Source organism: Rattus norvegicus, chromosome 2, assembly GCF_021556685.1.
Source record: "Rattus norvegicus strain SHRSP/BbbUtx chromosome 2, alternate assembly SHRSP_T2T, whole genome shotgun sequence".
NCBI lineage: Eukaryota > Metazoa > Chordata > Mammalia > Rodentia > Muridae > Rattus > Rattus norvegicus.
In genome coordinates this window covers 218,920,902-218,992,990 of record NC_141535.1, presented here as the reverse complement: position 1 = coordinate 218,992,990, position 72,089 = coordinate 218,920,902, and the positions used below count along the sequence as shown (strand labels likewise).

General features: G+C 41.1%; 1 non-coding gene across 1 annotated transcript; it reads left to right on the top strand.

Moving 5' to 3' along the window:
* The first annotated feature begins 30,306 nt into the window (after positions 1 to 30,306).
* LOC120101100 (histone H3.v1-like) lies at positions 30,307 to 53,943 on the top strand. Its single transcript, XR_015678312.1, has 4 exons — positions 30,307 to 30,412; positions 40,056 to 40,171; positions 53,491 to 53,634; positions 53,761 to 53,943. It is a non-coding gene; the product is annotated as a histone H3.v1-like (transcript).
* The last annotated feature ends 18,146 nt before the right edge of the window (positions 53,944 to 72,089 follow it).

Below are 72,089 nucleotides of genomic sequence, written 5' to 3'. Positions count from 1 at the left end.
CTGAGTAATATTCCATTGTGTAGATGTACCACATTTTCTGTATCCATTCCTCTGTTGAAGGGCATCTGGGTTCTTTCCAGCTTCTGGCTATTATAAATAAGGCTGCGATGAACATAGTGGAGCACGTGTCTTTTTTATATGTTGGGGCATCTTTTGGGTATATGCCCAAGAGAGGTATAGCTGGGTCCTCAGGTAGTTCAATGTCCAATTTTCTGAGGAACCTCCAGACTGATTTCCAGAATGGTTGTACCAGTCTGCAATCCCACCAACAATGGAGGAGTGTTCCTCTTTCTCCTCATCCTCACCAGCATTTGCTGTCACCTGAGTTTTTGATCTTAGCATTCTCACTGGTGTGAGGTGAAATCTCAGGGTTGTTTTGATTTGCATTTCCCTTATGACTAAAGATGTTGAACATTTCTTTAGGTGTTTCTCAGCCATTTGGTATTCCTCAGCTGTGAATTCTTTGTTTAGCTCTGAACCCCATTTTTAATAGGATTATTTGTTTCCCTTGAGTTTAACTTCTTGAGTTCTTTGTATATTTTGGATATAAGCCCTCTATCTGTTTTAGGATTGGTAAAGATCTTTTCCCAATCTGTTGGTTACCGTTTTGTCCTAACCACACTGTCCTTTGCCTTACAGAAGCTTTGCAGTTTTATGAGATCCCATTTGTCGATTCTTGGTCTTAGAGCATGAGCCATTGGTGTTTTGTTCAGGAAATTTTCTCCAGTGCCCATATGTTCGAGTTGCTTCCCCACTTTTTCTTCTATTAGTTTGAGTGTATCTGGTTTGATGTGGAGGTCCTTGATCCACTTGGACTTAAGCTTTGTACAGGGTGATAAGCATGGATCGATCTGCATTCTTCTACATGTTGACCTCCAGTTGAACCAGCACCATTTGTTAAAAATGCTATCTTTTTTCCACTGGATGGTTTTGGCTCCTTTGTCAAAAATCAAGTGACCATAGGTGTGTGGGTTCATTTCTGGGTCTTCAATTCTATTCCATTGGTCTATCTGTCTGTCTCTGTACCAATACCATGCAGTTTTTATGACTATTGCTCTGTAATACTGCTTGAGTACAGGGATAGTGATTTCCCCTGAAGTCCTTTTATTGTTGAGGATAGTTTTAGCTATCCTGTGTTTTTGTTATTCCAGATGAATTTGCAAATTGTTCTGTCTAACTCTTTGAAGAATTGGATTGGTATTTGGGGATTGCATTGAATCTGTAGATTGCTTTTGGTAAAATGGCCATTTTTACTATATTAATCCTGCCAATCCATGAGCATGGGAGATCTTTCCATCTTCTGAGGTCTTCTTCAATTTCTTTCTTCAGGGCTTGAAGTTCTTATTGTACAGATCTTTTACTTGCTTGGTTAAAATCTCACCGAGGTACTTTATATTATTTGGGTTTATTATGAAGCGTGTCGCTTCCCTAATTTCTTTCTCGGCTTGTTTCTCTTTTGTGTAGAGGGAGGCTACTGATTTATTTGAGTTCATTTTATACCCAGACACTTTGCTGAAGTTGTTTATCAGCTTTAGTAGTTCTCTGGTGGAACTTTTGGGATCATTTAAATATACTATCATGTCATCTGCAAATAGTGATATTTTGACTTCTTTTCCAATCTATATCCCCTTGATCTCCTTTTGTTGTCTGATTGCTCTGGCTAGAACTTCAAGAACTATATTGAATAAGTAGGGAGAGAGTGGGCAACCTTGTCTAGTACCTGATGTTAGTGGGATTGCTTCAAGTTTCTCTCCATTTAGTTTAATGTTAGTGACTGGTTTGCTGTATATGGCTTTTACTATGTTTAGGTATGGGCCTTGAATTCCTGATCTTTCCAGGACTTTTATCATGAAGGGGTGTTGAATTTTGTCAAGTGTTTTCTCAGCATCTAATGAAATGATCATGCGGTTTTGTTCTTTCAGTTTGTTTATATAATGGATCATGTTGATGGTTTTCCGTATATTAAACCATCCCTGCATGCCTGGGATGAAGCCTACTTGATCATGGTGGATGATTGTTTTGATGTGCTCTTGGATTCGGTTAGCCAGAATTTTATTGAGTATTTTTGTGTCGATATTCATAAGGGAAATTGGTCTGAAGTTCTCTTTCTTTGTTGTGTCTTTGTGTGGTTTAGGTATAAGAGTAATTGTGGCTTCGTAGAAGGTATTCGGTAGTGATCCATCTGTTTCAATTTTGTGGAATAGTTTGGATAATATTGGTACGAGGTCTTCTATGAAGGTTTGATAGAATTCTGCACTAAACCCGTCTGGACCTGGGCTCTTTTTGGTTGGGAGACCTTTAATGACTGCTTCTATTTCCTTAGGAGTTATGGGGTTGTTTAACTGGTTTATCTGTTCCTGATTTAACTTCGGTACCTGGTATCTGTCTAGGAAATTGTCCATTTCCTGCAACTTTTCAAGTTTTGTTGAATACAGGCTTTTGTAGTAGGATCTGATGATTTTTTGAATTTCCTCTAATTCTGTAGTTATGTCTCCCTTTCTAAGCGAGATTAAAGGGGCCCTATTAGGGGCCCTGCTCAGGTTACATACCAGTTCCAAATCTCTGACAACTTCCCCCAGCAACCAAGTAGCAGGTTTCCAGAAACAATTCTTTCAAACTTCAAATATTTTTTAAATCAGGTTAGTTAATTAGGTATTAGTGATTTAGTCGGTTAAATTTTTTAGATAGGATTAGACTTTGTAGTCCAGGAATTTAGGATCCTTTTGTTCTCCCAGTATGGAGATAAGAGGCTTGTGCTATCACCCATGTATACTTGGGCTATTTTTTAAAACAAATTATATATGTTCTGTCAGAAAAAAAAGGCCATCAAAGACTGGAGGTTTAGCTTAGTGGAAGAATGCCTGACTATTATATATGCGATCCTACTTTGATTCCACATTTATGGGAAGCAGAAACGTTCAATGTTTTCTATATCTCTATCATTTCTATTGTGAAAATTAATTATTCTATAATTGTAAGAAAAATTAATGCTTTGGGAGAGGGCTTATCACCATTTAAACTATAATATAAGCTAGACTACATATCTGGATGGAGGAATTGACATTTAGAAGCAGTTAGTTAACCAGCAAGGCAGTGACATAGGCAAGCTGGCATCTTCCTTGATGAGAAGGGAGTGCGTTAAGTGCTAACTTTCTTGTTGATGTGCATGTATGTACACGCATGGGTTTATGTGAACCAGGCGGGTAAATGTGCCTGTTGAAGCCAGACAATGAGACACCCTGGAACTGGAATTATGGCAGTTGTGAGCCACCCACTGTGGTTTCTAGGTACTGGGTCATCATGAAGACAGTAAGAACTCCTGAGGGTTGAGCCCTCTCTCCAGACCAGAAAGGCACATATAGACCCTAAAAGGACACACTGAGGCCTCTGAATACCTTTACTCCAAGCAAGGAATATGAGTCCTCAAGAAAAAGACCAACTAAAGAGATGTAGCCAGAATGTTGGATGACACAGATATGCATAGCATATTTTAGGAAAGTTTGATCTATGATGATAAAAATAAACACATGAAATGGTTTGGTACACAAGAGGGTGAGCTGCGGGTATTTGGAAATTGTCAGAGCCCACTATTAGAGTTCTGTTAACGTGTACTAAGCTGTATAGCATATGACCAAGTACTTTCTATTGTTTAGTTTTCACAACACACACACACACACACACACACACACACACGTTGTCAAAAATTGATCAATTTTGGCTGCCTAAGAAGAAAATGGTAAGAACGTATTTTTCTAAATGTTTGACTGGTGTTTTCTAATCAGCGAAAATGATGACCTTTTCCGCCACGGTCCAGAACCTGTGACCACAGGGCAAGCCACCTGGCTGTCTTCTGAGAGGCCTCATCTCTAGTGGCCTGTCCTTGCTGTAGGGTTCCTTCCATCTTTCCTACAAAGAAGTAGAGGATAATTCAAATAGGAAACCTGTAATCGAGGTTTTTTTTTTTAATTCAAAACAATCTTTTAAGCAGAGGCATTAAATCGGAGAGACACCTGAACTTTCCTTGTGGTCAGAACACACAGTGTTTTGAAGTCTAGGAGTGACAGCTGCCGTGAGCACACAATCACAGATCCCCAGGAATCCTTACCGTGTGTACTGCACAGGTCTCAGCTTACCAAGCAAAATCCTAGCCACATTCTCTCAAGCTTAGAAAAGAATGAAAACAAAGACCCTTTCAATTGTCTCATAAATATATGCTTTATGCTTTTTGATGGAGACAAAGATGTGTACCAAGTGCCACTTAGAGGCAATTCGTGGACAGCGGTCATTCTTCACCTTAATCTACCCCATGCTACCTGGTGACCATCCTTAAACTGTGAGATGATTGGATGATGCTACTCCGGTTTGGATAGTAGCTGTCACTCTAAGCAAGGAACACCTTCCTGTCTATACTGGGCTGCCCCTGAAAGGAAAGCCCTCTTGTTATGCCTTTTAGAACACAGAACAACCAGCCAGACATCTTTAATAGTAGAGAAAAGATGTATTTATGGTGAGAAGTTACCCCTGTCATCTCAAAGAGCAGTTAGGAAATGGTATTTAAGAAAAGTGCACTACGGTTTCTGAGGCTCCGCTAATGCTTAAATCCAAATAAAACTTTTGCATCTAATCCAAGAGATGGAAATACCCTATGTTTAAAAGCTTTTAATGTAGTGGTGCCTTCCCAGTTGGTTTTCTGAAATTTTGAGCTGAGCTTTGTCCTCTATTTTCTTCCTACAAACATGTTAAAGCCTCCCTAATCTCTCCCAAGGCCCACCATTCTCCATGAGGTGCACTTTTTGTGCTTAAACAAGCATTCCTCTTTGCTATCTGGAGATGGGCTTTGAGCACGAGTGACCTACTCTATTGGCAGACTAAGCTCTCCACTTCATTCAGGGGAAAGTTACACAGCAATCAAGAACTAACTGAGTGGAAACTGCTTGTACACTCTGTTCTTCACAATAAACACATAAAATCTTCATTGTGAATAGAGAAGAAAAACAATCTTATTTCTGAAACCTCATTTTCCTACAAGGTGATAAAGAAATATTATGCTCAACTGACTTCTTCTAAGGAATTTGGATATTTGGAAAATTGTAAGTATGTACATTTTGTGACAGCCAGAAAAAATATTCCAACATTTAAGTGAAGAATTACGCTGTATTAATTTAACCATGCCTTACACAAATAAAGTAAAGGAAACCATTCTAGCAAATATTATGCAGAGAATAGACTTGTAAATTAGGCCCCTTAAGTATGGCTTTCTCTGCAACAGAATCTAATCCTACTGGTATACCACGGTGGTGGGTCACACCAATGAGCCTTTACTTTCTAATAAGATGGAGGAGAAAATTGCCCATTGGATTGATTGAGTGGGGCTTCTATGTGTTGTTAAAACAGCTTCCCTTTGTGCCACACTGTTCCATTTTTCCCATTACAGTGATCTGTCCCATTATCCCTTCAAGTCCTACCACCAGCCATATAGTCCGATATGTGAATTGCTTTTTCCTGTTTCTGTATTTCTATTGCTACTCAATTGCACAAGCCTGATATCCCTAAATACTTTTTACAATTAATTTGTCAATATAAGTTAATTGAGTGAACTGAGGCCAGAATAGTAAAGTAGATAAAGGAATTAATAGTGATTAAGGACTTAAACCAAGTCACATGCCTGGTTTTGTATTCCAGTTTCAGAGCTCATTTTACAGGGTCAAGAATGTGATGCCCTTGTCCATGGGGGTAATTTGGAGATGAAGTACATGAAATTTACATGGAGTACTTGACACTTTGCTTGGCAGTGTTCAATACATCCTATGAATACAGCGAACATACAAGGTTGTAGAGAAGAGTGAAGCCAGTGTGAGCTGCTGTCAGGCAAGTGTTGCAACTCCTTACATCTTGCAACTCTGCCTAACATTACGAGTCAGCATTTCTATAGAGTTTCTTTTCAATTGAACAACACAAAAGCTCTGAGACTTTACTATTCACTCTGTGCTGGATACTAGAAAATAAGCAATGCAAAGAAGAAAAGAAGAAGAATCTTCACTGAATATCACAAAGGGGTCAAGCTCAGTGGTTTAAACCTTGTGAAGACAAGGCACTAAGAAGACTTGAACTTGAGTCCTTCTGACTCGGACTTCTGTACTTCGAGAAGAAAAACTAGACACGAGGCTATAGAGAGAGAATTAAATATGGTGGGAGAGAAGAAAGATGAATTCTAATTTGATAAAATTAGATCGTGCAGAATAGAAAGGTAGTAAGAAGCTCTGAGTTGCTCAGCTCTAAATGGGACATCTAATCACACACATCCTCGTGCTCAGGGCTCTCTTCAGAAGAGAGAGCAGAAAGTGTTTAAGACTCAGAGGTAGTAGATGACATCAAAGAAAATGTATTTTCCGGTCACAGCAAGCCAGATGAGCATATGCGCTCACAGTGATTGTGATAGCATGGACAAGACCTGTACATGATCAGGCCAGGCAAAATTATGAGTATAGAGGAAGGAAGATCAGCAAGAAGTGCAACCCATAACTGAGGCCCTACTACAGTGTGGTTGGTGTCAGGAGAGAGAGAATCAGCTTTCTTAAAAAAACAGACTCTTTATTTATCAACCACACTTCAGGCAAGTTCAATGTACAAAGTTAGTCAGTCAACAAACCAACACAACTTGGCTGGGGGTGAGGAACATGAAATTGGGTAAGGAGGAAGGTAGAATAGGATTTGGGAGGAGTTGGGAGAGTGAGGTAAAAATAATGAAAAGACATTCTTAAATTCTTAAAGAATTAAAAATCCATTATTCAAAAGTTGACATTGGATTTGAATACCTAATTATAATAAGGATAGTAGTTAACAACAAATTAATAATGCAGCATACACAGAAAGGGAATAAAAACGCATTGTGGCAGCAAAGTCAGGCTAAATCCAGAACTAGGATATCGGAAGGAGGGAGCTCTTCCCTGTCCTGCATCCCCAGTATGTTCGTAAGTACCCAAAAGATAGCGTCAAGGCCGTGAGTACAGGCTAAGACCATCCTTTGAGAACTTTCGAGACAGTAAGAAATGTGGATGTTATCATTGAGTTAGAAACAGATTCCCTTGTGATCATTCAGCAACATGATGTGATCATGTTAGAGCCTCTGGGAGAAGCCAAACACAGGATGAAGTGTGTGTTTCTGAAGCAAGTTTCAAAACTCGTGAATGACTCAAACTCTTCAATTTAGAAACAAAAGGAAACCCCAAAGGGCATTTCTCATGCCTGGCACTTGGGAGGGGGAGCATGATCACCCCAAGTAGCACAATTTCATTTGAACAACATACATACATACTTACATTATTAGATAAAATTTTAGGTAAATAAAATCAATGATTCTTTGTAGATATTTCAAGCATCCTTAGTGCTTTCATCCCTCCTTCCTTTCTCTCAGTTTGACATCTCCCTTTCCCAACCTACTCACCAATGTTTCCCATTTCCTCTTTCTTATCACCTCACTAGCACTCCTTTTCCTATCCCCTACGCTGCTGCCTTTTTACTTTCCTGGTCTCTATGGTTACTCCAGGGCACCTACTCAACGCTAAAGATTTGGAGCTAGGAACCACGAAAGACAGTGAGCATGTAGTTTTCCTTTCTGGGACTGGGTTACCTCGGTCAATACACTATTCTCTAGTCCCACCCCTTTACCTGCAAATTTCATGATTTGATTTGTCTTTAAAGTTAAATAATATTTCATTACGTCCATACCCACTTGCATTATCCAGTCATGAGTTTAAGAACATTTAGGTGTTTGGTTTGTTTGTTTTTTGTTTGTTTGTTTGTTTAACTATTGGGAACAAAGTGCCAATTAACATTGTTAAACAGGTGTCTGTCAGGCAAGTGCAGAAGACTTCGTTGTCTCTCAAGGGCTGATGGTAAGTGTGTATTGCTGAAGAAAACAGGTAGACAAGAATTTACCTGGATCCTTACTAATGACTAGCTTTCATAACACCAGAAGGTGCTATGCAAGCTGCCAAGAGAGGAAAGTATTCAGCAGCACTGCCCAGTTGTGACACTTCAAACTATAACAATAAGCACAGCAAGGCATCCCTAAGGTGCAGTAGTGACACGTTCTGGTAGTAACCAACAGCTCCGGGATTGGTCATAAGGTCTGCTACACAAGAGGGAAATCATGCCTGATACTGAAGACCTAGACAACAGCCTGGAACTTGGGAGGTCATAAATCTCAGATGAAGACCTACCACCCTAGACAGCAGATGCCCAACTGTGTTCTAAATACTTATCCTTAGACACCTACATAAGTGTAGCTCTCAACCATCATCACATAAGCTTCTTAACCCAGAAGATGGAGACCACTATAGAAATACTCAACTAGGCTACATGCAGAGAATAGCCGACTGTGGAGTTGGGGGCAAGCGCCCTCAAGTGATGGATCTACAACTAACCCCCATATCTCAGGCCTAGAAAATACCTCCGAAAAGAGGGGGAAAGATTGTAAGAACCACAGAAGCAGTCTGCTGCAAGATCGGATCTTCTAAACCTGATAGGGGATCTACACTCGTAAATCCTCAAGAGCATGACCATTTTTTAAGTCTGAAATAACGGCAGTACCAGTTGACAGGCCAATGTGGACAGGGGCAACTGCACAGGGTTCCACCCCTAAAGGAAGAGCTACAGGCAATTGGAAAGTGCTGAAAGAGGGAGAATTCTTCTTCTCCAGGAATGAGCAACTTAAATTGTTCCCCAGTCCTAAGTGGTTAGCCTTAACAACATGCGTACAAACTCTAAGACACATATACAAGGCTTAAGGCATATATACAAGCAACACAAAGGGGATTCAACAGGTTGCAGTTACTCATTTATTTGCATACATATGTTGCAACCATTAAATAGTAAGAAGCCATGAATTTGAAAGGAAAAATGGGAAGGGGAAAGGGAGGAGTTTGAGGGAAGTAGGGAAATCGTGCAATTATATTTTAATTAATTATTTTAGAAGAAATGAGAAAAATGGAAGAAACTGAAATAGTTGAAAATGGGAGTATGAAAAACAAAGGGAGTATGAATGTAGCTATCCAAACAGATGTAGAAGTCCATGCGCATAACATTTTGGAAGGAGTTGGCAGGCAAGTGGGTAGTGATTGTAAGGTCAGGAGACAGGCGTTCAAGATACTCCAGTCTTGCTGCCTTTCCATTTTTAGAAATGTATGCTGTCACTCCAAAGAGGAGAAAGAACCAGGGTCAGCAATAGACAATGAGTAGCAGGCAGACCACCAACAGGTGGAGTTCAAAGTATCACTACCTTCATTGTGTGTTCATAATTTGTCTTCTACAAATGTATATTCTATAAAGTAATATAGGGTGAATATATTTCTTGTATATGAAAATATATAAAAGGCCAAACCAAATGAATAAAGAAAGGGACAAGATGTTTGATGGGAATAAAAAACAGAGCAATAGAAAGGCAAACCTTTGGAAATTCGTCTTCTCATAAGGGGCAGACGAGGACAGGAACCACTGGAGGACACTAGAGCCTTCAGATAGAGAAATCAAGAGGCAAGACCCAGCAAAGAAACATCTCCCAGACACCTAGAGAGAGGACTACGAAGACACACATTCAGTCCCCAGTGTGGATCACAAAGAGTTAATCAAGAGGATGACAACCAGGAAGAGACCCCTGAACAGACTGAGAAAGCAGAGGTTGAAGAACAATCTCAGTAGCAGGTAAATGGCACGTGCCACAGTGCTCAGTCTAAACTGAGCAGAGAAGAGAATCATTGCTTTGCATGAAGAATGGGGTTCTAAGTCTTTAAGGTGAGGGTAGACATTTTTATATGTAGGAGGAAGACAGCCAAAGGAAGAAGGATCTATTTTTATATGTCCTAATATGAAACTATAAAGCAATATCTGAAGGAAATGAAATGGATCTTAATACCACAGGACCGAGAGGCAGGGGAGCGTGAGAAGCCTTCATCTGACATCAGCAAGGGGGAGCTGAGTGAAGAGGGCAGTTACTGTGAGCTATGCAGAAGAGAGACTTTTAACTGTGTTAAGACTGGGGTAAGAGAGAAGCCGATTAAATAACTTAGATAATTTTAAAGCAAAGAATGAGATAAGGTCATATTAAAAGCAGGAAGGTAAGTTAGGGTCCAGGTTAAAAGGGGCAATAAAATTGACAAAGAGTTATCACTTGGGAGGCAGAGAACTCAGTTGCCTAGAGATAAGCCAGCCATCTGGACAATCCTGAAGGTCCATTTCAAATACGGGCAGTTCAAATCACAGAGATTAACTTCTGGAACAAACTGGGATTCAAGGCTTGGCATTGTTTTAGACGAAAAAAAAAAAAACAAACAGACCAAAGAACCCAAAATGTTGTTAGCACAGTTCTTAGAGTAGCTGAGCTAAGAATCTGTGTTACTGTACAGGTGAGGGAGTCCTGAAGAAGGAAAAGCTTACACATGTTAACCCTTCAGATCCTTGGAAGGCAGAGTCATTACCTACATCTGAACTATGGCGTACCTCACATTTATGCCCCCCCCAACCCTTTTCAATGTATTTCCTCTGTAAACGCATTTGTATTTAACACATGGGCTTCAGCACACAGGGGCAATTTGTTCTCACTTTGGTAATTCATATTCTGGCTGGTTCTGGTTCAGCCCCAGAACATTCCGCTCATCATTTCATTCATGATTTACGAAGTCAGCAGGAGTTGAAAATCAAAATCCTGGTGGATGTCCTGTTGTTTTAAAAACCCAATCCGAAGGGCTCAGTAATCCTTTAAATCTGCAATCACTAAAAGAAAGCCATTGTCGCTAAGACACAGGGAGTTTCAAAACCACAGAAGGCAGAACTCCCCAAGCATGACTATCATTAAATGTAACAATGAAACAGTACGGGTATATAATGGCAAGGCAACTTACAGAGGAGCGCCATTTGATTTGACGTTACTGAAGCTTTTATTCTCCTGTTTGCAACTGATGTGCTGGGCAAAACTAGTCATGTGCATGAAGTTATGAGACATGGAGAAGCAGCCTTCTAGTGCGACAAAATGTGAATGTTCATCAACACTCATAAACAAGGAGGAGGCATGGGAGCGAAAGCTTGCCTGCTCACCTCTTAGTTGGCTCGTTTAGATATTTGCTTTGCTGCAAACACAAAATACACAATTGGTCTCCATGTTTGATATTAGCATTAGAGTTGTATTATGTTGCTTTTATAATTCTTATAATTTACTTTGGCCCCCAGAGAAATTTGACTTAGAACAACTACTGATGATAGTTTAAGCTAAGCACTGTTGGGATGTGTGATGGTTCTAATTATGCCTGTTCATATTTTTCAATGGCTCTTCTTCCCACACTCTAATAACCTTTCTTGCTCTGTTTTCCCATTATGAGACTGTTTTATAATGTGGATTCTATTAGTAGAGTTTCTGGATTTTTTTGGTTGGCTGATTGATTTAATTTTTTATTTGATTGTTATATTTTTTTCTTTCCCAGTTTCCATGCCAACATCCCCCTAACCCCTCCCCTTCCCTTTCTATATGGGTGTTCCTCTCCCCATCCTCCCCCCATTGCCTCCCTCCCCCCAAGAATCCCGTTCACTGGGGGTCCAGCCTTGGCAGGACCAAGGGCTTCCTTTTCCATTGGTGATCGTTATATTTTGATTAAAAAAAAAAAAAAACTAAGCTCTCCAGGGATATCTTATAACACAGTTTGGCCTTTAGTAACAAGTCGTAGTTGTGGAGGATTTCATATTCTTGCTACCAACAAGAATCATGGGATCAGGAGAAAAGTAAGGAAGAAGAGAAGGCACGAACAAGTCAAATAACTTTCCCAGCGCTGCAGAGCCCTGCCTCAGAATCAACCCTTAGATTTCCATCCCCATCTCCTTAAACTCTCTGTCCCCTTAAAGGCTTTTCTTTCTTTCTGGAAATGAACTTGTGACAGTGGGGAATTTGAATGATCTTGGCCTACAAGGTCTTTGGGTACAGACATCGATGGGACAGACACGGTCTGTAGCACATGGGCATGGTTCATCTTCAGGCTTCTGCTATGTGCTTACATAAATTTCTAGGGGTGACCCCCTGCTGTGCAGTTGAGGACAGCAACAGACAAGAATGTGAGACAGGAAGATTCCTCCAGACAGGCAGTCCCAAGCAGACTGATAGCACTTAAGGGTTTAAGTGACATCTCTTCTCTAAAATCCCCAGAACAAAAACCTGAGAAAAGCCTTCGGATCTCCACTGCATCAGGTGTGAACTGCCGGGCATTCATCCTCGGAATTACATCACATCTTTCTGTAAGCCCCTGTTAACAAATCACACAGAACAGGACTCCAATTCTCTTCCTCTGGAAAGTGATTAGGGAAAACAATATAGCTTGCTGCCAAAACCTTCTCATGAGATATCCAGCAGAAAAATGTGCCTTTCTTTTTATTTCAATTACGATATAATATTTCACATTAACTTTTGGCCTATATATTTAATGGAAATACTAAGAAGACATGTGCTACTAGAAAAATTAATATTTATGTATGCTCTGAATAACACCAGAATACCTTTGGAATTTGTCACTATACTGACTCTGTGTGTGTGTGTGTGTGTGTGTGTGTGTGTGTGTGTGTGTGTGTGTGAGAGAGAGAGAGAGAGAGAGAGAGAGAGAGAGACAGAGAGAGAGAAGACAGATGGACGTACAGATGGACAAAGAGACAAGAGACAGAGAGGTGGGACAAGGGAAGAGGGAGGAGGGAGAAGGGAGGAGGGGTGGCATATGAATGTACATGTGTGGAGGTCAGAGCACCTAGTGCCCTACTCTATGTATTGCCTTGAAACAGTGTCAGTCATTGAACCTGGCTTGATACTGGCAGTGAGCTAGCTCCAAGGATCCCCAGATCTCCACTTCTTACAGTCTTAGGGTTACAGGCATACTCATGGTCACTCCTGACTTTGTAAGTCAATGCTGGAGATTTGAACTCAACACTTCATGATTTAGCAGCAAGTTCTCTTTTTTACATACAGCTCTGTACTGACTTCCAAAGAATGAAGATGAAACAATAGAGCTGGTTGAAAAGTGTCTGTGGCCAATGACTGGGGGGCCTGAGCTCAAAGTCCAGCTCTCCTCTTGAAGACTCCCCAGACTTTAGCATTACTTTTAGTTCTTGTGTGCTTAATAATGACCATGAAGAGCTAGATGACTTTAGTCCCTGTGCTGTATATGCAGAGATAACATTCCTGAATATTAATACATACCCAGCTGTGCACTCAACTGAATTGTTAAGTGGCCAGAATTTTGGCTAAATCATTTCTGGCCATATGGGGATTTTGTGAAGAACTGATCTTTCCTTTTCCCTTACTCAAGTGACTCATGGGATTTCTGGACTTCCAAGCAGCCATCTCTGAACACACTACAGAGAGGTACACACACAGAATAGAAACGTGTGGGTTTAATTTTTTTAGGATATAAAAAACAAATAAAGAGTGCCTTATAAAATAATTTTTTAATTGTGCCAAAGCAAAACTTTTAATTATGCAAGTGTCTCTGTGGACTAAAGAAGCCATTGGGCTTTTGTCATTTTAATGGTGTGTGTGTGTGTGTGTGTGTGTGTGTGTGTGTGTGTGTGTGTGTGTCCTATATTTTCTCTCTTTTTCTCACACTGCAAATAGTGATTGAACATTCTCTTTGATGGTTAGCTGTATGTATTTTTCTACATTGGCTGACATTTATACAAATTTCCATATCTAGAGAAGCCAGTTACTAATACTCCTTCAGGCCAGTTGACCTGCCTGACACTTGCCTTGAAAATGTGTACCTTCACTGAAGGACAATATTAAAGCAAATAGAAGACCAAACTCTGCTCGCACTGGAAGATGCAGAGTACGTCTCAGTGGTAGATCCCAGCCCCGCAAATAAAGACAAATAAGTCAGGACATGGAGAACAGTAGACTGTGGTCTTATACTACTCTATTCAATATGGTAGACGCTCAATTACCATGTACGGATAGTTCCATTAGAAAACATCAAATATGTAGTCCATTTGGTTGCAATAACCCCATTCCAAGTATTCAATGGTGACATGCAGTGAGTTACTGCCACCCTGCAGAATATAGATGCCAAAGGTTCCCTTTGCTTTCTCTGCCTCTATTCTGTACTTTTCCCAGAGAAAACTTCTTTATCCAGTGCTGAGCAAGTCATAATACATGCTGGGTAGTGGGATCTAGTGGAAACTGAAGAGAAGGAAAAAATAGTCTAATAAAGACATTTGGATTAGTTTAGAGACAACAAAGTTTGTTTTCAAAGGAAGCAAATATGCCTTTCTGATTTCCACATATGCAACTTGGGGGATGTTTCTTAATATACACATGTGCCAGAAAGATTATTCAGCTGATGCGCTGCTGGATTAAAGTAGTTTCTATAACTATAAGAGTATGGGCTCAAAGAGCTGACAAGATCGCTTAGCAAATAAGGCAGCATTTAGTGCAAGCCTGGAGACCTGAGCTTGACCTCTGGGATCCATGTAAAGGTGAAAGGAGAGAACTAACTTTACAAAGTTCTCCTCTGAATTCCACACTTTGACACAGTGCATACTCATGTGTGCATGCACGTGCGGGCACATACACATACACACACACACACACACACACACACACACACACACAGACACCTTTTTAGTAGAACAATTTTAAAAATACTGGACTCAGTTATACTCTTCTTAATTACAATGGTACCATATTAAGAGTATTAGTTAAATTATTTGAGGCCAGCTCTGTTTACAAAATTTTGCATATTCATTTCAAATCTCAGAGCTCATACAGCCAAAATCCATTGACCCTGCTTTAAAGATGGGACACACAGGGGCAGCACGAGGAGGCTTGTGCGCATTAAATGGCCACCCTCACACTTAGAGGACTTAAGGGATAGTTTAGAGTAGCTAAACTAACAACACAACCAGGGCTTGAGCCCTACTTTTCCTACTCGCAACCCGGAAGTTTTGGCCCTAAGTCTTTTCTGTATAGAAAACAGGACATCAGAGTCCCTTTCAGACACACTCCATCTTGACTTTGGTATTGGACTCTTTCCACAATAAGTGCAATTGAATCTACTGAGCTGTGTCGGGTATTTCAAATAGAATGAGAGGGATTTCCTGGTAAGATGGCAGTCTAGAGTCTTCCTTCAAATGACTGCTCAAGGAGAAGAGTCAGGATAATAAAGACAGGCTCTACTCCAAAGGGAGGCAGAGGCAGAGACCCAGCAATTCACAAACACGGTGAGAGAACAGCGGAGAATAAGACGAGCAAAACACTAGAAAGAAAGGAGCAAGCTGAACACTTCCCCAGGGACAGAACAGAGGCGGAGAAAGCAGAAACCTCATCCAGAAGGTAACCTGGGCCAACCTGGTGAAACGACACTGGCAATCCTCTCTCTGGGCAAGCCTGCAACCCTCATGTGCTTTGACTCTAAGAGTGAGGACTGGAAACAGGGTTTACTTTAGCATTTGGCAAATGGAGAGGAATCTCACTTTATCACTGTGCACACCTCAGAGGGCAGTGGGTGGCTGCCATTTTGAGAGGTAGTTGTTTAAAACCACCGAGAGACCCTGGAGATTCGAAGACAGGCACCAATTACAAGCCAGGAGCCCAAATGTCACCTGCCATAGCTCCGAGGTCAGAGACAGCCCAGGGAAGTGGTAGTGGAGAACTGGAGGGACAGAGACTGACAAGTCAAAAGACGAGGCAGGGGGCGGCTCTGCATAAGCAGCAAGGCAACAGAAGCAGCAGTCCCACCTGCCATCGTCTCCTGAGAGTCATGATGAAGCTCCGGATCAAAGGTCAGAGGGTCCATTAACCTTGGAAGCCACAGGTTCACCCTTCACAGCATGAGTCTAAAAATCTATGAAGTTCCCATGGTGCAGCTAACAACCAACTCCTGCCTTCCAGCCGGATGAAGTACTTAGATGGGATGAAGAAGTATAAAGACTTCATCTCTAGCCGTGCGGATCTCAATGCTGTGGTTGTGTTCTATGGTCCCGGTGCAGGGGGAGACGCTCTTATCCTAGACCATTAGCCTCTCAGGAGATACAACTCAAAGAGTAGCAGGAAGGTGAGAGAGCCTGCCTAGCTCGGGTAGTTCAAAGGTAAGTGCAATCAGTAGAGTCAGCACTAATCAAAAGGAAGCCACCAAAGTAAGTGTACATCTCTTAATAATAGCACCAAGTGCAACCTGAGTGCCAGTGAACTCAGTTCACTGATAAAGAGACCAGCATGCTGACCAGTTGGATAAGACCCACTAAACTGATGAAACACACCTCTCCGAGACAAGCACCCAGAGATCGAGAGTCAAACACAGAAGTCAGCTTAGAATGGAAACGAGCAATGAGACTGAAGTTGTAATTAAGGCTCCAAACAAAGGAAAATTCAAGATTGGATGGATTCCCTACTAAAACCAAATAGAAGGGAGCAGAGCAAGACCAAACTCATTCTACTACCTGATACCAAAACCAGATAAGAATGGTAAAAAGAATTACTAAAAGAACACATCAAGAAAACCATATACTGCCTTTCCTCCCTCCAAACCTTCCCATAGACCCCTCTGTACTCTTTCAAATTCAAAGCCTCTTTTTCTTAATTTTTGTTATTCATATATACACACACATTCCTATATGTAACCTACTTTGTCCATACAATATAACTTGAATGTATGTTTTTGGGGCTGGCTGTTTGATTTGAATAACTAATTGGTGTGCTCTTCCCTAGGGACCGTTATCTCTCCTGCTCCTGGCTTTTCTCCATTGCCTGTGGCTTCTTAAGAAATAAAAGAAATAAACATAACCAAAGAAGTAAAAAAACCTTTCACACTGGATGCTATGATGTCCTTGTGAGTTAACCAGAAGAATCAAAACAGCTAAGTGTTACATCACTGAAATTTGGGGTCTACCGTCTTAAAAAGGCTGGCCACTTGTCTTGCACTTCTGGGAACTCATTAGCCATCATATCACAAGTGAAACTTGCCAAGAAAGGAAGAACAGGGAGCGCTTATGTGGAAAGTCCACCAAGAAGAACTACAGCCTTGGAGTCTAAACAAAGAGATCATGAGACCAAGCCTGCATAGCTTTTCAGCTCTACCCAGCCAATATCAATTCTTTCCCCAACCCGAGAAGCTGTCAGGATGGTCTAGTGTTGCAGCCATTTACAATTGCCGTAAGAATGACTCCAAGTGAGACTAGCAGAAGATGGCCACCTGCGTCCTGGTCAACCCACAGACACACAAGAAACAATTAGAAACGTTCTTTGGAATTGTTGAAAAGTGAGGGGATTTTTTTTGTGCAACAATTAGTAAACAGAATTCCTCCTACTAAATTCAAGCCCATGTCCTACAGCTTTCAAGGACGTGTAGTCAAAGATAAATTTAATACCTAGCCAACATCACGTGCAGCTCATCCTTCTATTTTCCCATTGTAGGTTCTTTTCTGTATTTCAGCAAGTCAATTTGACTTGCCATTCTTGTAACCTTTGATAATCTTGCTTGGCAGAGCTGTTATCTTTGTTTTTATCAAGGAAGCTTTCTTCAGCTCTACTTCTGCTCTTTCTCAGCTCTGATGATATGCAGGGCATTCAGGATTTAGTATCATTTTTGCCTCCATCCACTTCCCCCCCTCTCTCTTTTTTTCTTTCTTCCTCTCTTCCCTCAACCCTCTACAGGGTTTCTCTGTGTAGCCCTGTCTTTTCTGAAACTCCCTGTGCAGGCCAGGGTAGCCTTGACCTCAGCTATCGTCTTCTGGCTCCCAAGTGCTGGGATTAAAGGTACGTGCAGCCACCACTGCCCAATTCCTCTTCCACGAGTGGAAATGAATTTGCCTTCTACTCCCACACAGCACTTAGTACACAGCATTAGTCCATTTGGCTGCTTCCCACGGGCACACGGATATTGCCAAGCTCCAGAAGCAGCTTGATAAAACATGCGTCTCAGCTCACTCATCTGCACTGCCACTTGCAAGGATATCGAAACCTACACAATAGTCTGTACACACGCCATTTTAATCTCTAGGCAGTTGACATAAAAAGGCAAATTATATTCAAAGTTTGAGAAGGTAGAAACAGGAGGATCTACTTAAGGGTAGACTGGATTATGTAGAGACCCTAAGTCAACACTGGGCTACTTCAGACTCTGTCTCCACAACAGAAACAAAAGCTTGATCTGAAAAGGATGTCACATAGATGATTTGAATGCCTACAGGGATCTAAGAGACTCTTCTGATCCCACGCACATAACAAAGATCATAGTTATACCCACTGCCAAGCCTGGAATGTCCTAGGTCGTCAGACACACTCTTTCTCAGACTGCGCTAGATAATCCACGCCTCCATCAAAATTTCACTCACTCAGAAACACTCACCAAGTATGTACCATGTGAGAGCTATTAGGAAGAGAGTCTAGAGGAAGTTGCGTTCTAGGAAAAGCTAATAGCTTGCAGTTAAACTCCCTGTAATAATTGTTTAATATATATATATTCATAAAGATGTGGATATGAAAAATTCATAAATATTTCAAATTGTGAACCTGCCATTCCATTAGTAATCAGCAAATCAGCTGAGATCAAGAACTGTAAACGGCCAGACATATAAAATGTCCAGCCATGCCTGCCAGTGTGTGAGTTCTAGAATATTACATCCTTTTCAGGGGTGCAGAGTCATTAAATTTTTATTGTAAAAGTGTCTCAATTTTCAAGCAAGTCTAGTGTATATTGTGTTCTTTGGTTCATTTTATATGAACATTTATTTCTCTACAAGTTACGCAAATATATAAGAAATGAAGGAGAGGTTTTTGGTATAATGCGATGGAGAGCCCCTATTCCCCCATCCCTCAAACTTCTCAAAAATCCCTCATGCTTCTCAAAAACTTCATCACCACCCCTACAGGAAACGTGCAACATTTGCATTTGCATCCATAATAGCCAGAGGAGTGCTCGCTATGTATTTCTAAAATATATAAATTTCCCTGTTTGGAGATGCATTACCCTCCCCTACTCCAACCTTACTCCTGAAGTATTTAACCTTCAGACATACAGTTCCAGTGACCTGAAAATGTCCATAAACACTTTTTCTTCTGCTTATCTAGGACTCCACTCAGTTCATTGGGATCAATGTTTAGATTATTTCCAGAGAGGGGACGAAACCTCATCAAGGCCTGCAGAATGTCAAGGGGTCATCTGAGCTTCTCTCCAGCCCTGGAGCCTGGGAGGAATGCATTTACTTTTAACAGACTGCAGCTTCAGCCTGGGAAAAATTAGTTATGTCAAGAGATAGCCACTTAAGGGGGGGAGGGCAGAGTCGTTGTAAAGTTCCTCTACCATTTGGCCCACTGGGAAGGACGAGCCACGACTTTAAAGAAGCTGGGGAGTATTAATGGAAAGGAAATTATGGCATCATCGAGGAAAACAGTAAACAAGCCATCAGTGACAGTAGAGGCGCTAACTGGACACAGGAGCCAGGGACTGCAAGGCCATGAGGCCAGTTACTACTGTGTGAGCTTCCTGGAGCTTCCACACTGTAATGCCTGCTTTCCTTAGTTTGCTCCCCCAGAATACATCAAGGCTATGTTAACATGGTTTTATTAGCACCCAAAATTTTCTATTTTAAGATTGCAATGTATTTTGGTTGTCTTTATTTGTGTCTCAATTAGATTCCCTCCCTGGCTTTTCAGCACAGTTGTAGAACACAGGGTTCTTTGCTGAAAGTTTTAGCAGGTGTTTTATTTAAAAGAAAGACAGAGACAGACAGACAGACAGAGAGAGAGAGAGAGAGAGAGAGAGAGAGAGAGAGAGAGAGAGAGAGAAGAGGAAGGAAGAAAGAAAGAAAGAAAGAAAGAAAGAAAGAAAGAAAGAAAGAAGGAAAGAAAGAAAGAAAGAAAGAAATCACCTCACCTAAAGTCATTGTTTGCTGACCCTGTTGAAGAGAAATTAATGTGGGACTCAATCAGGCAGTAGTGAGGTCGAAAAATCAGGCCTTTGTTAGCTATTTCTCATTAGATAGATACTTCTATTTCCTTGTCTATTAAGAAGTTGATAGCAGGCTAGTGTGGAGTTAGTGTGGAAGTTAACAAATCCACAAAGGTATGCCCACATTTATTAAAAAACTGTATCAAAAGACAAAATATTCTAGCACCCAAAATATTTTCCCATAATGATCACCGACAGCACATAGGCTATTCAAATAAGTTTTCTCCCTAGACTAAAAGTACCACCAGTCTCTGCCATGTGTTTTGTGTGTGTGTGTGTGTGTGTGTGTGTGTGTGTGTGTGTGTATGAAGTACATTAGGTCCAGAGGCTAAATACCACTTTGATTAAACAATTCAAAGAAAATGAGACCAGAATATTCACAGAACAGGATGTTAATAAAGACTTTTATACCCGAAGCTCTCCAGTTCTCTCACACAGCTCCTGCAGCCTCAGATGGGCCAAGCCCCACCTTACAGGAATGTTTGTCCCTGAATTACAGCATTACGTTATAGAATGTGCTTTCTGTGAATATCCCTGGATTTGCGCAGCCAAACAGGGCTCAAAAAGGAACTTGAAAGCCAGGAGAAATCTACAGACAAGAGCCAATACCATTTCTGACTTGGTTTGAGAGCAGGTTTTTGCAAAATTATGATTGTAGTTTAGCAGGCTTTTGAAGGGTGAAATGTAATGCGAATTCCTACTGTTAAAGTCCATTCTCTGCTACTTCTATGAACAGAGAGCAACTCTGCCTGAACAGGTGAATTATTCTTAGGAAAGACTGAGCAAAGCGAGATATAGCAAGAGGATTAGCGGAGACTCCTGCTCAGTCCTGTTCTCCTTTATTCAGGGCTCATGAAGGTCATCTGCATCTCTCTACTCTAATCCCAGGATATTTCTCCTACAGCATCCTTCCTCCAAAATGCTCAGTCCCTTTCAAGGTCATTCAGTTTACCAAAGACCTGTTGTTTTGTTTTTTGAAGCAGGTTCTCTCTGTGGAACTGGCTGTCTAAGAGCTTGCTATGTAGACCAGGCTACCCTCAAACTCACAAAAGGCATGTACCACCACACCACATCTGGCTCATCTAAGGCCTTTTTAAGTACAACCCTTCTCTCTAGAATCACTTTTGGGGTGTAGTCGAAACCCCTCCTAAGATCTCCTTAACTGGAAATTAAAATTGTCATCAAACTCCACTAAAAGATAATTATATCTTATATAAAAACATTGTGGTGTTATACATATCACAGCAGACAGTAAAAGGATGTCGAGGTATTGTTGTTCCAAGAGATTCAAACCTGTTAATGTCTGGGGAAGCCAGACACATAGAGACAACCACAATTATAAAGTAGGGTATCCAGAAGAGAGATTGAGAACAGAGTTCTAAGGACAGCTTTGAAGGAAGATTCAGCAGGATGTCCCTGAGGTTGAAAGGAGAGTTTGAATGGACAGAACAAATCTAGGAATAGCATAACCTTCCGTATACCTTAGGGTTCACATAAGAGGGCCAGATGCCCCCCAAACCAAGTCTCATCCAGGACCTAGCGAGACATCATAGAGGGAAATGGGCTTGAATCAATCTATGAAGCACATTTAATACAAGGTCAGGTAGGAAAAGAAAAAAAAAGCCCACCAACATTTTGCCAAGGTGCCTAATTTATAGTCTGAAGAGCCAGGTTCGAGTTCAGAGGACGCTATTAATGTTTCCTGGGAAGGCTTCTCACACTCACCTCTTTGGCTGCGAAGCAAGAATTTCAGCATGCTTCCCAGGAACGCATGTTCAAATGTGTTCGAACAGCGGTGGGAGGTCCTTGCTAACTCTGACAGGGCCAGGCACTTTGGTGGCATGGAAGATTTTACTGCATAAAACTCATTAGGTCCCTGTCATCCAGGCTTGAGGGGAAGGAGTTCCGGGTTTATTTGGTGGCGGGAAAGTCATCTTTAAAGCAGGGAAATACTGGATGGAAATGACTGGAGGGTGGGTGGTGTTTGATAATGTACTAATCATGTGGAACCTATCCATAGGAGGGAACTAACAGAAACAGCAGCTAAGGGTTTGCCTGAAACAGTTAAATGGCACTTAGCTAGAGGCAATAAAAGATATAATATGTAAATCAGATGCATATCGTTCATTTTCTTAAACTGAGTGCTAAAGGGCTCAAGTGAATTCTGATCACACCCACGGCTTTGAATATTCCCAATCTTGTCCTAAGTCCAGGAGCTCCAGACTTACAAGAACATGTACTCCTTTTTAAAGATGTATTTACGTGTAGAAGTTTACATGTGCACATGTATGTGGGACCCTGCTGAGGACTGAAGAGGGTTTCAGGTCTCCTGGAGTTGGAGTTTCAGGTGTTGGGAAGTCTCCGAATGTGGCTATGAAGAACGGATCTTCTGAAAGAGTCACAAGAGCTCTTTCCCACTGAGCCATTGCTCTAGTCCCACAGGAGTATATGCTCCTTCTGTGGAATTTATATTTTACTTTTGTTTTGTCTTTAGATTTCAAAGGCATTATCTTGATTCCCTGAGTAAATGAAAAATCGCTTCTTCATTCATGCCTTAATTCTCCTGGGCTTTGACGATTGATTCTAGCAGCTGTAGGGTGGCAAACTTCTCCTGTCAAATAATCTATGATTCAATGAAGGATCCAAAAGAAGTCGACAGAAAGGACACTGGGCGGGGATCTTGGCAATTTCGTGTAAGTTTTATTGTTGCCATTGTAATTTTGAAAACAATATCCCTTTGTTCTGCATCTCGGTTTCTTTAAGGTGAAGGTTTTAAACCAGACTTTCTTCCCACCTCTCCATTCTGAATCCAATGACATAACGTAGAGCCGTTGTGTTCAGACAGTCTGCTCCTGCAGCCAACCCAGTCATTCTAAAGTCTGACATCAGCTTTGTTTTTCAATTAGTAGAAGATTTGGCTTGATATTTTAAAATTTTTACTTAACACCACAATAAAAATAACATCAAATATTATTGGTTGGCATGGCAGTAAGCACCTTAGCCCCGGCATTTGAGAGACGGAGGCAGGCAGATCTCTGTAAGTTCAAGGCCAGCCTTATCCACATAATGATTCCCAGGATAGTCAGAGTTACATAGTAAGAACTGTCTCAGAAACAAACAACAAAACCACAAAAAATACACCAGAGTCAGTCGGTGGAAGCTAGAGTCTATTATTAATAGGAATATTTAAAAAAATTGACAACAAGCCGTTAGGTTGAAACTAATCACAATAAGATCATTGACACACAGTAAACTTGCAAATGGAGTAACTTTTTGTTTTAAGAGCCAGTTGTTAGAACTTAATGTCACACCACTGGTCTTTAAGCTGGATAATCAACTGCAGGGTATTAAGCAACAAGGGACTGGGATACTGGCCCAGTCAGTAATGTGCTGGCCACACAAGTATGCGGACCTGGGTTCAGATGTCCAGCACCCACTTAAAAGCCAAACACAGCACATCTGCAGCCCTAGCACTGAAGAGAGAGGGAAGGGTGATCCTGGGTCATGCTGGACAGCCAATTCATAAAAATCAGTGAACTGTTAGATCAATGAAAGAGTCTGACTTAGAACGAAGATGGAGAGAGACTGGGGAAGATGCCCAATATCAACCTATGGACTCCATACACCTCATAAAACACACACACACACACACACACACACACAAAGAGAGAGAGAACATTAAGCAACACAAAATTCTTTTATAATGTTTGAATTGTGATTGGCTATATGATATACATGTCATTATACTGTGTATGTATGTCACTATACATGTATGTCATTATATATGTATGTATATATGTAGGTCTGTCAGTGTGTATGTGTTTGTATATGTATGTAGTGAGACTGGTTTTGAGAGCAATTCACAACCAATTAAAGCAATGCACGGGAAGATATCACAGATAACGAAACTTCTAATCTTCCATTTCATATTTTCCACATTGTTGCAAGATACTTTCAATTTGTGTAAAAGAAAGTGAACAGAGATATAGGTCTTCATTCTGCAGCCTAGTTGGATTCAAAGTCCAGCCTCCCAGACCTTGAAAGAATGACTTGTCCTCCATACAATGTCCCAGGAAGTACATTAGCTTTGCATTAAATATCACAAGAATAAGCAGAAAAATCCACCCAAGGAGCGCCGCCAGGGCCCTACCATCAACCCACAGAAAGAGCTCCAGGCGAGCTTAACTCCTAATAAATGTCCTGATATTGAATCTGAGGGACTCTAAATTTAGTTTGCAAGATTGCCAACACATGTTACAATGCTTCCTGGGGCCCAGCATCACTCCAGAGCCATTCTGAAGAGAGCCAACGGTAGTGGGTGAAACAAGAATTTTAAATCTGGATTTAATTTCTCATAAATGAAAGAAACGTGTCTTTTTAAGGCTTTCCGTGTGCTATTGACCAAAAAAGAAACGCCGCGGAGTTACAAAGCAAGAAATCTAAAAGTCTTTGTCACCAAGGAGTGAAGAAATGTTTGAAGCTAATTCATTGCAAAGTCTTGCCAGAGCATTCCAGATGATAATTGGAATTTACACTGAAAAGCATAGTTACCAAATCCAGCAATTGATTTCTCTCAGCGCTTTTCTTTTTTATCAAAACGTGTTCTACTTAACAATAAAAATTATAGCAAAGGTAATTAACATTTTGTCTTTTCACAACCTGTCTGATGAAAACTGTGAAAGCAATTTTAATTAATTAATTTTGTTCATCTATTTAGGCTTTCTTTCTTTGCTTTTTGTTTTGTTGTTCTTGTGGCGTGGAAACAATGTTTTTACCTCTAGCTCAGGCTGGCCTGGCTCTTGTGTGTACTCAAGGCAGCCTTACACTTTTTGCAATCTTCCTGTCTCATCCTCAGGAGTGCTAAGATGATAGCCATGCCTGGCTTTGGAAATGTAACTGTTGGGGACAGGCATGTGCTGCAGACAGATGTACACAGCTTCATGTGTGTTCTGGGGCAGGCAGTGGACAGGGGTTGACCAGAAGGCTCTTCCAGTCTCCACCTTGCTTTTCTGATAAGGCCTCTCCTTGAACCTGGAGCTCACACAATTCAGCTAGACTGGCTAGCCAGCAAACTGCCAGAATCTGCCATCGCTTCCTCCCATGCTGCACCGCAGTTACAGTGCCTGCTCTTGCCCCCCACTCTTCCATGTATCCTGTGAATCTGAACTCAAGTCTCCATGTTTACAGCACAAACACTTTACCAACTGAGCCCTCTCTGTAGCCACTAGGAGTAAAGAAAAGAAAGGGACCAAAATCAAAATCATAACTAATGTCACAAAACTCAAAGTTTATGTCTACTCACAAGCGTGGAGTAGACATAAACTGATTTGTCCACTCGTGTTTAAAGTAAGACAAAAACTCCATTTCCACCCAAACAGCAAACATATAAAATGAGCCAGTCATGTCTGTAGGGACTTGTCTATCTAATAACGAGTAGAAATATGAAAACTCCCCACACTGCACACTGTGACCACTTAGACAGCAGGACATTTGTGGACTAGTCCTGTGAGCATCCTCAGGAAATGGAAGAGTAGAATATTTTCCCAGTGGAAACAAATTAGCAAAATCTTAATCTCAGCAATTAAATTCTATGTCCCAGTATGTTCTTCCAGCAACCATTTCAGTTGACTCCAGAACTAAACACTTCCTGAGATAAAATGAAGACATCAGCAGAAGATTCACACAAGTCCTGAGAAGACAGCCTTCCCGGTATGACTCCACTGTCCTGTGGTGTTCGAGCTCTCAAAACCAACATTTGTTATTACAGTTATTAGAATGATGTAGTGATATACTACCGAGAAATAAATAAATGAGGGTTTTCATTTGCTGGTATTAAATCTGTATAGAGTAAAAGGTTTCTCGAGTCTCTCATGAGACAGGATTACTGTGTGCAATTATTCTCCTATCTTTCCAAGGAGTTGTGCCAATCAACGAGTTGGATCATGCATGTGTATATGCGTGTGTGAAAAAAAAAGTTTTTTGAAATGTTCATGAAAATTTGGCAACCAAAGGGGTGGGGGAAGCCCTATAAACAGTTTACGTCTAATGTGGCAGTGCCCAGCTGCTGCTACAAAACAAAAGTGCCACACCAAATGCATCATGGGTATCACACTAACCAAGCCTGACAGGGCAAGGATCACAAATCAGACATAATCTTATTATTTGGCTGTAGTTTGGACAGTTTCTCGGCATGACTTTAAAAACAGAATTTAAAAGATTACTTTCTCAAAAAAGCATTCTCCCCTTCGCACTTCTGTTTCTCATTTTCAGTCCCTCTGACTTATTCTCTCCTGCAACCCTTTTCCGCTCACCTCTCCTCTGCCTGCCTGGCTTCTTGGCCAGCTGTTTGCAGAGCTGAGCAGGAGGTAACACACTTCCCTGAGATTTCCTGTTTGCTTATTCCTGAACTAAATGCAAATCGTCTCAACATTATGCTAACTCTGTAAAGCTGGGCTGGAAATCGGCTCTCACATATGTAGAGTCATTGTTGGATGGGCAAACGTGGGTGTGGAGCCAAATGTTGCTCAAATGAATTTACCAAAGGCCATTATCAAGGAGCTAGATCTTTGGAAACATTTATACAAAACATGGTGATAGTAAGAACCAGATGCCTCTTTTCTCGGCCGCAGCACATTGGGGAGGGGGCGTCCTGTGTCTGCCCGTGGTAGAGAGAGCAAGTTTTCAGGCTTTATCACAGATATATTGCAGTCGACAGTATCGTGCTTGCCTCCGATAATCTGTGCCTTTTATTACTATCAATGGAGAAGAGCTATAAATTCCACCCCGACACGGTTTCAGTGGTGTGAACCCCAGATCTTCTCTAATCCCCTGATTAGATACTGAAGTGTGCATTCAACCGAGCGCTGTTATCCCATCCTATGGCGTGGACCAGCTCTCACTGCACCATTTGCTGGCCATGCCTGCCACACTGTTGCTAAGTTGTGAGTGCTCAACCTTATCTACTGCTCCTTGCTTCTGACTAGCCCTGTTGTCAGAAGCCCCTCTGTTGCTAACTACACCCCCAGAGGCAACTGACTTATTTTGACCCCTGCCTTTAGGATCAAGCCTTCTCTTCCAGCAATAACTGTCTTCCTATTTACTCTCTTTAAAGCCAATAGCCCTTGATTTTGGTGCGGGGTTGGGGGTGGGGGTGGGGTGGTGTGAGATTCTTTGTTAATTTCAAATTCTCTTCTCTGTGTTAACGGACTTTCTCAAAGTCACAAGGAGAGGTACGGAAAAAAAAATACTTGTGTTGGTATTCATGCTCTGCCCCCTTGAAAGGTTGCTTATGCCCAACCTTCCCTATAAAAGATAAACTAAGCAGTTTAGCTAATCATCTAGACACCAGACCTCAAGTTACAGGAACGGAGGAAATTAACAAAATTATGTAGAGATGCCCTAATAGACAAGCACATCTTGAGAAATGAAAACAGACCTCCCCGGGTTTTCTAAATCATTGCCACTTCACCATGTTTCATGCACACAGAGTACGGTGAGAGGTTGGCCCTAATCCACATTGCCACTTAGGTATACACGATTCTATCGCTGCTGCTCTCTCTTCCAAGCCACTAGGTTTTCTCAGGACAATTTTTACATTTTACATTCAAGCTTCCTTTATTTCAGACTTCCTTTCTTTTTTTCTTAACAGGCAGTCATTCTCTCTGCAGCTGTAAGTATAATTTTTAAAGAATTTTTTAAAAGAATAGAAAAAGCCCACTTTTTTTAAAGTACACACACACACATATGCACAAAAAAACATATTTTTTTTCATGATCTACATTGTGTTTTACCTTATACCCACCCACCAGCCATCCCTGCCAAGTGCCACATAGATCATGGTGGTAGAGCCTGGCCCCTGTTGTTGTACAAAAGGAAACAAGTGCCCAGGACGATTTCAGTAGAGCACAGGAGAAGATAATTGTTCAGGAAGGCAGCCTTTTGCATTTTCTTAGTTTTCCTTTCTTTCTCCGCCTATTCTCTCCTCTCCTTCCTCTTCTCCTTCCTCCTGGTCCTAGAAGTAAGACAGTTCTTCTCTGTGATCCAAACTGATGGAGATTCTTCATGGTTTTAAGTTTACATATGAACAAAAGGAAAAAATGTGATAAAGACAATGAAAGAGAAGCCAGAAATAAGATCAGTGGATATAATACCTACTGGGAGATAGCTAACGAAGTTGGTTCTTAACTATTTCAGAGTGGAGATTTAATCACTTCCAGTTTTCTTTTTTGTCATTAGGTCAACAAAAACATGCTTCTCAGAAACTAAACTGTCCATGGTACTAAGATCAGAAAAACGCCTTTTACCCCATTAAAAGTGATCTGAATTTTTTTAAAAGACCTCTAAACTAAATAAAACAATATATATATATATATATATATATATATATATATATATATATATATCCATGAGTGTAAGAACTACAGGCAGTTAAATAAACCAACCGTCTGGGAAAGAGTCAAATCCTTGATTTTGCAGCCACATCAGTAACATGTAGAGGAGTAAAATTCAACTTTAATTGAAGATGTTTCCAAAAATCAAACGAGTCACTACTGTTTCTTTGGTTTTGTGGTTAGTGCAATCACAGCGTGGTCTTCCCTAAATATGCCAACACAGTACCAACATGTCTTTAAAAACAAGAGTGAGCTAGCTTCATCAATTTCGAACCCAATTCATTAAAACTGTGACATATAAAGAATAATAATATACAATCAAAGATAGTTATTATCTTGATCATTGTTCTACTGCTGCGAAGATACACCATGACCATGATAACTCATAAAATAAAGCATTGAGTTAGGGGCCTGCTTACAGTCTCAGAGGCATAGTCCACTATCATTATCACGGCACACCTGAAGTTGGAACAGTAGCTGAGAGCTACATTCCGATCTGCAAACAGCAGGCAGAAAGAATCTGGTATTGATATTGGCTTTTGAAACCCCAAACCCATCCCTAGTGGCACACTCCCTTTAGCAAGGAAAGCCTCACTTCCTAATCCTTCTAATCCTTTCAAATAGTGCTACTCTTTGGCAACTACCCGTTCAAATATATGAGTGCATGGGAGTCATTCTTATACAAACCATCACTCTCTGGCCTCCATAGTCTGGTACCCATATTATATTGCAAAAATGTACATTCCATCCAACATCAAAAGTCCACATAATCTATCACAGTCTCAACACTTTTTAAAAGTTCAATTGTCTTTTCTGAGACTCCTGGCAATCTTTTCACCATTAACTCCCCACCTCCACCAAAATCAGAAAGCAGATCACATACTTCTAACATACAGTGGCACAGAATATGCATTGCCTGTCCAAAAGAGACAAAAGAGAACATAGCAAGGAAATACTGGACAGAAGCATCACCTAAAACCAGCATCACTAAACTCTGTATCTCCTTGTCTCATGTCGAAGCGCTCTTCAGATCTCCAACTCCTTTCACCTTTGTTGACCTTAACATAAATTTTCTTTCTTTTGTTTTATTTTTTTCATTTGTTTTTGTTAAAGATGTATTTATTTTATTATATGTACATGAGTACACTGTCCTCAGACACACCAGAAGAGGGCATCAGATCCCAATACAGATGGTTGCAAGCCCCTTGTGGTTGCTGGGAATTGAACTCAGGACCTCTGGAAGAGCAGTCAGTGCTCTTAACCACTGAGCCGTCTCTCCAGCACAACATATTTTGGGGGACTGGTTCAACGTCTGATCTGCAGCTCTTCTTGGCAGGTATCTCACATCTCTGGTACCTCCAATACATAAGGATCACCAACAAAATCTATGCAGTGACATCTCTGGACCTACATGTATGGACACCTCTGATACATGTGTGGACAGCAGCTATCCTTAGCCACACAGAGAGATTCCATAATCCCTTTCTTGCATTCTTAACTCTAAAGTCAGAACCACATGGCTGAAACTGACAAGTTATACTGCTTGATGGAGCTGAAACTTGGCCCCTTGCATCAGTTTTCTATTGTTGATGGTTTCTGTCAGCCTTTAAGATTTTCTTTAATTCGTTTTCACAAGTTGGAAGCTTTGCTGGCTGGGATCACGCCCCGAGGTCACCATTTCTTTATTCCACTTAGCATTAGATTTTTCTTTAAACCTTTCATTTCCTTGAAGACAGGTTTTGGCTCCTACATTTTATTTCCTGGTGTTCTTTTTCTGCTCAAACTACATTTTGGATTTCTTTTTGTCTAGCTTGCTCCTTTTCACTATAGACCTACGTAAACCTAGTTCTTGGTACTTCTGTCTTAGTTATTGTTCTATTGCTCTGAAGAGATTCTGTAACCATGACAACTCTTTAAAGAAAAAAGAAAACATTCAATTGGGGCTTCTTACAGTTTCAGAGGTTAGACCGTTATCATCATGGTGGGGAACTTGGCAGCACAGAAGCAGACATGGTGCTGGAGAAGCAGCTAAGAGTTCTACATCCTCATCCACAGGCATGAGAGATGAGAGAGAGGAAGGGGGGAGGGAGGGAGGGAGGGAGGGAGGAGGAGGGAGGGGGAGAGAAGAGAGAGAGAGAGAGAGAGAGAGAGAGAGAGAGAGAGAGAGAGAGAGAGGAAACTGGGAGACTGGGCTTGGCATAGTCTTTTGAAACCTCAAAGTCCACCAACAGTGACACACTTCCTCTAAAAAGGCCACACCTCCTAATCCTTCTAACCCTTTCAAAGTAGTCCATGTCCTAGTGAGTTAAGCATTCAAATATATGAGCCAATGTGGGTCGTTCTTATTCAAACAACCATAGTTACAATGATTAAAAAAATGGAAAGTTTGCTTTTATTTTTATAAGATTATAACACAGACATTAAAATATGTTATATTATTTGGACTTGTATTTCAATTACATGTGCATGTTAAGATTCGTTCTCTTGATGTCAATCATTTATATGGAGATAATTATAGGGAGATGAAAGCTGGATTAAAATTAGAAGTATAAATATGCGTTAAAACCACTGACTCTGGATAGGGTGCCATGATGAACAAAAGATATTATTCTACCCAAGTCTGTTTTTGTGAACCAACAACTTGTCTTACTTATAGAAAAGAAAATGGATTCAAAGTTTTTTTGTTTTTTGTTTTTCTTTAACTGGATAGTTGGTGTTTCAAATGTTATCCCCTTTCCCAGTTCCTTCCATCCCCTCTTCCCCCTGCTTCTATGACAATGCTCCCACTCCCACCCACACACTCCCACCTCAACACCCTGGCAGTCCCCTACACTGGGGAAACGAGCCTTCACAGGACCAAGGGCTTCTCCTCCTATTGATGCCAGACAATGCTATCATCTGCTACATAGGCTGGAGCCATGGGCCCCTCCATGTGTACTCTTTGATTGGTGGTTTAATCCCTGGCAGCTTGGAGTGGGGGGTCTAGTTGGTTGATATTGTTGTTTTTCCTATGAGGTTGAAAACCCCAGCAGTCCTTTCTCTAACTCCTCCATTGGGGTCCCTGTGCTCAGTCTGATGGTTAGCTGCAAGCATCCTCATCTGTATCAGTAAGGCTCTGGCAAAGCCTCTCAGGAGACATCCATATCAGGCTCCTATCATCAAACACTTCCTGGCCTCAGCAATAATGTCTGGGTTTGGTGGCTGCATAGGGGATGGATCCCTAGGTGGGGCAGTCTCTGGATGGCCTTTCCTTCACTCCATGCTCCACTCTTTGTCCCTGTATTTCCTCTCGGGAGTATTTTGTTCCCCCTTCTAAGAAGGACTGAAGCATCCACTCTTTGGTCTTCCTTCTTCTTGAGCTTCATATGGTCTGTAAATATTATCTTGGGTAGTCTGAACTTTTGGGCTAATATCTACTTATCAGTGAATGCATATCATGTGTGTTCTTTTGTGACTGGGTTACTTTATTCAGGCTATTTTTCTAGTTCCACCCATTTGCCTAAGAATTTGATTGTCATTGTTTTTGATAGCTGACTAGTACTCCACTGTGTAAAGGTACCACATGTTCTGTATTCATTCCTATGTTGAGGGACCTCTGGGTTCTTTCCAGTTTCTGGCTATTAAAAATATGGCTACTATGAACACAGTGGAGCATGTGTCTTTATTTTATGTTGGAGCATCTGTTGAGTATATGCCTAGCAGTGGTATAGCTGGGTCCTCAGGTAGGATTATGTCAAATTTTATGAGGGACAAGAAAGCTGATTCCCAGAGTGGTTTTGCCAGCTTGCAATCCCACCAGCAATAGAGGAGTGCTCTTTCTCCACATCCTTGCCAGCATCTGCTGTCACTTGAGTTTTTGATCTTAGCCATTCTGACTGATGTGTGAAACTCATGGTAGTTTTGATTTGCATTTCTCTGATGAATAAGGATGTTGAACATTTTTTTAGGTACTTCTCACCCATTTGATATTCCTCAGTTGAGAATTCTTTGTTTAGAATTTTTAATAGGGTTATTTGGTTCTCTGGAGTCTAACTTCTTAAGTTCTTTGTACATATTAGATATTAGCCCTCTATTGGATCTAGGATTAGTAAAGATCTTTTCCTAACCTGTTGGTTGCCATTTTGTCATATTGACACTGTCCCTTGCCTTACAGAAGCTTTGCAAATTTATGCAGTCCCATTTGTTGATTCTTAATCTTAGCGTAAAAGTCATTATTAGTGTTCTGTTCAGGAAATTTTCCCCTGTGCCTGTGTATTGGAGGCTCTTCTACTAGTTTGAGTGTATCTGGTTTGATGTGGAGGTCCTTGATCCAATTGAACTTGAGCTTTGTACAAAGAGATAAGAATGAATTAATCTGCATTCTTCTACATGCTGACCTCCAGTTGAAGCAGCACCATTTGTTGAAAATGCTATCTTTTTCCATTGGATGGTTTTAGCTTCCTTGTCAAAGACCAAGTGACCAAAAGTGTGTAGGTTTATTTCTGAGTCTTCAGTTCTGTTCCATTGATCTACTTGTCTGTCTCTGTACCGATATCATGCCATTTTTATCACCATTGCTCTACAGCATAGCTTGAGGTCAGGTGATTCCCCCAGAAGTTCTTTTATTGTTGACCAGCACATGGACAACAACATCACTGAAAAAATACTATTGGTTGCTTTTCTATCCTCAGGGCTTGGTAGAGCCTCATGAACCCCTCCATGGACCACAGAAGACTGCTAAATTTATGCAGATATTCTGAGAGTTTAAGAAGGCAAAACCATCTTATGCCCAAAAGAGAACATTCCATAACATTCCATAACATTCCATCACTTCTTTAAGCTCTTCCATTCATTCTGCCCCCTCTTTCTGAAGTGCTCACTGAGTCTTTTACAAGATATATGTGCCCCATTTATTTATGAACATTAAACAGTCATTTACTTTCAGCATGTTGACCAGAGTTAAGACTGCAGTAGATGTTCCCCACAGCAAAAATCAACTCCCCTGACTAAAGCTAAGCGCTGACACACTGAATGTGTTGAAATCAAGTGTTTAGATGGTAATTTGTCAGGGCCATTATATCAATTGAACAAAGAATCATCAATTCCTTCTCTGCTAGGGCTTAGGTCCTCACAGACTTTGACTAGGTTTATGAGAGCAGATATAAATTTCTTCCTGTGGAATGGGCCTCAAATCTGAGCAGAATGTAATTGGTTGCACCCGTACATTTGATCCACTATTACACCTCGGCATTTTGATAGTGCAGTATTAATGTCTTTATCTGAGCAGGAGTTTTGTTTATGATTTTCTTCTCCTCTTGATTTCTTCAGTATTTAATGAATCTAATTTGCATGTCTGTATATATTATTAATATTTAACAGAGCATTTCCTAATTCATAAAGATAATGCCCTTTAGTGGCATTCAGCATAACCACTGAAGTCCCATATAAGTTCTGAGACCCCTGCTGAATTAAATGTTTTGCTTAACTCTCAAGACTTTTGTCTGGCCTGGTGAACTGAGCATTGAAAAACTGTCTCTCGAAACTGCTCTTCATCTAGACTCTACCGGTCCCTGGTATTTATGGGGACCTCAGGTGGTGATAACCAAATGTCTCCGATTGTTCCCAGGAACCATTCAAGGACTGTTTTTCTTAATACTGCCTTAGATTATGCAATCTTTTTTTTTTTTTGCCAAGGAGGAATTGATAGTTAAATTACTGATTTTCTCTGTGTCTATGGTACTCAAACTGATCCCATCACTTCTCGAGCCTCACAAGCCAAGCCGTGAGATTCACTTACGTGTCTTATTTCAAATGCTTGCCCAATTTAAGTGTTGCAAAGGCAGATAGATCCATGGTTGTCGTAGTTTGTTTTCCTTGGCTATAATTAAGAATCCAATTTATATAATGTGTCTTTGATTTGTCTTCTATATTAATGTACCTGGAAAGCATCTTCTATCACTTCTGCCTCACTGTATCCCACTTCTCTCTCTGACTTTTCTCAATGGTTTAATTTTTAAGATCCAAGAGAAGGCTATTTAACTAAAACTAAATCTGCATTCCTCTTCTCTCAGTATATCCTCAGCCATGGGAATTAGAAGCCAACAACTCCATCTCCATGGTCCCTTATTTTCGCATTTCTCGCCAATCAGAAGCTACTGTACAGACAATATCCACAAGTCCCTTTCTCTTTGCATTTCTCCTCTCCCCTAAGCAAGTTCTTTTTTTTTTCTTTATTAATTTGAGTATTTCTTATTTACATTTTGATTGCTATTCCCCTTCCCGGTTTCCAGGCCAACATCCCCCTAACCACTCGACCTCCCCTTCTATATGGCTTCCCCTCCCCATCCTCCCCCCATTACCACCCTCCCCCCAACAATCACATTCACTGGGGGTTCAGTCTTGGCAGGTCCAAGGGCTTCACCTTCCACTGGTGCTCTTACTAGGCTATTTGCTTTATTTACTTTGCTACCTGACCCTGGAGCCCAGGGTCAGTCCATGTATAGTCTTTGGATAGTGGCTTAGTCCCTGGAAGCTCTGGTTGGTTGGCATTGTTGTTCATATGGGGTCTCGAGCCCCTTCAAGCTCTTCCAGTCCTTTCTCTGATTCCTTCAACGCGGGTCCCGTTCTCAGTTCAATGGTTTGCTGTTGGCATTCGCCTCTGTATTTACTGTATTCTGGGTGTGTCTCTCAGGAGAGATCTACATCTGGTTCCTGTCGGCCTGCACTTCTTTGCTTCATCCATCTTATCTAGTTTGGTGGCTGTATATGTATGGGCCACATGTGGGGCAGGCTCTGAATGGGTGTTCCTTCTGCCTCTGTTCTAAACTTTGCCTCCCTATTCCCTGCCAAGGGTATTCTTGTTCCCCTTTTAAAGAAGGAGTGAAGCATTCGCATTTTGATCATCCGTCTTGAGTTTCATTTGTTCTGTGCATCTAGGGTAATTCAAGCATTTGGGCTAATATCCACTTATCAATGAGTGCATACCATGTGTGTTTTTCTGTGATTGGGTTACCTCACTCAGGATGATATTTTCCAGTTCCATTCATGTGCCTATGAATTTCATAAACTCATTGTTTTTGATAGCTGAGTAATATTCCATTGTGTAGATGTACCACATTTTCTGTATCCATTCCTCTGTTGAAGGGCATCTGGGTTCTTTCCAGCTTCTGGCTATTATAAATAAGGCTGCTATGAACATAGTGGAGCACATGCCTTTGTTATATGTTCGGGCATCTTCTGGGTATATACCCAAGAGAGGCATAGCTGGGTCCTCAGGTAGCTCAATGTCCAATTTTCTGAGGAACCTCCAGACTGATTTCCAGAATGGTTGTACCAGTCTGCAACCCCACCAACAATGGAGGAGTGTTCCTCTTTCTCCACATCCTCGCCAGCATTTGCTGTCACCTGAGTTTTTGATCTTAGCCATTCTCACTGGTGTGAGGTGAAATCTCAGGGTTGTTTTGATTTGCATTTCCCTTATGACTAAAGATGCTGAACATTTCTTTAGGTGTTTCTCAGCCATTCATCATTCCTCAGCTGTGAATTCTTTGTTTAGCTCTGAACCCCATTTTTAATGGGTTATTTGTCTCCCTGCAGTCTAACTTCTTGAGTTCTTTGTATATTTTGGATATAAGTCCTCTATCTGTTGTAGGATTGGTAAAGATATTTTCCCAACCTGTTGGTTGCCTCTTTGTCCTAACAACATTGCCCTTGCCTTACAGAAGCTTTGCAGTTTTATGAGATCCCATTTGTCGATTCTTGATATTAGAGCATGAGCCATTGGTGTTTTGTTCAGGAAATTTTCTCCAGTGCCCATGTGTTCGAGTTCCTTCCCCACTTTTTCTTCTATTAGTTTGAGTGTATCTGTTTGATGTGGAGGTCCTTGATCCACTTGGACTTAAGCTTTGTACAGGGAGATAAGCATGAATTGATCTGCATTCTTCTACATGTTGACCTCCAGTTGAACCAGCACCATTTGTTAAAAATGCTATCTTTTTTCCACTGAATGGTTTTGGCTCCTTTGTCAAAAATCAAGTGACCATAGGTGTGTGGGTTCATTTCTGCGTCTTCAATTCTATTCCATTGGTCTATCTGTCTGTCTCTGTACTGATACCACGCAGTTTTTATCACTATTGCTCTGTAATACTGCTTGAGTTCAGGGATAGTGATTCCCTCTGAAGTCCTTTTATTGTTGAGGATAGTTTTAGCTATCCTGGGTTTTTTGTTATTCCAGATGAATTTGCAAATTTTTCTGTCTAACTCTCTGAAGAATTGGATTGGTATTTTGATGGGCATTGCATTGAATCTGTAGATCACTTCTGGTAAAATGGCCATTTTTATTATGTTAATCCTGCCAATCCATGAGCATGGGAGATCTTCTATCTTCTGAGGTCTTCTTCAATTCCTTTCTTCAGAGGCTCGACCTAAGTAAGTTCTTGTACCAACAGCTCAGCCTCAGTTGAACCATGCAGCTGATTCTGGATCATGCTTGTGACACTGAACCGTGCATGCTACTTTCAGGGATTATAACTTATTTTCTAGTTCAGCATCCACTGAGAGTGCATCCCTGTACTTACAAGACAGATCCTGTTTATCAGTGAAGCAAGACAATCCATATTACATAAAAGAAGACCACTCTGAGGTTCTCTTTGTGAACACTGTGCTCCCAGACATTTCAGATTTGGTTAGATGTCTTCTCATCCATCACAGGGAAAGACAAGAAGACATACCTGTTTATGCCACATGAGGAATGATGCCCACATTGAAATTGCCCTTAAGGATCTTCTATCCTCAGATAGCTTAGCTTTGATTGCATATCTCATGAGCCCATCAAAGACAATGTTTAGTACCTCCTCTAGAATCACCTTTGGCTCTGTGTTGGCTGTTTTGGGTGCCAAGTGTTGCATTAAATTTTCCTTTGGAGATACAAACAATTATCTAGGCACTTCAGGTCAAGGACCAATCACAGTCCAAAGAAGTTATTTTACCAAATTCTAGCTTGGTGAAGCAATGCATTTAATTGGCATTGAATGACAAGAGTGTAGACAACTTGTGGGTGACTACACCACTGAAGAAAAGTCATCCCCTTGTATCCCAACAATTGTTAACTGCTTCACTATTCTAGGGGAGTGGAGGGGCCTAGTGAGCTCTTCCACCCCACATGAAAGGATGTTAATGGGCCAACGTGGGCACATCTGATGTGGATAATCACAGCTGCTGAGAGTTCAAGAGAGCAATGGTCATTTGATGCCTAGAGAATGCCATTCCACAATAGTTTATTTGCCCTGCTTGAGAAAAACATGAAACAGGTAACTGAGGAGAACATACACCTGATTCTCAAGCTATGTCAGCATCTGCACCCCTTTCTAAGATGTTTTTACATTACTACAGAGCAGCATAGAAATGTCATTACGTTCATTGGCACAGTTTGAGAGCAATAGAAGTTTTGGGGCTCAGTGTCCCTGTAACATAAAGTTTTAAGCATTTTAAATATTAACCAAACATCAAATGGATAGTTTGCAGATATGCTAAGATGTTAGCACATGTCTAACATGGGGAAGCAGATGTAATTATAGTGAAGGATATTAGAAACTAGAGGAGACATCAACCTAAACACTCAGCTGAGAAGCTGGCGATTAAGGAAATTATTATTTCAAGATGTATCAGTGACTCGATCATAGCAGTTTTAGCATGGGGAACACAATGAAGGAAAAACATTTGTAATAACTAGGTACTGGGCTACCGGGCTTTAATGGAGTTCTGTGAGTGAAACAAGTGTTGTGCCCAAGCTCTTTTGTGACTATTCCCACTTATGTAGCTTTAATGACCACCAAAACCTCAAAATATTTTAATTAAAAATTTGGCAATTCTGCCTGGGGAGATCCAATTGTTGGAACCGAAAACCTTTAGCTAGTCTATCTTTTTCAGGAGTCCCTCAGTCTTTTGCCCATCATTCCACAGAACAATATAAGGTTCATCAGCCAATTGTGTCTGTCGGTTGAACCAAACCTTTCAACAGTAGAAGTAGTTACCTCTTCAGACATATCTACCTACAGGCACAATAAGAGAGAACACCCCTCAGGAGTTGTGTGGGATGCTCACCTTACCCATTTTTTTCAAAACTAGACGGAGAACCGAAGACCTCAAGGCATCAAAACAAACCAAACTGGAAAGCCTATCTTTGATAGAATAAACAGATAAGACATGCTACTTTCTCCCTTGGGGATCAGCTGCCGCTCTAGGTGCAGATATAGGCTTTTTTTTTAGCTCTTCCATTCCCTTGACTTGGTCATCCCTCCGAACCCATTTACATTCCTTTGTGACTCCTCATTGCCTGCAGGTCCTCTAAGTGAAAAGCCTTAGCCACTGCCCTTGGCTTGGACCCATGTAGGATACCCGTGTCCTTCCTTCTACTCTTTCTTTATTCTTAGATATGTTGATGTCGCACAGCTCAGCACATTCTCACATCATGTCTCCGTCCTTTTGGTACCCGGCCACCATTCCTAGTGAGGGCAGAGTCCCATATTTCTTCTTTGATGTGTTCTTCAGACATTCCTCTGAGCACATCTCCGTTCTCTTAGGACTTGATGCCATTCATAGCTAGAACCAGGGTGTTCCTAGTTCTGTCTCTCTGCCTTTTTTCTTGGAGCCAGGTCCTGAATCTTGCTTAAGAGACTTCTGGAGTCAGCCCATTTTCTTTTGAATCTGTTAGCCTGTCATCCGTACCACCCACCACCAAGAGGGAAAATTCAAATGACTTAAAGAGAAGAAAATATTGAACTACAAATAGATGGTTGCTCCTCCCACTTTATTACACATAACATATACAACCATGTTATTCACAATATAATACACAGCCAGAACATGAATGCGAATGAGAGTTCAAAGCTTAAATGTCAAACTAACTCCATAATTAAGACTGAGCATTCAATGGTCACGGAGTTTTAAGACCTCATGTAGTTATAAATCTCTGCTCAGAGAATGTCACAAAAGAGGGGACAGAAGAATGTAAGATTCAGCCAGAAGCCAGCCAGAAGGTCAACAGAATGATATTTCAAGTCAATACACAGCCATTAAAATCACAAACTCTCCATAATCAATGATAACTGAGCTAGGTCTGCACAGCAGGGGCCCTCGGCAGCCAGGCATGGATGGATGGAGGGGGCCAAGGAGTCCCACATATCAGTGCTAAACCATTTGTTACTGAGAGATTCAGAGGCAGCAGAAATGATTTCCTTCAGTGTGTGTCCATTGCTGATCTGATTATCCTCGGTGGTCTGTGCAGATCATCTCTCCTTTGGAAAGCTTGGGTGTATTTCTAAGAGATGCCTTTGTCTGCATGTAGATGTGGAATGAGCTTAAATGTGTTACAGAATATCGAGACAAGGCACCGACCTGGGCCATTTTCCAATGCCCTTGGCTTCCATGCGGAACTCAGAGATGCACTTTCAGACAAGTGTGCAACTATGAAAACGCATGACTTGGATCTCCCATGATGTATGACTGTCATGCAACTGTCACCACTGCATCTGCCTGTGGAAGCAGAACTATATTTCCAGGGGCATGCTTTTTTGGGCTCTTCCTAAGCAGCAAAGCACCTCTGTGTCCCTGACACACCGGATTCTTTAGTGTGCATTTTTGTCTCAGCATCCCCGGATGGTGCAGCCAGTCTGAGATGCAACTCAATCAAATACCATCTATGTGTTCTCTTCTATCCCAGATGTCAGTCCCACCGTGGCCAGACAGGAGGAAAGATGAGGATCAAAGTATGGGGTCTGCTTACTTATCCACAGAAGACCAGGAACAAAGTTCCCACAGAGTATTTTCAACTGAAAGGTAGTCTTACAATCCTAAGATACTATAGTGAGCCAAGATTAACTATTTCCCTACTATTTTAATCTGTATCTTCTTTGGATACTTTCAAAACTACAGACAAAATACAGAAATACTCTGCCTTTGATTAAATATGAAATAAGTCTATTTTACTATATATATTTAATGAGTTGCAATTTATACATTTTGTGCATATTATCACAATTTTATAAAATCTTTGAGATATTAGAATATGATGTTATTTTATACATGAAGTGAATGAGGTACAGAAAGGTGGAGTAACTTTTTGAAGGCCACACAGCCAGGAAGCAATAGGCTGAGGTTATAAATTCTGGCTTTCTGATCTCTAGAACCTAGAGCTTTGTCATCAGGTCCTGCTGTCATTTCCTGCATTTTATGGACTGAAGAGATCTAACTAGCCCTCTGCTGATGTTCAAATGAAGTGAAAGCTACCCCATGCTGTATTTAAACCCCAACAAGGTGTCTTTACATATTCCTCCGGCTTTGTGTCTTATCCCTGGTCATTGTAGACAAAAGAAGTTGGAGCATTCATTTTCCACCCTTAAACCTCTCATCCATATTGCGGGGGGAGACTTTGTCCTCTGGCTTCCTTCAAGAAATGTGAAAATTACCTCACCAATTACACACATATTCTGTCAAACTGCAGGAACAAGACATACTGTTATTAAAATAAAGACAGGTAAAAATGTTTATACCCAATGCAGTTGATTGTCTAGTGTCACAAACCACATAAGTTGAGTAATATTTAAATTTTAAGTAGTGCCGTAAATAAAAAATGTAATAGGGTGTTATGGTTTGAAGATGAAACACACCCCTTAGGCTGTTATACTGGAGTCTGATAATGGACTTCTGGGAGCGATTAGATCATGAATGCTGATTTCATGAATGGGATAACCTCTGGGTTAAGTGATGGGTTCATAATTTCATGCCATTGGTAGGTAATGCAGGTATTGAGATTGGTCTGCTTGGGAGAAGCAGGACACTGGCATGCTTTTGAAGGAGATGTCACCTCCCCTGCCCTATTATCTCCTCTATCAGACTCTCTGATTTCTGGTAGCCATTAATAAGATGATACATTCCACCATGGGCTCCATGCCTCATCACATCTACAGCTGAACATTGACACCTTGGAAACTGAGCCAAAATAAAAGCTTTTGTCTTTGAATGGTTCCTGCCAGGTATTTGTTACAATGTCACTTAAAGTCTGACTCAAACAAGGAGGAAACAGCAGAATGATGGAGGCAGAGTGTGTTAACACCTCCCAGTAATCTGGCACTCAGAACATGAGTCAAGTGGATCATGAGTTTCTGGTTACCCTGAGCTACCTAGTGATACCTTGTCTCAAAAGAAACAAATTAGAGCCCAGCAGACTGCACTAGAAACTTTTTCTAGTTAGATAGCTTATTTGGGGTGGCCTGAAATTCACTATGTGGCCCAAGCTAGCCTCAAACTTACAGAATTCTACCTGCCACTACCTCCTGAGTGCTTTGATTACAGTCTTACTCTACCATGATCAGCTTGGTTAGATGGCTTTGGTGGTGAGAAATGAGGAGGAGGTGAAGAGGGTGACTGGAGGTGGGGATGAGGGTGGCTGGAGGTGGTGATGAGGGTGGCTGGAAGTGGGGAGGAAAGTGGCTAAAGGTAGGGATGAGAGTGGCTGGAGGTGGGGATGAGGGTGCCGGAGGTGGGGATGAGGGTGGCTGGAGGTGGGGATGAGGGTGGCTGGAGGTGGGGATGAGGGTGACTGGAGGTGGGGAGGAGGGTGGCTGGAGGTGGGGATGAGGGTGGCTGGAGGTGGGGAGGAGGGTGGCTGGAAGTGGGGAGATGCTACCACAGACAGATGAGGACAGTTTCAGCTTTGCTAAGGCTTACTTGGATGACACTAGCGCATAGGACAGAGGGAAGATGAGAACCTGCCTCTTATTTCAGTGACTTGGAAAATAGGAAAAGTTGGTACTCTTTAAGAAGATAAGAACCCTTAGAACAATCCAAGACATCCACTTTAAATATAAGGAATTTCTAATGAGCATCTCGTTAATGGCACAGAGAAAAAAACACAAGGCTGCAGCTTGGGTTTCAAACAAGGAAAGGGTTGGCCTTTCTTTCCCTGGAAATGTTCTGTATGTTCTTCAGATGCTCCCAGCTCTAACAAATGCTTACATTTTGTTACATATTACATACTGAAAGCTTTTGAAGAGTAAATTCAACACATAGTGATTTCTCCTTCAGATACTATGACACAATGCCAAAAGAAGAAGAAGAAGAAGAAGAAGAAGAAGAAGAAGAAGAAGAAGGAGAAGGAGAAGGAGAAGGAGAAGGAGAAGGAGAAGGAGAAGGAGAAGGAGAAGGAGAAGGAGAAGGAGAAGGAGAAGGAGAAGGAGAAGGAGAAGGAGAAGGAGAAGGAGAAGGAGAAGGAGAAGAAGAAGAAGAAGAAGAAGAAGAAGAAGAAGAAGAAGAAGAAGAAGAAGAAGAAGAAGAAGAAGAAGAAGAAGAAGAAGAAGAAGAAGAAGAAGAAAAATACAAATGAAAGTTTTCAGGTCTAAATCTTTAAAACTATCCCCATCTATAAAAAGGTTTTGTTATATGCATTTGGCAATTAAAATTTAACTCTATGGAAATGTTGTTTAGTAATTCAGTAATTTAGTAATTTTAAGGGGTTTGCAACAGGTTTGCTTATTACTGAAGATTTGGATAACTACCAACCATTAACGATATTCGCTATAAAAGACACGGTGGAGTGTCAAGTCCTAATGATTGCACACTGCACTGTGGAAGGAAAACACAGGAGCATCCCTGCTACAGGAGCAAAGCACAAAGCCCCTCATGAAATAAAGTACTCCTGACGAGCTTCTGGGACCAGTATAAGAGGCAGATGCTCAAGAAGCTGTAAAAGTCACAGTGGTCTAAGTCACTCTGACACAAACTAACAGGACACTTTAAAGCCATGTGGTAAGGGCTGAGGAAATGGCTCCCTGCATTAAGTACTTGCCGTACAAGAATGGGAACCTGGATAGGAACCGGAGAGCACACATGAAGCTAGATGTGGTAACACAGGTCTATAATTTCAGCATTCCTGTGGCAAGGTGGGAAGCAGAAACATGAGGAATACCAGAAGGTCTCAGGCCAGCTGGCCTAGGTAGCATACCCCTCAGGGAATAGGAAAGCCAGCATTAAACAACGTGAATGTTGATTCCTACCACCTAGAGCTGTCCTTGGGCCTCTACATGCATGACACAGCATGAGTGTATGCAAACATGCATATCAAAGATATACTTTAATTTCATTTTCAAACAGTGAGTCTATGTATTTCCCTCCTGATGAACAGCTCCATTCCCTGAAACAGGTCATCAACATCTGCAGAATTATGCAACCAAGTACAGAGTACAGTCTTTCTCTTTCTCTTCGTGTGTGTGTGTGTGTGTGTGTGTGTGTGTGTGTTGTACTGTGAAATGTATTTCAAAGGTAGTCAAGAAGAAGCTATACTCTTTTGCAGACTATGTATTGGTTCTGAAATTGCAAGTTGATTTTAAAGACTGCCAGACTGTCTTTCTGTGTTTTGAGTCTTGCACAAGTGCAGCCCAAGCCCGAGATGGGAACATTGATAAAGGTGCGCTTCTTGCCCTGTCGGGTTAGCACATTTCAGTGTTGTTTCCAGTTGATTTCCCATGGCATTACATAACAGGCTGCCCCGGGAAGATTTACCGCTTTGGTATACGAAGGCGTACTGCCTAACCTCGGCTCCTGCCTGCTATTTTCTCTCAGTGCCTATCAAACATATTTATTATCAGTACAGAAAGTGTGCCAAACAGCTGTAGAGTCTTCTTAAGACATTTTGAACAATTTTACGGAGCTACTGGTGCAAATAATAATTACTAACATGAACTAATAAAATAGATTTAGATCTTTTTACTATCATCAAGAATGCAATTCCCAACAGGAATGGACTCCTGCCCCTCCCCCTCCACACGCACCTTCAAAACTCCAACTCTAGCTTTTGCTTCCCCACCAGTGTAAGTGCTAATCCAGAGGTCTCCTTTGACTGGAGTGCTCACACCTCCTCACTGTGCTCCCGGCCATCTTCTTCTTGAATCAAGCTAGGTGGCTTCGTACATAATGACATAGATCTATTCCTTTCGAACAGGGCAGAGAAGCCAAATGTGGACTCAATCTAATTATTGACAATTGACAATTGACCAAGCATAGTGTTTAAAAAATGCTACTGTATAATAAGTCATAGGTAATACATATATGAATAATATACCTATAGTATATGTATTAGTCATTTGTCTGCTGCTGTAACAAAATTCCCAACAAAAGCAAAGGCTCATTTTGCCTCACACTTGGTGAGCCTCATCCATCATGGCTGGGAGTTTAATTGGTGGGAGCTTGAGGCAGTTGGTTGCATTGTGTCCATAGTCGGGAAGCAGGGGATACACATGTTTCCTCAGACACTTTCTGCTTTGTATTCAGTCCAAGATCCTGATGTAGAAATCTCTATGTCCATATTCAAGGTGTATCTTCCCCACCTTCCCGCCAGGATTAACTGTAACAAGACAAACCATCACCGGTGTGTACAGAGACTTGTCTCCTGGATGATCCTACATCTTGGGAAATTGAACCGACGTGGTACATACATAAGATGCACGTGTGTTAGTTTATTCTCTCAGCCATCATACAAACCAAATACTATGGCACGTATCTTCAATGTGTGACAGCCAAGGTTACTCATTCCCCATGATGGAAGCTAAGTAGCGATGGAGCTAGACTGCACCCCAGGCTTTTAGATTACAAGTAGTTTCACTGTGTAGTATTTTAATGTTCTGCTCAAGCTCAAAACTATAGAGTAAGACCTTGGGGATGCATAAGGAAAAGTTACGTTTAAAAGACAATAGAAGAGGTTCATGCTATAAATGATATGGCTATAGGCATGGCACAGTAGGAAGCAATAGTCCTTCAAGTTGCAAAACGATCAGTTAAAATAGAACTAAAGAGAACTAGGTTTAAAAATTACACTTACAAGTATTTGTAAAATGATATCTCAATTGTTTTAAATGCAATATGATTTTGTTGCCTGAACCAAAAAGAAGCAGCAACTATCTTGACATAGAATGCAAAATACAAACATGGCTCATACATGTATGCCTGAACATATATGCATCACAGGTGTAGACTCAGAAGTTGACTTTGGATGTCTTCCTCAATGACTACGCACCTTAATGTTTTAGTAAGTCTCCCATTGACCCTGGAGCTCAGCAATTTGGCTAGACAGAGTGGCCAGCCAGGTTCAGGGTTTCTTCTGTTTTGACTTCTCCAGCATTGAGATTCCAAAATGTGTGCCACTGTGTTCTACCTTTCCACAGGCCCAGGGCACCATACTCAGGGCTTCATGTGTACACAGCAAGCATTTTTATCAACTGAGCCATCATTTCCTCTCCCAGGAAAATCTCAGTGGATAACAAAATGTCAATCCTGTGTGACTACATAAATAGTCTTGATTTTGTAAATACAAAAAAAAAACACCTCAAAACTTTAAAACTATAAAAGTGTCCTAAAAATATCCATCTCAGCAGTGATTGAAATGACAAAAGAAAGCAGTGTGGGGAGGAATAGATAAGATTCCCGCTGAGGTAGCTCTTCTGCTACAAGCCTGCGCTACAAACCCATAAGGTTCTTCATGGGCATGAGAGTAGCCACTGTAAAGTGGGATTTCATTTATAGTCACATCACAGAATAAGATTACTTTCGTTGACTATGAGATTAGGGCCTTTCCCACAAATGTGTATTTTATAGCTACTGTTGGGCGTAAGCAATCATAGCTTAAAACTGGAAGCAAACACACAGAAACCACCCAGCTGATTCAGACAAGAGGCTCTTAGGCAAGTCACTCTTCATTTGCCCACGTCAAGATAAGCAGTGTTAACATTTTCATTATTCATCAATAAAACAAGAAGGATGAAAAGAACAGGAAGGCACCACATGTGATAAATGCCAAATAAAATGTTTGGGAAAAGTGAACGTAGGCGTCAGGTGAGGATTAAAAGCAGCAGATCCCTGGGTCAGTCAGTTAAAAGGCTGAGCACATTCGTCAGAGGATTCTATAGTGTTCAGTGTGTGTGTTAATTATAGACCTAAGGGAATCCTGACACGGGTAATATAAACACCCAACCTGTATCATGTATCACCACCAACTATTATAAACTAAACCCAGAAAAACAATGTTTTCTTCCCAGCATTAAAAAAATGTATGAAATTTGGGGTCATGGTACCAGGCTTCCAAGGAGAATTCTCAACCTAATAGTAGACTCGTCAAGTAAAACTTTCAGTAAATACTGACCCGAGGACATAAATCAAGAAAATACGTTTTATTCCTACTTTTTACTGTGTAGAAGATACAGTATTCACACCAATTGACTGAGATGGAAAACCTCTTATTGAGAATACGGTGTTGGGTTGTCTTTTTGTTTGTTTGTTTGTTTGTTTGTTTGTTTGTGGGAATGCAGCTGTCAAACTATATAGTGCTGTTGAAGCTAAAGGAGCACATGACTGCATGTGAGCATCCATAGCTCTGCAACATGCAGCACATTCATCCCCACGCATGCTCATGGGACAGAGCGGCTCTTTACTACATGTTATCAATAGAAATGCATGCTATACACAGAGCACTCGACAACAGTTCTGTTCACTCATTGCAAGATAATCCAAATTCAGTAGAATCAAGAAAAGAAATGAAGAGAAATAGATGGCATTTGGGCTCTGCCTTGCCACACTCGATAGCGTGCATGGAAAGAAATCAGCAGTGTGGGACCCGTTTATAATCATACCATGCCACTGATTCCTGAATGTATTAGCAGCCATCAAACTATCCAAGTGTATAATGAAATGCGGAATACATCCTGTTCCAAAGGAGGCAAGACAGGAGTGAATACATAATTCAGACCATAAATCAAATATCTGAAAGTCATGGGTGAAATCTAGTCCTGGAAATTGTCTCAATAAAAAGTCTGAATTTATATTTTCATTTAATATTGATGTTAAGATATTTCAAGCTCAAAATGAATGCCTGTGTTTTTAAAATGATAGCACCAGAGAGTGAAGCAGCTTTGGGGCAAAGCTGTGGAAACTTCTGCCTCTTTCCTTGGCACCATCCCCTTCCGGGACCTCCAGGTTCATGCAGCTTTGATGGCTGAGCAGTTAGGACCACTGACTAGTCTTCCAGAGGTTCCATGTTCAATTCCCAGAGTCCTCATGGAATCCACAACTGTCAATAACTCCAGTCCCAGGTGATCTGGCACACGCCCCCCACCACTCAGGCATACCACCAATACTACATGAAGTAGAGACAAATATTCTTAAAAAAGAGGAGAAAAATATTATAGAGTAAGATATTTGGGCTGAATTTTATTAAGAAATTGGTCTCTTTCATCTTTTTTAAGTTTAGATTAAAATTTTATATGGTATATAAAAGTTTAAGTTATATATGAGATATCATTTTATGTAATATATACATGTATGTATTTGTATGTATATATCATGATTAAATAAACAAGTATAACTCAGTCATCAAATATTTATCATTTCTTTGCATTGGAAACAATGAAAACACTTCTATTTGAAATAGGTAGACAGACAGAGAGAGACAGAGAGACAGAGACAGAGACAGAGACAGAGACAGAGAGACAGAGAGAGAACTAAGTGTTGCTCTGCTTTTGCTGCATTATATGGTCATTCTATTTGCAATTCTCCTCAGAAAAGCCCGTGTGGTCTTATTTACATCCTCACTAATCGTCACAACTATCTCCTGCTTTCTAAACCCTCACTAGTACTTGTCCACGTAAAGCAACCAAGGCTGGGGCATGACATATGTATGTGGTCTATATGCACGCTGTGTGCAAGTGCGAGGCTGGAGGAAGAAAGTTAAATGCTCTCCCAGTCTATCGCTCTCCTCATGCCTTTGAGAAAAGAGCTAAGCTGAGCCTCAGAGGCTCTTCTGTCTTCCCCTCCCAAAATGTTGCGGTGTCAGGTGCCCATGTCCACTGCTGGATTTTATGTGAGTGCTTGGGATCCAAGCCCAGGTCCTCAAGTCAATATAGCAGGTACCCACTGCACTGCGCCATCTCCCCAGAAACCCAAGGACACTTTTATATGAAGTTAATGGAAAATTACCTGAAGGATCATTTAGTTTAGATTAACTGAAGTATATAGTGTGGATTTCAGCAATGTCTGTGCCCGGTTAAGCTATTATTAGTCATAGGAATGTTTCGTAAGTCCTCCTACTCAAAATTTACAGAGCCAGATGTAGCACCACTCTATAAATAAGTCATTCAAGACTAAACATGTAAATATGTGCACATTACAAAAGACAGAAGAGAGGAGAGGAGGCATGAGATAAAAGAAAGGGGGTGGGGAAAAGGGAGAAAGAAAGAAGAAAGAAAGAAAGAAAGAAAGAAAGAAAGAAAGAAAGAAAGAAAGAAAGAAAGAAAGAAGGGAAGAAAGGGAGAAAGGAAGAAGGGAAGAAAGGAAAGAAGGGAGGAAAGAAGGAAGGAGCTTTCAGTTAGATTTTGATCATTTCCCAATCACCACACAAAGTTCTTGACAATGCCAAACAGGATCTTCATTCTCTCAGTCAGGAAAAGGGTGCGCTCAAAACTACAGCTCAAAACGCTAAGCTCCTCAAACAGTTTCTGTCTAAGAACGATGTTAGATGCTCCCGTGAACCCTGTTTGCAGGACACAGGGCAGTGCTGCTCCAACTGGAATGTTTCTGAGTGAAATCACTCAAGTTCTGCATGCCAGCACATTGGATCATGTCGGAACACATCTGAATCACTGTGACCTGATGGAATCTGCAGGTTTCAGTTGGAAAAATCATGTGAAGTTGATCTGACCTCCGCAAGCCCGTACACAGAAACGATTGGGCAGCAACGCTCCTCGTGTAGCCTTCACCTGGGCAATGCGTGGAGCACCAGGTGTGGTTTCCCGTCTATTAAATCAAGGCTTCTGATTTGGGGCCAAGAATGGCAACATTCTTAGTGTCTTAAATTTATTCATAAAAGTCTTATTAATAACTAGTAGGGTAGGCCTTTGCACCACATTCGACCTTCTCTACTTAGCCAGATCCTGTAGTCCTTTGCCAGTGTCTGAATAGTGAATTACTCCAAATCTCACCCCTTGTACATTCCTCTCTACTTAGCCAGACCCTGTAGTCCTTTGCCAGTGTCTGAATAGTGAGTTACCCCAAATCTCACCCCCTGTACATTCCTCAAGCCCCCATATCTAGTAGAATCCCACATTCAGTGCACTGTCCTAGTCCAACCACACTTACTTGCATTTCTCCTACCCTCCATTCTGTCTAGTACATACTCCGACCCACCGACTTCTGCTGTGCTACACCCAAATTCTTAGTCCAGTGTCTATTCAGGTGAGTCTAACTGATCCTGCTCTTTGCATTCCCTCCCTAACCCCGGATCTACCCTCACACTCCAGTCTTAAAACTGCACGCAATGCAGATCCTGCATGGCAGCACAGCAGCCTGTGTCCACCTGACTTCATTCCACCTAAGACACATCTAACCTTTATTCAGACCCAGCTGAGGCCACATATCCCATGTTCTGCCCCAACCTGCTTTATACACCAGGCACAGAAGCTCACAAAAATGCCCAGCTCCCCTCTTCAAATTACAAGCAACAGGAAAGACCAAGGCAGTGAGCTGCCCATTAAATGTTTACCAATGAGACTTTGCTTGATGAGTCCCAGAGCACAGAACTCAAAAGAACAATCATAAACTCCATGGAAAAACTCAAAGTGCTTAAGGAAGATACAAAGAAACAGCTCAGTGAACTTAAAGAAAAATAAGTGTCCAGGGGACGTCCAAAAACTATTAGGATACAAACCAAATAAAGGGGAATGAAGAACATTCTTCTGTTAATGAGAAATAAATAACAATAACGAAGAAAACAAAAATAGATCATGATATATTAAGAAGAATATAGCAATTTTGATATGTAATGGATAGATAATTCAATGTTTCGAAGTCACTAAATGAAAAATATGTCTATGCAGGCTTTATAAATGGATCACTGCGCATGTTAAGTTCTAGAATAAACCTTAGAAATACATTGAGAAAGACGTTTTTCTGCCAAATTTAATAAAAAAATACTGATGTGAGCAAAGTAATTCCAAAACAGATAGCAATCCTTACAGCACGAACTTGTGTGAGGAGAACCAGATGGTACAATGGTTGGACAAGGTCACTCACTGAGTCTGTAACCATTAAATGCCATGCAATCTGAAAGTTGATCTCTTTTCCAAACTTGACCATAGGCCTAAACTTTACATGAAATTCCTAAAAGGGCAAGTAGATGTTTTCAGATATGTATTTTTTCACAAACCATTCTGAGAAAAACAAAAGTACCATAGCCAGAGAAAGAGTACGGAGGCCAGTCATGAAAAAGATCTAAATAGAGGTAGAGTTACTTAATTAAAGTATCCTACGATCACAGGAATTTTGAAATATTATGAAATCATAATCATTTTCCTTGCTTTGGATAATTGCTCCCTTCTAAAGCCAACTTTTAAAATTGTTATATTGGAATGCTTTTGTGAGGAATGCTCAGAAGATTGTAGAATTTAAGTTTCATACATCACAGAAATCATCATTCACACCTAGGCTTTGGAATTAAAAAGAGGCAGACAGTGGTGATACACGTGCTTAATCCCAACACTCATGATATAGAGGTAGGCAGATCTCTGAGTCTGAGGCCAGCCTGGTCTACAAAGCAAAGGGTGATTACACAGAGAAGCCCTATCTCAAAAAACAAAAAAACAAACAAACAAGAAATTAGAAATCCTAAAATAGTTTCAATTCTCTGTTCATCAAATCCCAGGTGAGATGACGATAAGTTTTAACGAGCCCACTTCTATCCCAGACTCTTGGAAAGATTAAACACACATGCTTGCACACATCATAATATATAACGTTTCATAGTAAAAGAATATTACTTGTCTTAACACCACTGCCTTTCTTTTTAAAACAGTGGTTGCACAGGAAGTAATACTACACCTATATTAAATGTGATTATATAATAGGCTTACAACACACAAGTTAATGTAAACATATAGGAGGCTTTTCCAACAGTAAAATGTCAAGTGTGGCCATGGGTAATTATAGGAAATCATCAGGTAATCACATGATCACATGAAATTAACTCTGGAAATTTGAAGCAAATTGGTCTTTTACAAAATGGACCTGAAGTTTTGCTGAAGAAATTAGATTATTTTTCTCCTGACCCCAGATCTTGAGGAACACTCACTTTGCCTAGAAGCACAACAAGAAAATCCTGAAGAAAATGCAGGCCAACAATGCAAATGCAGTGAGTGCGTGCACAGAGGCCATTAGGCCCTTGTGAAGCCTCATGCCATCAAGCCCAAGATGCCAAAGGGCCCACAGCCCAAGCTAAGCTGTCTGGCTTTCATCTCTCGCCCTGGCTTAGGAAGAGGATTCAAAGCTACATGGTCAAGGGTCGTAGGCTCTGCCAACCAAAGCAAAAGGTTCAAACCGAGGCGGAGGTCGAAGCTCCAGTAAGGCCCAGGCTTCAGTTCCAGCTCAGGCTCCCAGAGGTGCCCAGGAGTCTGTGAAGACGTCATAGAAAAAGCTTCTGACTCCTGTGACACGCCTACCTACATACAATTTACAGATTACTAGTGTCTTATGATGTTTGTACAAATAAACTTAAGGCAAGATCTGTTGAGAAGAGAGAGAGAGAGAGAGAGAGAGAGAGAGAGAGAGAGAGAGAGAGAGAGAGAGGAGTTACTCAGTTAATCTTGCCCATAAAAATAATAAAGGGGGATATTTGGAAAAAATATAAAATAATAAAAGATGTGTTACATATGCCAGTGATTTTCACTTACACAGCAAAAAAGGCGTAAGTAACTCGTGGAACATAAGTCAAACGCATGTCGCGATTTCACAGTTCGAACGACCAGCCCCACAGACCTCAGTGCAGTCAGCCAGCGCCCGCTCTGCATCTGCGTTGCCGTTTCCCATGTCCCGCTCGCTTCGTGTTTTATTATAGTCCACTTCTGCTCCTTCACCCCAGTCTCCTCGCCTGCTTCCCACCACCAACATATTTTAGCATCTGCTTGTGTGCCGTGTGCTATGGAATTCTCGCTTTATATGCATTTCCTAAGGGGGAGAAGATTCGATACCTATGATAATAGAATAGTAATTTTTTAATATCATACCTGTTGACATATAGCTCAGCAATTGTTTTTGTTATCATATATATATATATATATATTCATTCATAACTTGAAGTAAAATGTTTTCAGTTACAGTGTGTGTAAGGCTACTACTACAAGTAAGATCCAATTATAGTATAATCTAATTCATACTGGCCCGATCTTACTTCTCACGTATGCAAATTCAGCTGAAAAGTTCATCTACGTGGTAGCCGTGCACTACAAGGGCCTCAGGGAACAATTTGCAATTGCACCCGCATCAACCAACTCCAAGGGGAACTTCATAGGAACTGTCGTCCTCTACCTTAGGTAGCAACATGGGTGCTTTGACTCCTCCGTTTGAGGATGGTCAACTGTTTCTGTCAAAGACAGCAGCAAATTAGAAGGACTAAAATAAAAGGACAGAGACTGCATCCATTTTATCCCTTGGCTCCTGCACTGAGCGCTACGTGCTTACATTCAGAAGCAAAGTTGTACTGTGTGGTCCTCTAAGCTGCGGTTCTGAACCCGTGAGCTGCAACCCATTTGGGTTGAACGATCCTTTCACAGGAGTTATCAAAAACATCAGAAAACACAAATATGTGTATTACAATCCACAACGCTAGCAAAATTACAGTTATGAAATAGCAATAAAAATAATTTTATGGTTGGGGTCACCACTGCATGAAGGACTCTATTAAAGGGTCACAGCACTGGGAAGGTAGAACACCAGTGCATTATTCCATAGGTCGATGGCAGGTGACAGCAACAGGAGTTGGAGAAGGGAAGACATGAAAATACCCCCACAGCAACAATTATAAAAGCAAATGAGACTTTTAGGGACAGGAGGGAAACCCATCTCCCTTGTTCATCACTCCAAAGGCTAATTAGAAAATTAAACTTCTGAGATAGAGGAATATAGAGTTCATAGGAAAAAGACAATTTTTCCACAACGCAGGTATACTTGCATATGAGTAGTGGTTATTCAGAGGGCTAATGCACTTTCCTTTAATGTTTCCGATATACAAAACATGCCTATGGCCTAACTGCTGTCTCCAACATGAGTCTGTGAATGCTTTCTCGCAGGAGCAAGAGGCAGTGTCTCACGCTATTCACCCTCTGAGCTGTAGGACCGAACGCCTGCATCTTCCTCGCTGCTAAAGGAGACAGCTGAGGCAGCAGACCCAAGCCGACATAAAACAGCATGGGGACAGGGAGGTTTGGACTCTGGTACTGATGTAAACTAGTCTGCGTGTTCTCATGCTTCAGGGGATGAGGGGAGGAGAGAGTATAAATAATGTTTTGATGTTGAGAAATAAAGTATTCTTTCCTGTCATCTCTAATTTTTCTCTCCAGGACTGCAAGAAAGGAGTCAAACCGAAAGCCAGAACTGGAGAGGAATCCCCGCGAGTCTTCCGCCAGCAAAGTGGGCCGTGTGCACCTGGGAAGCATCCTTTCTGGAAGGACAAGCACTGCTGGGGGGAAGTTCATCGGGAACAGTCAGAATAATCTGAGAAAAGAGTAAATTCTTATACAAGCTCAATGAATTTAAACCCTCCTCATGTTGGGTAATTTGGAGTAGACTGAGCCAGTTCCAAACCACAGTATTTCGGCTTTAGCATGATCTTGTCTGGTAATGATTTAAATTTGATAGCAAGCCAAAATTCCAACTTTTTTTTTACCTCTCCCCCCAAATTGATGTAGAGAGCTATGAATTTATCATACACTGAAATCATTTTTATATTGCCGTCTAACTATTTTTATAGACGGATCGTATTTTCAAGAAAAAGAAACACTGATTTCATGTCCGTATTTTCCATTGGTAGAACCCATGACGAATACCTAGCTTTCTGATGGCTAGCTTTTGACTTTTTTCTTCCCGGTAGTAGAAAGTAATGTGACTCTATCTGTGGCTCAGAAGGGCCCCATGCATGGCATAGCACAATTTTGAAAAGAGACAGATGGAAAGAGTTTATTCTTAGTGTGAAAAGCTATAATTTATTCCTCAGTAAACAAATAAATTAAAGACCATTCACATTTGGATTTGACCAGAAACAAATGTGAGAGGCCTTCCCTGGGGTGTGATGGTAGCTTTAGGGTCCTTTTAAGTAAACAAAACCTGAGCCTACCATTGACATTGGTATTTGGTGCATAATAAAGAGGGGGAGGTCGTGATCCTCATTCTTAGGCTGTGACCATCTCCCACGACCCAAGGTCCATGTGCCACACTCTAGTAAACTCGTTAATAATGCCTTTGCATCTAAAGAGGAGAACAATTACAGACACTTCATCCTGAATATCATCATATTGAATGAAACAAGGAATGTAGGGATGGGTGAAGGCGAGTCTACCGACCTTTGTTATGAGCAACTCTGTTTCTCCAACCCTTGGTCCATTGTTCACATAATTTGGCTTAAAATATTCCCAGCATCTTGGACATTTTATAATAAATGGCAATGCATGTTTTCATTGAAGTATGAAGTCCCAGAGTTCCAGAGTGGACACAGTGATGCATGATGTAATTCCAGTGAATTGGGAGGTAAGGATAGAAGAACAGCTTGAAACTTGAAATTTAAGGCACCTGGGCAACATGGTGAATAAAAGGATATATATATATATATATATATATATATATATATATATATACACATATATATGTATATATATATGCATGCACGTGAAAATGCCATAGCATAATGTTTCAAATTCAGTATCAAGAATTAGGCATGATTTGACTGTTGCAGAATACTGAATCTAATAACCTTTTTCTGTATTTTCCTTTTTCCTAACTTGCATTGGGTGTCATGGTATTTGTGGTGTACTGACAATCACTGTCATCATAATCCTCATTATCTAAAAGAAATGATGTCATTATATGACCTTATAAAACCAAGGCATGATGTGGGCTCAACTCCTTCCTTGGCATCTATATCCTACACAGGCTATAGCCAGCACACAATAAATATTTGCTTATGACTTCTTCTATGGTATAGTGGAATTGGATCAAATACACTATTAAAACATCCAGAGAGTTAGTGAGAAATCTGTGGAGAGGCAGGTCTTGAAGTGCAGTGGGAAACTGACAAGTGAAAATTATTCACAACACCTGTGGCCAGACTCATGTCTGTCATGCTCGATAAGTTCCAAATGACAGTGTGGGAACATGTGGAATTGAAATTAGGTTGTGGGGAAACAGGAGAGGAGACAGGGAAATCAGAACATGCCTTGCACACCCTGTCGTTTTCTCTGCTGGCCACCTGATTGAGCTCCTTCTCAAGCTACTTACTCTGCAATTGCCTTCTACTAAATTAATACCCAGCTGAGCAAATCCAACATGTTATTAGAAGGCCTAATACACAGAACGGAATGCTTTTAAGACATTAAATATATCATAAAAACACCTCATGACTCACAATAAAATAACTTAACACATATCCGTTTTTCACAGCATATAAATATGGCACTGGTGCTTCTAAGTATCCATCATAACTTTTTTTAAGGAGTACAGCTTTAGCTAGAAATTACTATTGCTTTTTTTTCTAGAGCCTTATTTTGTTTCACGAATCTATTCTCAAATATGGAGACCGTGTAATTTCTGTTACTTTGGAGATGTCCACTTGAATCTGACTGAAGTATGTGTTTACACCACAATGCCATGTTCATATTCGATTCATTCTTTTTTAAGTCTTTAAAAGTGGACTCTTCCTTCTGCAGCTGGAGCACTGCCAAGCATTCAACTCAATGGTGTCCCTCTCGGCAGAAGCTCTGCCCACATGCTGACACCTCACCTCCCAGGGCCCATGAAAAAGCAGAGAACTGTGGCTGCTATTCCTACATAAATAACTCACATGAAAGGAATGCCGGGAAAACTTCTACTACCTGAAGGAGTTCCACATTCCAGAAAGTTGGATTTACTACAATTTTAGCTCCCTTACTGTGGCCCCTGATCGGCTGCTTCAGCGCCAGATACGGCATCTTCTGCCTATGTGGTGTTTAAGGTTGGGGTCCCTTATTCTTTACAATTAGTGAAAAAGAAATTTAAATATTACAGTGATTCGTATTGGCTGTCTTTCCAGAAGAGTAACCTAAAACTTTGACAGAATTACATAATCATAGACTGAAAGTTCGAAATTAAGTTTTTAATTCTCAGCTCTCTGATTAGATCATTAAGCAGTTGTTCGAATAAACAGTGGCCAAAAGTCCATTTATCAAGATACAAATTAGAAAACTCTTCTACATAACCAAGATGGGAAGATTTGTAGCAAGTGATGCTTGAACAATTAACTTGAATCCTCACATTCACAGTCATAAGGCTTTGCTTTTCACATAAAAGGAGAATCAGGACATATAGAACTTCATGCATGAGAAGTATTTTACAAATAAATTTCTCTATATTCCTCTAAGATTTATTAAGCTTTGATTTCCAGTTTAGCTGGACATGACACTTGTGTTGCTTTGTGGAATATCTCTTCCAACCTCTCCCGTGACTGATGAAATATGAAAGCATTAAATCTGTTTTATGAGGGAGTATCTCGGCCTGGAAAGATGGAGAGACTGACTCCTAGGGTAACAGCTTCACTGCCTTCACACAGGATAATATTTCCTGGCATTGCAAAGACTAGCCGCTATATACACTTATCTAAAATATTTGACCCACATCGGAGAACATAATATTAACAAAAAAAATTACTATTGTCAACAACAGCAATTCCAGGAAACTTCCAAAATAAAACTTTTCTTAATTGACCTCATGGATTAACTTTCTTCAAACCAAATGCTTCTTGTTCATGTCTAATACTTGTCTCCATCGTCACAGATATTGGCACTGATAGAAATGATATTTCTTGCTCACCTCTGTCTTTCCATATTTAATTAAGGTCACATAAATAACCAATGATGTATTAGAAGAAAACCAACAAACTTTCATATGTTCAATTAATAAGGACAAATCTTTTTTAGCCATATTTTGAGTATTTTCTTTTTCCATTTTTATTAAATTGGGTATTTCTTATTTACATTTCAAATGTTATTCCCTTTCCTGGTTTCCTGCCCATCAGCCCCCCAACCCCTCCCCCTCCCTATCCAACCCCCATTACCGCCCTCCCCAACACTGGGGGTTCAGTCTTGGCAGGACCAAGGGCTTCTCCTTCCATCGGTGCCCCAACAAGGCTATTCTCTGCTACAGATGCAGTTGGAGCCCTGGGTCAGTCCATGTATAGTCCTTGGGTAGTGGTTTAGTCCCTGGAAGCTCTGGTTGGTTGGCATTGTTGTTCTTATGGGATTGCAAACCCCTTTAGCTAATAAAGACAAATCTTTAGCTGGAGAAGTTAAGCGACCTGACCTAAGCAGCCAAGGTGGTTATTCTAGCTGCCTAGGAAGGCATATCATTTCTATATTGTTCTTAACCTTCTTATTTTCAAACATTTTATAATAAAAATTGTTTCTACACTGTCTACATTAACTTTAAAATGCATTTATTATACAACTGTTAGTTATTAAAATACCCCTAAGTTCCTGGGCTCCACAGAAACCGCACTTGGGCCTCAGAAAGTAAGAGTTAAAATTTCTGCTATTCTCCGTTATTAGAGGTGAGAATGAATGATGACCTGCTGAGGTAAAGAAGGAAGAAGCATATGACCGGAACTTCCATAAACCACGGTTGTCCTTGAGTTGTGTAAATCCTCCAAAGCCCTTCCATTCATAATCACGGAGTGACTTTTCAGTTTCAAATACCACCAGCACAGCCAGGGTGCAGGTCTAGACCTAATCAGTTTCCCTCTAAGAACAGCTCTGTAGGATGAATGGGAACGGGAAAGAAATGTGATCCGCAATTGATCCCATTTGGATTTAAATTAAGATACACTACGTGTTAAGAGTCAATCTCAGAGCTTAAGGGACAAATGCCTCTGTGGTTTGCTTCCCGGGGCTTCCCCTCTAATGCATCACTGACAGCAGGCCGGCCTCTTAACTGCGTGACAGTGCTGATTCGCTAAGGACAGGGCTAAGTTCTGAACAACTGCTCAAGTCTGGGACAAGATCTTCTGAGAACGACAGCCACAGTGTTCCACACTTCCTCAGTCTTTAAACTCCAACTTGTTAGGTTACAGGGATCGTCCGTGTCCAGGTCTTTCATGGAGCTGGGTAAGGGTCCTTCCCAATGACCTTCGGGGTCCGTAAGTGAGGGAGCACGGGTAGTTTTGGAAGCAGGTAACATTCAGCATTGCATAGGTCAACAAAGCGGAGCAACATAGGCAAAAAATAGTATATGACCCAACGCCTGTCCTTAAACAGTTTTCCGAAATCTGTATGCTGACTTTAGTGGGCATACGCATGCAATTTTGCTGAAAGCTTGGGTAACATTAATCAAATAAGCCCCCCTCATCAGTTTTCCCAAGAACCTAAAGACCAAAAAAAAAAAAAAATGGCTCAAAGAATCATAGCGCTCCTGCTGACATGTGGTTGCTGAATGTTTTATGGACTGCTGCTAACGGCCATAAGTGACTATGAAATACATTTCTTTAAGTTTTTCATGTATCTCCCAAGTTAGAAGTTGAAAGAGAATGATATAAAGTTCAGCGAGAGGCACTGACTCCCTCTATAATTGGGTGTGGACAAACTGCAAAGTAGCAGACATGTTTCACATGACTTGATAGACCACAACACAGGTAAGCTAATCTACCTGATTTCTGAACCAAGTCCTCTAGCATATAAAAGAGTAGTAATTACGATGGCTAAAAACATGATGTAGGGGAAAAAACGTATTTTCAAAGTGTTAAGATAATAATCCTAATTACTGAATTCTCTCATACAGCCAAGTTAATAGGTATGCTACGATGTGTCTGAAATAAAGCTTTTTGGGCGTCTCTGTGATTTATGTTGTCTTGAAAATAACCTTTCAATGAATCCAACTGTCAAAAAAAGATATTAGAAAATCTATTGCAACAGCTTGGAACAAAATGGGCAAAATAGGTCAGCATGGTTGGTTGAGCGACAGCCAGGCAGCCATCAGTCACTCTGCATTTGGCTGAGCAGCCTGCTCTCACTTTAAATGCTAAGCTGCTTTCTAACCACCCTTGCCCTAGAACCCTGGGGAACCCGTTCATGTATAGCGTTAGCTTAGTGTTTCCACATGTTCCCAAGGTCTGTTTTCTCTTTTGAACAGAAATCTAGATAGATAGACTGGCAGACTGGCAGACACACCCTTTCCACAGTATGGGAAAGCAATTTAGCAAGGGTTACCAAGTGAAACTTGAATTTTCTTGTGCTTGGTAAAATGAGAAGCCAAAAAAGTTAAAAAAAAAAAAAGTAAAAGAAAGAAAGAATGAAAGAAAGAAGAAAGAACAAAAATAAAAAATAAATAAAATGAATTCTTTTTAAATTTTAGTGTCTTGATTTTTAAAATGCCCTTTATATAAGCAAAGCGTTCCAGGAGAGGAAGGCAGTTTATTTATTAATTTATCTTGATAAATAAAAAGCTCAAAACTAGCCTCCTGATTCCTCAGTTTCATTTTTGTGTGCCTACAGAAGCCAAAAGTCTTAAAATCATGGGGTTTACATTTTACATGGAAGTAAGTATGTGGCCTTTGTGGAAAAGTACATTTAATTCAGATTATCTTAGTAATGATAGCTTTTCTCTGCCCATATGTAGATCTTGTACTGGAAACGTTCTGAGAGGTTTTATCCAGTAGTAGTTTTGACTCTGTGTACCTGTGTGTTCTCCGTTTCCGCTTTCCTTTCTGCCTCCATCACAGTTGCAAATATTGACCCATGTTTCCATAAGGATAAAACATTTTCTAAACTAGAGAAAAAAAGGAGCAAAGGAAAGACATTACAAGTTTCTTTGAGAAAAGTCTTCAGGGTCCTAGTTTTCTGGATTTGTTTTGGTAATTATTCAGAAACTGGCTGCTGAATCATAAGAATGACTGAGGAGATGGTCTTAAAAATCACCAGAAAATGACTCGAGTTACCTCGTTCATGTTTGTGTAATAAGTTCTCTGTGTGGTTCCAGGTTTCTTCTCAAATGTGTGAAAGGCCAGTGATGTTTTCAAGTGATTAATTATGCCGGTTATATATGACTGTGTTTAGACTTGGATAATGGTCACACAGAGATATATACTTTAAATAAGGTTAAGTTCTGAAATGCAGAGAGAAATAATTCAATCGCTTATTCTACTGGAGTCTGTTTTAAATTACCTTAATGTCTTCCTCTGAGAATAGTATAGTGGTCATATTTGTCCCACAAGCCCCAGACCCAGACAAATTCATTACAGTAATCAAAAGTTAAAGTGCCCTGAAATTGTTCATCATTAATAAGATTCAGGGAACGTTCTGTGTAACTCTAATTCCCACACAGATAAAAACCACAATTACCATCACTGACCATTCCAACCGATTTCCATGCCTGAGCCTAATATGACAATTCACTTCATGCTTGTAAGTAAAGTGCAAGAACTCCTTTAAGACGAGGAAATTACATAGGAAAGATTAACACTGTACTTCAGGTAAGAAGGATATCAAATCATAGGCCTACTTCTGAAAATATTCAGACATTTGAATTGGACCATCAAGTTACCTCTACTAAGACAGGGTTCTCCTTTCTCCTTTAAGTTAACAAACAAATTCCCTTGTGGTGGTTAGAATATGAATTCTCCCACACTCTCAAGCATTTGAATACTTGGTCCCCCCTTGTGTGACATTGTTTGGGTGGGATTAGAAGGTGCCGTTATGCTAAAGGAAGTACATCACTACAGGAGAGGTTTGATGTTTTGATGTTTGTTCCTCTAATTCCTCCTTGAGGTTTCATGTGGGCTGTCAGCCCACTACCTCTCCTCCACCATCATAGAATAGTATCTTTCTGGAACCGTAAGGCCAAAGAAATCACTTCTTCCATAACTTGCCTTAGTCATGCGTTCTATCGCACTGGGAGAAATGTGGCTAAGACATCCTTCTTTAGAGAATAGCTTAGAAGTTAAATAAAGTCATCAAAAGAAAAAACTATAGCCTAGAGGTCAATTTCATATCACTGTCTATCTGTCTGTGGACTAAGGGCTAGAGTATGTTTCTTACGTTTCTACATAGTTGAAGGAAAAATTTAAAGAAGAGAGCTATTTTGTAATGTTGAATAATATGTAACACTACTATGTCATTGTCTAAAATGTTTAATCTGTAGGTAGTGAAAATCTTTCATGTAGGCTGTGTCAATGGCTGCTTTCAGGAGACAGTAATCAAAATTAGCTCCTGGAAGAGAGAACATTTGCCAGGAAACTAGCAAAAACAGAAAGCAGTGAGGATCTGATTTTACGATTTGTGTGTAGACTGTCTCTCACAGGCAATGTGATGCCTTGGTGGTGGTCTGTTGATGGGTTTCAGGACTCCGACCTAATCGATGGAATAATCCCATGACCAGTTCATTAATACAGTTGCATTGTGGGACAGATAAGCAAGGGGAGTCTTTAGAGAAGTGACTTGTCCACTGCCACCCCTCCTCTGATTCCTGTTCACCAGGATTAAGCATCATCTGCCACATGTTCTTACCGTCATAGCCTGTAACAAAGTTAAGAGTGCAGATGACCTTGACAGAAGCCTCTGAGGCCATGAGCTCAAATATCTTTGTTGTTTGAGTTGCTTCTCTTAGGTGTCTCTTACAGTAATAATCTGTTGACTAACTAATTAATTATTTATTGTTTCCCAGCCTGAATGACAGAAAAGAATACTGGTGTTTGTTTATTAGCACAGTTATACAATATATTCTTAACATATTCTTAATAAAAAACGTGATTCTTAACAACAATTATATTTTATACTTAACAAAATGGTTTTGAGAAACTCCTACTGAAACAAGAAGACTTTGTTAATCATTTTAGGAATACAGCAACAAGAAATCTATTCTTGGGGCTGAACAGATGGCCCAGTGGTTAAGACTGCTTGATATTCTTCCAGAGGGCTGGAGTTTGGTTCCCAGAAACCATGTAGGGTGGCTCACACTCTTCTGTGACTTCAGCCTCAAGGATCCGATGCCTCTGATTTCTATGGACAGCTTCACATATCCATGTACAGATACAGATACACACACACACACACACACACACACACACACACACGCACACACTTAAAATGAAATTCTTCTAAGACATAAATCTATTCTTACAAATATACTGGGCTGGAGAGATGGCTCAGTGGTCAAGAGCACTGACTGCTTCTTCTAAAGGTACTGAGTTCAAATCCCAGCAACCGCATGGTGGCTCACAACCATCTGTAACGGGATCTGATGCCCTCTGCTGGTGTGTCTGAAGACAGCTACAGTGTACTCATAACCATAAAATAAATTAATCTAAAACTAAAAAAAAGAGAAAAATATACTGGTTTGAAGTGGTGAACTTCAAAACCAAGTAAAGGATGGATATATCTTTTATTCAGATAAAATGCTGTGATATGCACACAAATAAAGAAATAGATATGACAGAAACCCACTAAAAACAAAATTTCAAAAATATTGCCTATAGGCCTTTCATCCTTAAACATAAGAAGAATTGGACACTTCCTAGAGCCAAAGTTTTATTTTAAACAAAAGTTCCATGTGTTAAACTCCCAGGACTTCATGAACCACAGCTCTCAGCTAAACGTAAGAGTCGTGTCTGAGGAGAGATGATGCGTGCTCTGGTGCTCTGCTGTGCGGACAAGCAGAGACTAGCAGACAGTGGCTTCTTGCTGGCTACTATTTGCAAGTTTACCCTTAAGCAGAGCTGTCAAATCACCGTCCACACTCAGGAGTTTGGATGTATGCGTCGAAAGAAAAATTTTTGACCAGAAATATTCATTTCACAATTTTGTCGAATACAGAGTGAATCTAGCACTACGTCCTCAGTAGCCGAGATGAGAAGCGATGTCATGAAGTGCAAGGGCAAGGCTTAGTCTATAAAGTAGAGCGTGAAGCATCGACCTTCACAGTCTCCGCCAGTCTTCCCTGCACTGGGAAATAAATCCTTACACAATCCCACAGTGCATGCAAGTGGGACGAGAGATTACATAAGTCCCATTTCTTCTTTGAGATAGTGTTTTAATAGTGTGAATTGATACAATATTTTATATGTTGTTTATTAATGAACAAATGCATCTCTAAGGACAGAGGACCATTAGTATATTTTAGAAAAAAAAATCTCTGAAAATTACCAATCTAAATTACTCTAGATTGGTGCTGAAATCTAATAAAGAGCAATATTTTTTAAGAATTTTAAAATAGGGTGTAACAGTCTGTCTAAGAGGAAGCACTTGACTTCCTAACGTTCTGATTATAGTCTTCTGAGGTGACTCTCAGAAGCGAGGGATCCTTGAGAAAACAGCTGATCTCACCTCCAGGATGGAGAAGGAACACATTTTTGTCTGGTCCTGCATTAGGAAGGGTTCAGTGAGTATTGAAAGCGTGGCCTACAACCCAGGAGACGAAGGGCAGGAGCAAGTGCATCGTTCGCCTTCAGAGCAGGCAAGAAGGCGAGCTACTATGAAAATTGTTAAGTGAAAGAAAATAATGGAGGCTTTAGCCCATCCTTTCAGAAAATAAAATATAAAAATTATAAAATAAAAATATACCAGGCAGATGTAGAAAAAAATAAAGGACAAGTGAAATTGTACATCTGAAGTTTAAAAATATATTTTATATTTTTACATTTTCTAATTACAGCATAAATTCTTCTCCTATTCTTGGCGTGAAAATACTCGACCAAATGAACAATAATATTATTTTTCCCAAGGAATTTCGAGTTTCATGCTTTGAACAGATGATTTTATAAAGATAAATGGCTCTACTATCTAATTTAAAACCTCTTGGACTCTAAGGCTCAGATTGATTCTCTATAAATATGGTTAAAGTGAAGAACTGTTAGCAAAACTGTTTTTCTTTTCAGTAGTTAATCCATAAACTCTGAAAACAAAAATCCCTCTGAGTTGATAATGTTTCTTCTTTTGTCTTGCCAGTAGGAATAAAGCCAAACAAAACATACTATCCTGCAGCCCTCTGCCAGGCCATCAATGAGGCTAAGAGTTCTGGTCCAGCTCCCTCTGCTGCCTGAAGCCCCTGTAGCCGTTTAGTTACCTAAGGGAAACTATAGCTCCTTCTCTCCATGTTTCATGTGCTACATTCCCGTGTCTTTAAAACTGGTTGAGCCACAACAAAACGAAGTCTCATTCCTTACGAAAAAGAAAACATTAAGATGAAATTGGTCCCGTCCCCTGGATCTTTGCCCACAATGTTAGCACAGCAACATTGCTTCTAGCTGCTAATACTAAACCTTTTGGGGTGTAAAAGGGGCTCTGGAATTAGGAACATAGTTTTAAAATGAAGACATCAGAAGGGAGAGTGGGGGGAGGGAGACTGCAGGTGTAGAAAGTCAGGGAGTTGTGTCCTGATCTCATGTGTCATACCTTCTTATACCAGAGATGAAAATAGTCAACAGCTACCAAGTAGGCCACCAATCTCAGTCTTAAACCTGCCATTTTGTAGTCGCCAATGATTTAAACTCCTGGACACTCATTTTCCTTTTCTATATATGCAAAGTAGTAGTAGTAGTAGTAGTAGTAGTAGTAGTAGTAGTAATAATAGCAATAATAATAAAACAGTAATCCAATCCAGTGAAACGTTAGAGTTGCAAGTGTGAGAAAGACACAGAATAGACTATCGCACAGAGTTACCGCTCACTTGGAGAATTTAAAGGGCCAGTGATGCCACCAAATCTGAGCGTCATAGACTGGGTAAGCACCTGATGTTTCTGTATCACTCCACTGAGTTTTCACTAAGTCTCTGAAGTGTGTGCTATCATTCTCAGATTCTTAACAGTGTAACTCGGAAGAACTTTGCCGTGTGCCCAGAGACAGAGACGAAATGAGAACCTGGGGTTAAGTGTGAACCCAGGTGGTAGCGACTGGACAGCCGTGCCCTCATGTCTGCAGCCTGCAGGAGTCAAAGGGGGAGGAGCAAGGGACTGAAAACCACTTAGTGCTGTTTGGAAACAGCTATGGTTGTGCTGAAATGGTTGGTACCTCAGGCTCTGAAGTGTTTCTCTAAAGAAGGTTGCTTCACATGTAAAGCTTCCCTATGTTAAGCAAACTGTTTCTGTGCAAATGCAGTGAGGTGAACTCTACTGCTCATATGTGGTCTCTCATCCTCTCTCTTCCTGCTCAGGATCTTAGGATCCACAGGGGAGATCCTTTTCCTGCCTGCTTCGTAGGGATTATTTCAAGCGCTCTAGCATTGTCATACACTGAAAGCTTTTTGATACAAATGCAGTTAAATCCTCCTACAGTCAAACTGAACCAAGAAAGTGAGTTTCCCCTTTCTCTGAACTCTGGGCACCATAGGGCCTTTTAATGCTGATGTACTGTCTCCAAACCAAAGTTCTCTCTCTGTCTCTCCCTCCCTCTCTCTGTCTCTGTCTCTGTCTCTCTCTCTCTCTCTCTGTCTCTCTCTCTCTCTCTCTCTCTCTCTCTCTCTCTCTCTCTCTCTCTCTCTCCCCACCCTGCCCCTGCCCCTGCCCCTGCCCCTGCCCCTGCCCCTGCCCCTGCCCCTGCCCCTGCCCCTGCCCCTGCCCCTGCCCCAAGGTCTCTGCCCCTGCCCCTGCCCCTGCCCCAAGGTCTCTGCCCCTGCCCCTGCCCCTGCCCCTGCCCCAAGGTCTCTGCCCCTGCCCCTGCCCCTGCCCCTGCCCCTGCCCCTGCCCCTGCCCCTGCCCCTGCCCCTGCCCCTGCCCCTGCCCCTGCCCCTGCCCCTGCCCCTGCCCCTGCCCCAAGGTCTCTGCCCAGGGTCTCACATGTGAAGCAAGAGAAAAAAAACCTGAGCATGCCATCTGTGCCGGGACAGCAAAGTGAGTGGGCAGTGGGGTAACCGGGGACAGGAAGTGGAGTTCGGGCCTGAGAGGCAGGTGGAAGGAGATGGAGATACACACCGTCTCCCTCTTGTTATTATAAAGACAAGATTATGATTCAGTCTAGGGGTCTTGATGTGGTTCATTTGCTCTGCCAGTTAAAGACTTAAAAGGCAGGAAAAAACCTCAAGTGCCATAGGTAGCATTAGAGAAACCTCAGACACCTAACAGCAGCAGATAGAATCAACACTGGAAGGAAACCCTTTACTGGGGGAGAGGAAATGCAGATACTCAGCAGACATACAGAGATGGCTGCGTGATGGGGAGAGAAAAAACGGAGAAAACACGGACGGCAAACAAGAGCCAATGAATTCGATCTCTTCTTGAGGGTTGTTTTTGTTTGGTTTTGTTTTGTTGGTGTGTGTGTGTGTGTGTGTGTGTGTGTGTGTGTGTGTGTGTGTGTGTGTGTGTGTGTGTGTGTGTGTGTTTTGTTTTAGTCTCTAATGACTTTTCGTTCCCTAATCTAGAATTGGTCAGTTTAAAAAAAATAGGATGTCCGACTAGCCCATAACTGTTGTGTATCTTAATCAGTCCTCGAACTTGTCCATATGCCAGTTCTTCGGGGACCTAATGGCAGGGGAAAAGAACACGTCTATACTGGTAGCATTCTGTCTAAACTCTGCCCCACAGTAAACCCGGCCACAGCCAGGTGTGCCTGACTCACTGTAAAAGGGGCTGCTTGCCCCCTCCTCACTCTCTTGCTCTTGCCTTCCTGCTCCTGCTCCTGCTCTGTCCTCCCATCCCTCCCAATCTCTCTCTCCAGGTGCTCATGGCTGGCCTCTACCCCTCTACTTCTCTCCTCCCCTCCCCTCCCCTCCTCTCCCCCCTCTGCCTTTATTACCCACTTAACTCCCCTCCCCATGCCCTGAATAAACTCTATCCTATACTCTACCCTCCTGTGGCTGGTCCCTCAGAGGGAAAGGATGTGTCAGCATGGACCCACAGGGGCACCCTCTTTCCCCATACCTGACTACACTTCCATAGAACATATCCCCCTCTCTTTATCTTTTTATAAACACGCCATACACAGCCTTTGTTTTAAGCTGCCAGGTTTCTGTTTCAAGTTAGGAGGACAAGGAACGAGTTATCTGTTTTGGAAATTTGACACCTTTATTAGCTAGCATGGCCCTTCTTGTTGGTCTGCCCATAGGGTTACTTGTCTAACTCGTAGTCTCTCACTCATACCTTTACAATTCTGAAAAAATTCTACCTGTAATAAAAAGGGCCTAGACTCTAACAAATAAGAGAGAAAAAGCACCATTTGTTTTTCTGGTCTGCATACTTAAATCAATGTAATATTTTCTAGTTCCATCCATTTAGCTTACCTTACCTTATTTTCCTCACAGATGAAATAGAGTTTCACTGTGTGCAAATGTACCACACTTTCATTATCAGTTCATCAGCCTAGGGACATTTAGTTTGTTTCCATTTGATAGCTATTGGGAGCAGAATGACAAGGAACACAGTTAAACAATTATCTCTGTAGTAGAATACTGATTCCTTTGGGTATTTGCCAAGGAGCTGTATATCTGGATCACCTGAGATTCAGCGTTCTGATAATTCTCCACGCTGGTTTCTTTTTTTTTATTTTTTAATTGGAAATTTTTTATTTACATTTCAAATGTTATCTCCTTTCCCCCCACCCAACCACCTACCCCTTCCCACCTCCCCAACCTAAAATTCCCCTACACCAGTTGGAGGCAGGGGGGTTCCAGCCTAGGCAGGACCAAGGGCTTCTCCTCCCTCTGGTGCCCAACAAGGCCATCCTCTGCTACATATGCAGCTGGAGCCATGAGTCAGTCCATGTGTATTCTTTAGATGGTGGTTTAGTTCCTGGGAGCTCTGGTTGGTTGGTATTGTTGTTCTTATGAGGTTGCAAACCCTCAGCTCCTTCAATCCTTTCCCTAAGTCCTCCAATGGGGACCCAGTTCTCAGTTCAATGGTTGGCTGTGAGAATTCACCTCTGTATTTGTCAGGCTCTGGCAGACATGCTTTACCAAGCTCCTGTCAGCATGCACTTCTTGGCATCAGCAGTATTGTCTGGGTTTGGTGGCTGTGTGTATATGGGCTGTATCCCCAAGTGGGGTAGGCTCTGAGTGGCCATTCCCTCAGTCTCTGCTCCAAACTTTGTCTCCATATCTCCTCCTGTGAATATTTTTGTTCCCCCCTTCTAAGAAGAACTAAAAGCATCAGCACATTATTTGTCCTTCTTCTTGAGCTTCATGTGGTCTATGTATCTTGAGTAATCTGAGCTTTTGAGCTAATATTCACTTATCAGTGAGTGCATACCATGTGTGTTCTTCTGTGACTGGGTTACCTCACTCAGAGTGATATTTTCTAGTTATATCCATTTGCCTATGAATTTCATGAAGTCATTGTTTTTGATAGCTGAGTAGTACTCCATTGTGTAGATGTACCACATTTTCTGTATCCATTCCTCTGTTGAAGGGCATCTAGGTTGTTTCCAGCTTCTGGATATTATAAAAAAGACTGCTATGAACTCAGTGGAGTATGTGTCCTTGCTATATGTTGGAGCATCTTTTGGGTATATGCCCAGGAGAAGTATAGCTGGGTCCTCAGGTAGTACTATGTCCAATTTTCTGAGGAACCTCCAGACTGATTTCCAGAATGGTTGTACCAGTCTGCAATCCCACCAACAGTGGAAGAGTGTTCCTCTTTCTCCACATCCTCACCAGCATCTTTTGTCTCCTGAGGTTTTGATTTTAAGCCATTCTGACTGGTATGAGGTGGAATCTCAGGGTTGTTTTGATTTGCATTTCCCTGATGACTGAGGATGTTGAGCATTTCTTTAGGTACTTCTCAGCCATTTGATATTCCTCAGCTGAGAATTCTTTGTTTAGCTCTGAACCCCTATCTGTAAACCCAACCATGAATGTGGATTCTTTTTTCCCTGGACCCTCATCAACATTGATTGTTGGTTATTTTCTTGATCTTTGCTATTCTGACACAGGTGAGATGTAATCTCAAACTTTTTGTGTTTGTTTCCCTAACTGTTTAGGATGGTGACCACCTTTTAACATGTTTCTGAGTCACTCTCTTTCTTTATCTTAATAATTCTCTGTTCAGACCTCTATCCCATTTTTTAAATTGGGCCATTTGTTTTCTTGATTCTTTTTTGTTTTTAGTTCTTTGTATATTCTGGATATTAATCTTCTATCAGATGTGCAGCTGGCAAAGATTCTCTCCTACTCTGTGAGCTGCCTCTTCCCCAGCTGATAGTTTCTTGCTCCTAAATTTAGTTTTAGACTCAGATGTCAGGAAAGAAGAAATGGGCCATAATAGGGAAGGAGCTCTAGACTAATGCTAGAGACTGTGTTTACAAATAATGCACAGTACGCTTCAGCCAAATTCACACTTCTGTATCATTTTGTTTGCTATGGCATGGTGGGTAGAAAGCCAGAAGAGGCTGCATCATCCACCATGCATATGGCCTTTTCAGTAAGACAGCAGCATGAAGTTAAAGAAAAAGGAATAACAGAATTCTCTTACACCTACCTCCCAGGAGAAAGGCAGAATCATGGAGTGTCCCTAGCCTGCCTAGCATGTTACCAGTGCCTTTTTAAAGAGACTCGCCAACTCTGGAGTTATTATTCCTTATAGTTCAACAGCAAAGCTCAGTTAAGCCAAGGTCAAAGTTGTTGTATAAATGATTGATGAGAACATTTAATAAAAACATTAAGTCTCTCTGTTTTTGCAATGGCAAGAGAAGTTATTCCGAGAGCAGACAGGCCTGGGTTCCCACTCAAGATTGTTTGCTTCATCTCAGGGCAAGCTCATTAGCATCCACAGAGCTCTGTGTCCCTCTTAAGGAAAAGGCTGTAATGCCTACCTCAGTAGGTTCTGATGTGGAAAAGATTATATTTGCAAGTTATATATGATAGCATATATGACAGCTGTGTTAGCAAGACGGCCTGGTCTTAGCCTTTCCCAGTTCCACCTGGAGAAGAGTGAGTCTCAGACCCCACTCCTACCTAGAGGGTCACCACACCCCAGTCGTGCAGACCCTGATCACATACTCAATGCCCGTGGAACCAAAGCGCTCTACTGGGGTTGGCCCTTGAACTGTTGGAGTTTTTCCATTTTTAGTCACTAACATCAGGCTAGTAATTTTAAACTTGTCCATTGCAATGTCACACAAAACAACTGTAGAAAACAGAATGGCAATTCTTCAAAAAAATTATCTGTGCTTCTGTTTGTTATGTCTAATCTATATTATCTTCGATTCCTGTTACTAGGTATGTGCACAAAAGAACTGAAAATATGCAGTCAACTGTGAACATACAAGTAGTCATAATGGTATTATTCACAATAGCCAGATGGAGAACAGACTTCAAATGCTTAACAATAGATAAGTTCATTTTAATATGTGTGTGTGTGTGCATGTACAGTGTGGTATGTGTTTGCATATATGTAGTATGTTTATGCATGTCTTTGTGGTATGTTGGTGTGTGTACATTTATGTGTGGTGTGTTTGTGTGTGTATGTGTGTACATGTGTGTATGTGTGTGCATGCAGTGTGGTGCAGTGTGGTGTGTGTTTGCATATATGTGGTGTGGGGGTGATATGTGTATGGCATATGTGTGTGTACGCACACAGTATGATGTATGTTTGTGTGTATGTGGTGTGTTTATGTGTCTCTTTGTGGTATGTTGCTGTGTATATTCATTTATGTGTGATGTGTTTGAATGTGGATGTGGTACATGGGTATATGTGTATGGGTGTGGTGTGTGTATGTTCATGTATGGTGAGGTTTAGGCTTAGATTTTTCAAAGCCTACTTACTAAGTGTTCTTTTTTTAAAAAGAGATTTATTTATTATATATAAGTACACTGTAGCTGTCTTCAGACACACCAGAAGAGAGCATCAGATCTCATAGATAGTTGTGAGCCACCATGTGGTTGCTGGAATTTGAACTCAGGACCTCTGGAAGATCAGTCAGTGCTCTTAACCACTGAGCCATCTCTTCAGCCCCTTAATAAGGGTTCTTAAGGGCTTTAACTTTCCCTCTAATCCACCTATCAAAGGTAGGGGAGAAATATGGATAATAGGACAAAAGGGATGTGGACATGTTTAGAAGTGTTCTTTGGGGCAATTCCAAACAGGAATCAGTAGCGGCAACCCAGCCCAATCAGCAAACACCAAATACGAACCACCAGCAGCAGCAGCAGCTTGATCCAGAAAAAACCACGAGGCTCCCCCAAATTAGCATGAGTCTGTGGGAGGCAGCAAGAGGCAGTTGGGATATCATGAGAAGTTCTTTGGTGCATTTTTCTCTTGGAAGTTACTACAAGCAAAGATCAGCAAAGACCTGCAAAGTGCTGCAAGCCGAATCAATGCAAGAGTGCCATTCACTGTCTACTGGGCTCTAGCTATACTCTTTCCAAACACACTCTCAAGTGTCTGCCTCAGCAAAGCATGCTCTGGAATGCCTACTTCAGCAGAACATCCTCTCCTTAGACAGCCTCCAGAAAAGCATCATGTGACACAACTGAATCCCTAAAGAAACCAGAAATTTCCATATTACTAGTGTGCGTGTGTGTGTGTGAGTGTGTGTGTGTGTTTGTCTGTGTTTCTGTGTGTGTGTTTGTGTGTGTGTGTGTGTGTGTGTGTGTGTTTGTACCTGTGTGGTATGTTTGTGTGTGTGGTTATGTATGTCTGGGTGTGATGTATGTTTGTATGTGTGGTATGTTTATATGTGTGTGTGTGTTTGTGTGTATGTGTATCTGTGTGTGTGCTCATGTGTGTGTGTGTTTG